The sequence below is a fragment of the Desmodus rotundus genome, chromosome 4, assembly GCF_022682495.2.
Source record: "Desmodus rotundus isolate HL8 chromosome 4, HLdesRot8A.1, whole genome shotgun sequence".
Classification (NCBI taxonomy): domain Eukaryota; kingdom Metazoa; phylum Chordata; class Mammalia; order Chiroptera; family Phyllostomidae; genus Desmodus; species Desmodus rotundus.
In genome coordinates this window covers 69,470,345-69,542,433 of record NC_071390.1, presented here as the reverse complement: position 1 = coordinate 69,542,433, position 72,089 = coordinate 69,470,345, and the positions used below count along the sequence as shown (strand labels likewise).

General features: G+C 40.0%; 1 pseudogene; it reads right to left on the bottom strand.

Annotated features, from left to right (window-relative positions):
* Positions 1–23,959: 23,959 nt before the first annotated feature.
* On the bottom strand, positions 23,960–24,548 carry LOC112305614 (protein cornichon homolog 1 pseudogene; annotated as a pseudogene).
* Between the last annotated feature and the right edge of the window lie 47,541 nt (positions 24,549–72,089).

Below are 72,089 nucleotides of genomic sequence, written 5' to 3'. Positions count from 1 at the left end.
ACCAAGAAGACATAAACACTGTAAATATATATGCACCCAACATAGGAGCACCCAAATACATTTAAAAAATCTTGGAGGACTTCAAGAAAGACATTGACAGCAACACAATTATAGTAGGGGACTTTAACACCCAACTATCAAAAATGGACAGGTCTTCCAAACAAAATATCAAGAAGGATATTGTGTCACTTAACAATACCCTAGAGGAAATGGACTTAACTGATATCTATAGAGCTTTTCATCCCAAAGAAGCAAAACACACATTCTTTTCAAGTGTACATGGATTGTTTTCAAAGGTAGACCACATGATAGGACACAAAGCAAGCCTCAACAAATTCAAGAAAATTGAAATCATATCAAGCATCTTCTCTGACCAAAGGGGCTGAAACTGGATACCAACGCCAAAGGAAAAAACCCAAAACACTAAAAATCATGGAGACTGAATAGCATGCTATTAAACAATGAATGGGTCAGGAACGAGATTAAGGAAGAAATCAAAAACTTTCTGGAAACAAATGAAAACGAACTCACAACAACCCAAAACTGTTGGGACACAGCAAAGGCAGTCCTGAGAGGGAAGTTCATAGCAATACAGACCTACCTTAAAAAGATAGAAACAATTCAAACAACCTAACTCTACGCCTACAAGAACTGGAGGAACAACAACAAAGACAGCCCAGAGCAAGCAGAAGGAAGGAAATAACCAAGATCGGAGCAGAACTAAATGACATAGAGACTAAAAGCACAATTCTAAGGATCAATGAATCCAGGAGCTGGTTCTTTGAAAAGATAAACAAAATCGACAAGCCTTTAAGCAGGCTCGTCAAGAAGAAAAGAGAGAGGATCCAAATAAACACAATTAGAAATGAAAGAGTAGAGATTCCAAGTGATACCACAGAAATACAAAGGATTGTAAGAAATTACTACAAAGAACGGTATGATAAGAAATTTGAAAACCTAGGTGAAATGGACACATTTCTAGAAAAATATAATCTTCCAAAAGTGAATGAAGAAGAAGCAGAAAACCTGAAGAGACCAATAACAGCAGAGGAAATTGAAGCAGTCATCAAAAAACTCCCAACATACAAAAGCCCTGGACCAGATGTTTTGACAGAATTCTACAAAGCATTTAAGGAAGAGCTAACCCCTATCCTTCACAGACTATTCAAAAAACTCCAAACAGATGAAAGACTCCCAAACTCTTTTTATGAAGCCAGCATCATCCTAATCCCAAAATCAGATAAAGACACAACGAAGAAAGAAAACTTCAGGTCAATATCGCTGATGAACATAGATGCAATAATTCTCAACAAAATATTGGCAAACCACATCCAGCAATACATTAAAAAGATCATCCACCATGACCAAGTGGGATTCATCCCAGGGATGCAAGGATGGTACAATATTCGCAAATCAATAAACATAATACATCACATCAACAAAAGCAAAGACAAAAATCACATGATCATATCAATAGATGCAGAAAAACCATTTGATAAGGTACAGCACCCATTTCTGATAAAAACACTCAGCAAAGTGGGGATAAAGGGATTATTCCTCAACATCATAAAGGCCATGTATGAGAGACCTACAGCCAACATCATACTCAATGGACAAAAACTTAGAACTTTCCCACTAAGATCAGGAATAAGACAAGGATGCCCTCTCTCACCACCCCTTTTCAACATAGTATTGGAAGTCCTAGCCACAGCAATCAGACAAGAAAAAGAAATAAAAGACATCCAAATTTTAAAGGAGGAAATGAAATTGTCACTGTTTGCAGATGACATGATAGTGTACATGGAAAATCCTAGAGACTCCACCAAAAAACTACTCGACCTAATAAATGAATTTGGCAAATCAGCTGGATAGTAAGTCAATACTCAGAAATCAAAGGCATTCTTGTACACCAGCAATGAAACTGCAGAAACAGAAATCAGGAAAAAAATCCCATTGATATAGCAACAAGAAAAATAAAGTACCTAGGAATAAACCTAACCGAGGAGGTAAAAGACCTGTACTCAGAAAACTACACAACATTGAAGAAAGAAATTAAGGAAGACACAAACAAATGGAAGCATGTACCATGCTCATGGAGTGGAAGAATTAACATCATCAAAATGGCCATACTACCCAAAGCAATTTATAGATTAAATGCAATCCCTATTAGAGGACCCATGACATATTTCACAGATATAGAACAAACATTTCAGAAATTTATATGGAACCATAAACGACCCTGAATAGCTGCAGCAATTTTGAGAAAGAAGAACAAAGCAGGAGGGATCACAATACCTGATATCAACCTGTATTACAAGGCCACTGTAATCAAAACAGCCTAGTACTGGCATAAAAACAGGCACGTAGACAAATGGAACAGAACAGAGAGCCCAGAAATAAACTCAAGTCTTTACAGTCAATTAATATTTGACAAAGCAGGCAGAAGCATAAAATGGAGCAAAAACAGCCTCTTCAACAAATGGTGTTGGGAGATCTGGACAGCTACGTGCAAAAAAATGAAACTCTATCACCAACTTATGCCATACACGAAAATAAACTCAAGATGGATAAAAGACTTAAATATAAGTCGTAACACCATAAAAGTCCTCGAGGAAAACATTGGCAGGAAAATCTCAGACATTTCACGCAGCAACATCCTCACAGACACATCCCCTAAAGCAAGGGACATAAAGGAAAGAATAAACAAATGGGATCTCATCAAAATAAAAAGCTTCTGCATGGCTCTACAAAACAGCGCCAAATTACAAAGAGAACCCACAGCATGGGAAAACATATTTGCCAATGATACCTCAGACAAGGGCCTGATCTCCAAAATATATAAAGAACTCACACGACTCCACTCCAGGAAGACAAACAAACCAATTAAAAATGGGCAAAGGACTTGAACAGACACTTCTCCAAGGAAGACATACAGAGGGCCCAGAGACATATGAAAAGATGCTCAGCATCACTAGCCATCAGAGAGATGCAAATTAAAACCACAATGAGGTACCATCTCACACCAGTCAGAGTGGCCAGCATAAACAAATCCAGAAACAAATTTTGGAGAGGATGCAGAGAAAAGGGAACCCTAGTGCACTGTTGGTGGGATTGCAGACTGGTGCAGCTACTGTGGAAAACAGTATGGAATTTCCTCAGAGAACTAAAAATGGAACTGCCCTTTGACCCAGCAATTCTGCTGCTGGGATTATACCCTCAGAACCCTGAAACACCAATCCAAATCAAAATGTGCACACCAATGTTCAGAGCAGCACAATTTACAATAGCCAACTACTGGAAGCAACCTAAGTGCCCATCAGCAAACGAGTGGATCCAAAAATTATATTGGTATATTACACAATGGAATTCTACGCAGCAGAGAGAAAGAAGGAGCTTATACCCTTTGCAACAGCATGGATGAAACTGAAGAGCATTATGGTAAATGAAATAAGCCAGACGATGAGGGACAAATACCATATGATCTCACCTTTAACTGGAATATAATCAACAAAAGAAAAAAGCAAACAAAATACAACCAGAGACATTGAGGTTGGGAACAGTCTAGCAGTGTCCAGTGGGGAGTGGGGTGGGGACAATGGAAGAGGGGATTGCAGGAATTATTATGAAGGACACATGGACAAAATCGGGAGCGAGGGTGGGGGTGGGTGAGAGAGGTGGGTTCTGCTGGTGTGGGGGGAGGGAAGGGGAGAAAAGGCATACGACTGTAATTGAATAACAATAAAAATTTTAAAAAAACAAATTCCTCCTGTTAAGGCCTGGTACCCCTAACAAGTGCCTGCCCTTCACACAGCCTAACTTTCTAAGCAGACCAGAGACTATCTGGGTCACGGTCCATCACCAGCCAACTCTTCTCCCTTCTCCAGGTGTCACCTTGCTCCCCAATTTCTCTGGTAATGACCCAACTGGCGTCCACAGTCTCACAGAATGAACACCATCCCTGTGTATTTGCCACTTTGTGTTTATTCCCCTCAGTGATTTCAATCATCCAGGTCCATCCTGGTCCCACTCTATCCTCCGTGTTTGGCAGGGGAGGGAGCCGTTGACCTGGTTCTCTTTGAAGAATCCTTTGGCAGGCCCCACAGTCCCTGGGCCTGGAGCTGCAGCTGCCCTGGTCCCTGCACTGGTCCCAGGGACCTTATCGTCCCAAAGCAATCTCCTTACCATCTTATTTTTCAATGTCCTCTACAATTTTTGCCTTAAACTACATATATGCTGGGATACCATTGGCTGTTCACACTGTTCCTCAGAATATCGTCCAGGTGTTCCACCTGTGAACAGGGGGAAGTGGAATCTGCTCCCACCTATCTTGCTGCAATCTTCTCTCTTCTATAATTGAAATTTATATAATCTCATTAAAAAATGTCACCCCAATAAACTTAATTTAAAAAATAAAATATAATTTTTTAAAGTGTAAATAAATGACCTTAGTCTTAGAATCAGAAGTGCTGTGTATGGTTGAGGTGGGGCAGCCTGTATTCCTGACACTGGTTCTTTCCAATTCTGTGGCTGTGGGTGATTAGCAACGCCTGATTTGACACAAAGCCTAAGCCTCTGGCATTGAAAGTGTTAATCAATATGGAACCCAGATGGCGGCGTAGGTAGACACACTGTGTCTCCTCACACAACCAGAACTGACAGAAAATCGAATGGTAAGGAAGTCCAACACCAAGTAGATAAAAAAGAAACATACATCCAGACCGGTAGGAGGGGCGGAGACGGGCACCAGGGCGGAGAGGACTCGTGTGGCCATGGCATGGCCGTGGCGGGACCGAGACTGGCAGAGTGTGGGATGAACGGGGCAGGGAGTCTGACCACTAGCAGACCCTGTGGCCCCACACTCGCACACAGATAAACCAGGATGAACAGCAGGGAGCGAAGCGGACCACTTAACCCAGCGCTCCAGTGTGGGGAAATAAAGCCTCAAACCTCTGATTGCAAATGTCCTTAGGGGCTGGGGCGGCAGCAGGAGAGACTCCCAGCCTCACAGGAGAGGTCGTTGGAGAGACCCACGGGGGCCTGGAGTGTGCACAAGTTCACCCACTCGGGAACCAGCACCAGAGGGGCCCAGTTTGATTGTGGGTAGCGGAGGGAGTGACTGAAATCCAGTGGAGAGTGGAACAGGCGCCATTGCTCCCTCTTGGCCCCTCCCCCATGGACAGTGTCACAGCACAGCAACCAGCATTGCTCCACCCCTTTAAGTAACAGATGCGCCAAGACAAAAAAAAAAAAAAAAAAAAAAAAAATGGCCCAAATGACAGAACACCTCAAAGCTCCGGAAAAAATACAACTAAGAGAGGAAGAGATAACCAACCTATCTGATGCACAGTTCAAAACACTGGTTATTAAGACGCTCACAGAATTGGTTGAATTTGGTCGAAAACTAGATGAAAAAATGAAGGCTATGCTAACAGAAACAAAGGAAAATGTACAGGGAACTAATAGTGATGCAAAGGAAACTGGGACTCAAATCAATGGTGTGGACCAGAAGGAAGAAAGAAACATCCAACCAGAAAAGAATGAAGAAACAAGAATTCGGAAAAATGAGGAGAGGCTTAGGAACCTCCAGGACATCTTGAAACGTTCCAACACCCGAATTATAGGGGTGCCAGAAGGAGAAGAGGAAGAACAAACAATTGAAAACTTATTTGAACAAATAATGAAGGAGAACTTCCCTAATCTGGCAAAGGAAATAGACTTCCAGGAAGTCCAGGAAGCTCAGAGAGTCCCAAAGAAGCTGGACCCAAGGAGGAACACACTAAGGCACATCATAATTACATTACCCAAGATGAAACACAAGGAGAGAATCTTAAAAGCAGCAAGAGAAAAGGACACAGTTGCCTACAAAGGAGTTCCCATAAGACTGTCAGCTGATTTCTCCAAAGAGACCTTACAGGCAAGAAGGGGCTTGAAAGAAGTATTTGAAGTCATGAAAGGCAAGGGCCTACATCCAAGATTACTGTATCCAGCAAAGCTATCATTTAGAATGAAAGGGCAGATAAAGTGCTTCTCAGATAAGGTCAAGTTCAAGGAGTTCATCATCACCAAGCCCTTATTATATGAAATGTTAAAGGGAGTTACCTAAGAAAAAGAAGATCAAAAATAGGAACAGTAAAAATGACAGCAAACTCACAGTTATTAACAACCACACCTAAAACCAAAACAAAAGAAAACTAAGCAAACGACTAGAACAGAAACAGAACCACAGAAATGGAGATCACATGGAGGTTTATCAATAGGGGATTGGGAGGAGGAGAGAGGGGGGAAAGGTACAGAGAATAAATAGCATAAATGGTAGGTGGAAAATAGACAGGGGAGGGTAAGAATAGTGTAGGAAATGTAGAAGCCAAAGAACTTATAAGTATGACCCATGGACATGAACTATAGAGGCGGAATGTGGGAGGGAGGGGATGGGCAGGATGGAGTTGAGTGAAGGGGCGGAAATGGGACAACTGTAATAGCATAATAAATAAGTATATCAAAAAAAGAGAGAAAGTGTTAATCACAGAATAAGGAGTCTAAAAGGCTTCTCAGGTCCTTGCCTGCAGAAGGGGGAAATGAGACCAGAGGATAGTAGTGACTTATCGAAGGCCACTGAGTACAGGCCAGGGCAAGGGCTGCCTTCCTGACTCTACAGGGTTCTTTCCACTGCAGAGCAAAGCCTTTATCAAAGTGACTGCCTCCCTGTGACATACATGGGCAGCCAGTCACACCTGAGCCTCAGCCTGAGCTTAAAGTGAACCACAGATTACAGGTTTTCTTCTTTCTGCACTTAGAAGGCCAAAGGGAGAGTAAAGCAAGCCCCCACGAACCTTGTAAGAAGAGAGAAATAGGAAATATATCTCCTGGCTCAATCCTGGACCCCCACCTCCTAGATTGCATACCTCCTTGTCCAGGATGGTGACTACCTGTTCAGATTCTCACATAAACTTTTACATGCTAGTCTTCTGTCTTCACTGACCAAAACCCCTTTCCTCCAAACCACACTGCCTGAAGTACCCCAATAGCACCCAGCTCTGGCCACTGCAGGTTCAGCTTCTTCATTGATGCCCATCAGCTTGAGAGGCAAAGATTGCACTTACTGTGTTTTCCATACTTGGTAGTACCTGGCCCTTGGCAGCCATTCATGGTTTGATTAAAAAAAAAAAAAAAAAGACTAGCTGGTTCCAGTCCTTTCTGGTCAGTCTCCAAGCCTCACATCCTCCAACACATGGGATTTGGGATTTTGGGGATCCTCTTCCTAATCCTGTGGCCCAGAGTATTTGTGTCTGGCATTTTTGCTGGAAGAAGCTGACCTACAAAGACACAGCTCCTTGGGTTTCTAGTAAAGAGGGTTTCTTGTTAAGAAAGGCTGTCCCTGCCCTTAAGACTTCCTTCAAATGGGTTCATCCTGACTGGTAAGGTCTACAGGCAGCCCTCTGGGCTCTTGGTGCCATAGACCTGGCATGAGCAAATTTAACATCTGTTTTACTATTTCAAAGGGACCCTGAAGTTCTACGGTCCATCATGTTTTTGTCATTCTAAGTCTTATGTGTGGAGATGCTCTCACATGGTAGCAAGAACAGTAACTGAAAAAGTGGCCTAGATGAGGGATCATTAACACGCCAGCCCCTCAGTGGGCTCTAGACTCACCACCATGGGGGAAAGGGAATGTTATCAGTGGGAGAGAAAGTATCTGAGAATTTTGAAAAAGCGGATAAAAGACCTTGCTTGGAAGCCAGAGAGTGCCCGGTAGACATGACTTTTGGGATTATGTCAGGAGCCATTTCATATATTTCTGTCATCCCATATGTCAGCAACTGTTGAGATCTGACTCTCCCTTAAGGGCTTGGTTGACTAGCACATCTTTCCCACCTATGAACCTAAATGGATTGAGTCAGGAGACTTCTTGTGGATATGGAAAAATGCCCTTTTTATCTAAATAACGGTACTGAAAATATGCTATAAATTTAACATATTTAATCCAGCATATCTGTGTAAAAGGTAGCAATATCCTAGGCAGTAGGGGTGGAGTAGCAGATAATATGGGATTCTAGCTTCAAAGTAGTTCATGGTCCCATTATATTTGCCAAAAATGAATCCAAAACTTATAAATGTCATTAAGCGCTGGAAACAAAGTGCTAAGGAAAAGAAAGAGTTTAAGTTTTGGCCTAATGAGAAGAGTGGGGTGTTGTAGGATCCAAGGATTCAAAGCTCCCTCACTCTGTGAAGGGGATGGGAATTTCCCAGATGCATATGGTGGCCATTTGTTTCATCTGCCTAGAGTCTATTCTCTTCCCTCTTTGTGATAGCATTTCAGTTTTCATTTGAGGAATTTACTTCTTTCCTATTCTGTATCCACAAGGGCTTCTTGCCTCCCTTCCTCTCTGTCCCCCAGCTGCAGGAGTAACTAATTAGTATAGTTCATCTCTGTGGTTGTACTGACTTCTCTAGGGATTCAGTTATGATTATGTTGATAGGGTAAGATTCAATCATGATGCTTTTGTGAGAACCCTTACAAAAGAGAAGCTCTTATTGACCATTGGCTACCATTGCTAAATATGTGGAATGTAAGTCTAAAGCTATTGGTAGTAATTCTGGCACCGCAGAGTGAAAGAAGAATTGAAAGAGATAGTCATGATGACATTGTGTGAGTTCTTGGATCCAGCTATGCCTGAAGTTTTACTATTTTATTTTACATAAAATAATACATTCCCTTTGTGATTAAGCTATCTTGATTTATAATTCAAAAGAATCCAAACTAAGTTAACTAGCTCTGATTCAAAGAAAAAAAAAGAAACATAACAATGGCAAGGCTGGTTGGCAGAAGTGTGACTACTCAAGTAGCATTGCTTTCTGGTCTCCAAGGAGCTATATGATGCCTGGAAAAAAGAAATGTCCTCAAAGCCTGGTCATTCCACCAAGAGACACTTCATATTGTCCACTAAGAGGATTAACAAATGTAGAATCTTTACATCACTTTCATCTTCACTGAGTAGCTCCAAAAATGGAGGGGAGGTACCAATATCCTCTGGTTCAGGCTTTAAGAGTAGATGGCATGTGTGAAACTGTCTAAATGAACAAGACATACCAATGGTCTCTACTATGTGTCCCCTAAACTGTTGTACTAGACTCATAAGCAAATCTATGCCTCTCATTGCCCACCCCCCAAAAGCTCATTACATATATAGAACTGTAGTCCAAATGCCCTTTCCAAACAGGAAATGTGAGCAATTAGCTTCTATTTGTAAAAGTCTTTGGTGCTCTTTATTGGCAAATAGTATAGAGTTCAAACTCTCCATGCTGCCTTCACCACCTTGCCTCAGTGTGCTTCCACTCTCATCTCTGACCCTCCACTTCATGGAGCCTGCTGCTTCAGGGCCCTCTACTCCATACACCTTTCTTCCATCTCAGAGGACCCAGCACTCTGACTAGGTTTTCCCAACATTCCCACCCTTGCTGTGCTATCTGACCCTAATATGTTATTAGATTTCAGGACATTTTATGGATATCCAGGGTAAATGTGCTAGAAGCCTTATAGAGCTGTGTCATGTAAAGAAGCCATTCTTGGGATATTCTGTTTGGTTTCTGCTGGATTGAGTAAGACAACTGGTTTTTAAGGCAGTTCCTAAATTCACAGGTGTATGTCTCTCAGGTCTCCCAGTATAAAAGGCAAGTTGAGTTTATCACTGATCCCAAGACCATGATGCTTCCTAGCAGGACAAATGCTTTCTTAAGTGTCTGGGCTTGGGAAAATCACAGCATCAGATGATTCCCCTTTATCTGACTATTTAGAGATGTCAGGTTCAGAACTGGGGAGAGGAGAAAGGAAGGACAAGGATGTTTCCTGGGTAAACAGTGTCAACTCAACTGCTTTACATATAGTACTGTCCAGTTTGATAGGCTAGCAAGGAAACAAGGATGTCTCTTCTAAACCCAAGGCTGGAGGGGAGACAACAAGCTTTTGAGTATGACATTTGTCATTTTGAGAGTGGAGAGCAGGTAAGACCCTTTTTTATTCTGCTTTTTAGTTTCTTTTCCTCTAGATCAAGAATTCTGTTCTTTCTTATGCCTCTACACATACTATAGTGAAAAGATTTGTGTCCAAGACCAAAATCCCTGGAAACAAACCCTGAGATGGAGATGTGTGGGCAAGAGGGTTTTGGGGCATAATCTTAGGATGAAGAAAAGCTAGATTGGGCAGAGGAATACATTGTGATTCAATAGTGACCTTGCTGAGCCAACTGGAAGTGCTGAAGCCAGTGTGCCTCTTGAGAGTTGTCCTAAACCGAGGCACAGGGACTGACTCTTAGTACCACTGCCCCTTCAACCAGGCAGTGCATGAAGGATGTCTCTCTGGAAGAAAAAATAATCTCAGGGTTGGCAGAGGGCAGTTCCCAGGAGTTGTGAACCCTGGCGGTCAGCACTTGGGAAGGTGAAGGGTAGGTACCTTACTCCTGAAGGAGAATCTTGGTGGGAAGGTTCAGTGCCCACCAAAATACATGTTTTGTGCAGAACAGCTGATGCCAGAGGCAGAATTGTCTTGGTTCATGGCACCTGGAAGACTTTCCTGTGAGAGGATCACACCAGATTGCAGTCACAACAAAGACTGTTGTGGCCTAGCAGCTGTCTTCTGTGGTTAGCATGTGCAGTGCCAGGCCCTGGGGAAGCAAATTGCTTACACACAACTCTTTTACTCTCCACAGCTGACCTGTGAAGCTGGTGTCAGATGAGGGAACTGAAACTCAGAGGGGTTTAGATGACTTGCTCTAAGTCACTTGCTCTAAGTCTTGCTCTAAGCCAGATAGGGAAGGAGGGAGGAACAAATGCTGTCCTATGTGATGTCAAGCCTGACTCCTTGCACCTGCCCCTGTTCCCTCTGTATCTGACAAAGACAGGCTGCCAGGGCTTAGAAGAGTGCCACCAATGGCTGTCTTGGGTGTTCTATATAGTGGCCAAAAACTGTGGAGATTCGGGGACTTTCCTGGGTCTGAGAGAGCATCAGGGTGACTCTGTGATGATGTTGAGGGCCATCTCCAGATGGTGATGCCCATAGGACAGGTTTTCTGTTTAGAAATCTGCAGGGAATGCTGGAGCTACATAAGCACCAACAAGGTCCCTAAAAAGTCCTGTTTGCCTGTAGTTCCTGTACATGCGGAGGCTTGTCTCTCACCTAGGATGGCTCTGGATCCACTCCTCATAGGCCTGTCACCCAATGTCTACATGGAGTGTCCCTCCTTCTGCCAGGCCAGTCTGACCATCTGGCTCTCAGCATTGCTGTGACCCCTCAGCCCTCTTCTGTGCGGGGGACCTGAGTATAAGAGTCACCATTTCACAGGCCTGGGAGGCACCATGCTGGTCTAGCAAGATGGGCTCAGGTCTCCCTGTGTTCTGGGCTTGCTTTGTTCTTTCCACCATGTTTGGATGGACATTAGCAAAGAGCCAGGTGGTGGACACATCTCTGTTTGCAGCCCCAACACATGGCCCTCAGAACCAGTATGAGCATAGGTCCTAAGATAGGGGAATAGGCTACTTCACATGAGGGCAGCCCAGGAGCCTTTAGTGGCTTGTCACCAGAGCAGGATATTTCTAGTTCCCACAGTGTGGACCAAGTTTGTGCTTTGTGATGTGGAGGCCAGGAACACTGAATAAAACATTCATGGAGAAACAGGGCTGGGGTGTTGGGTGGGGGGGATCACACACAGACAAGGCAAGATCGGTGACACTGGGGTTTAAAGAACTTCTCAAGGCAGTAATAGCAAAGCAGCCCAGGCCATGCCATGCCCTACCCACTGACAAGAGCAGACAGGGTAGTACAGCTCCATCCACACAATGCACATGCATTGTCATGGGCTTCCTTTCACAGTGGCTGCACAACCTCCCACAAGACAGGTAGAGCAGTATAAACAAGTGATGACAACCACTCTTATGCAGACCAAAGCTGAGCAGGGCTCAGGTCCTCTGGTTTTTGAACTTCATTTCCAAAGTGTTCCCTGGCCCAATGCTCCTTGTAGAATCAAGTCCAGGCTCTGAGACTTCCTATACTCAGTCCCAGCAATCTCCCAGTCACATTTCCTATCACCATCTCTCCACTTCCAAACTCACAGCCAGACTCAATTATTGTCATTTTCTTTCAGACCCCAAGTCCTTGTACTGGCGTCCTTCTTTACTCTAAAGTGGACACCCCTCTTTCTTCTGCCCAGATAATCCCTCCTCTTCATTCTTAATGACCCAGCCCAATGTCACCTCCACCTAAACTCATCTTTAACATCCTTTCTATAACATCTCAGCTAAAGCATGTCTTCTCTTTCTGTCATGCAAATTGGACTTCTCTGTTAATTTTATATCATGACATTTCATATTGTATTAGTTAGATGATTAAACAGCCTATGGACTCTCTGATACTAACTCAGATCCCCAACCCCCACACCCACCTTATTACTGGAAACTGGCTTGAAGCTTGGCCCAGAGTCAGGGTACAGAAGGTGAATAAATGTATGAGTGACTACAATAATGAGTGAGTGAAAGTAAAAGTTTAGTCACTAGATACATGATGGGGAAGCTTTGCATCCAGAAATCATTTATTCGAGGAATTTCTGGGTATGGTGTCTATGGTAACTATAGAATTAATTGTCACCATGGAAACTTCTAGAAGCACTGAGTATCTTTCTTGAACCCTGGAGGGAGAAGGATGTCTGCCTCAATTTGGAGAAGATGGAGCAGGCTTTAATTATTGATTCTCAGGGTGGTGACACCAAGAGCACCCATCCACATCTGTGCTATAGGAAGGCAGGTGGCCTGGCGAACTTGAGATTCCTTTCCTTGATCTGTAGAACTTCAGACATTCTCATTTATTTTTAACACCTTATTTTGTCCTAAGAAAAAAATCTGGATTGAAGCCTTGTTGGCTTCCCTGGAGCCCTGGGATCAACAACATCTGTGGCTGACACTGTCTCTTGGTGGCTGCAAATGGAGGGATTCCCCAAGCTTCATGAGCTCCCTACTTTTTTTGGTCTGAAATCTATGTGGGTCCTGACTTAGTCTCATCATTAGGGAAACACCTATGTACAAAGAAAAAATGCAAGATCATGTGGTTTTAAGGAAACAGAGAGCCTACAAGAGGTCCAGGAACAACTCGAGAAGGGTACTATGGGCCAAACACAGCTGCTAGGAAGGGTGGGCTCTCTTCACCTGATCCCTCAGATGCAAGAGTTTGTGCTGAGTAACCCCAAGCCAATCACTTCACCACTCTTTGAGATTTAGATTTTTTTCCCTGTAATAGGGATACTATTTCACTTAGTACTAGTATGGATCCCTGCCCTATTTCCTCTCAGGATTGTGACAGAAGAAAATTAATGAGAAATAAGATGCTTTCCTAGATAAGGGAAAGCTCTGCAAATATTAGTCCTTCTTAGTAAGAAATGACAGGACTCTTATGGAATTGCAAGGTTTGTCATAGATTAGATTCTGGAACTCTCTTTCTAAAGCTTCACTTTGAAGAAGATGGAAATACATTTTTTTTCATAGTTAAAGAATAATCACAAAAATGGAGAAATCATGTCTGCCTACTTATTTGTGAATGTCTATCTGAGATCTGCAGGTACCCAGTCAGTTTTGAACATAAATATAGATTGCTCCTGTACTTACCCTATTTAGCAAATTCAATTTTGAAATTGTTTTCATTCAGATAATGATTATTCATTTAGTAATTTGATTTAGGTCCCCGTGCTGGTCCTTAGTGGGATCAGTGGAGGAATCTGCTGCTGTGCAGATGCCCTGAGCATATCTCATTTCATGCAGATTATAAATTGGAGAATTGTGGACTCCACAGGAGCCCCTTGATATCCAAGTCCACAGACCAGCTGCTGTTATTGTGAGCTTGTCAGCAGATTCTAGGGTGATATTTTCAGAGAAAGAGATGTGGAACAGGTTGAGAAAACCCAGGCTTTGCTGTGTACCTTTGTTTACTTAGACAGGGACCCTGCAAAAAGTGTTTGCCTAAGGTCCCATATAACCTGGACAGCCCTGCCAGCATCTCCCTGAGCTGATTCCCCGTGCCCAACCTGTGGTTTAGCAGCACAGAGTCAGTCATAATCCTTTGTTGTTTCCTAGGAGATGAAAGATCCCTCTTGACTTCTCAGGCAGGATTTCCCATGATGAGCATTTAAATACCCAATCTGAAGACAGGTCTCCAAAGTTCTGCCCTCCAGCATTACACTTGGATGGATGTATTGTTTCATCTTTTCTCATCTTTGTTTTGAATCAAGGGAATAGTCTAATACACTATAATTAATAATCAGTCTTAAACACATCCCAACTTCTATACAACTTGCTACTTTGCCTCACAAAGGTTTTCTGGCATTTAAATATCTATGTACCTGAGCCTCAGCTGAGAAAAATGTGTTCACAGTCTAGGGTATTCGTGACAATAGTTCTTTTACTCATTCATTCATTGATTTACCTTTTCCTTTATTCTATAACAATTATGGAATGTTTATATGTACCAGGCCCTGCCTTAGGCACTGGGGCCTCAACAATGACCTAAATTAGCAAAAAAGAACTCCAACCAGTTGGAGCTCACCTTCTAGAGATGACAGACAGACCACAGGAACATAAACTATGAACAGTGTTGGCAGTAATAATTGCCACTGAAAAAAACACAGTGGGGAAAGGGTCAGAAATGTTTGGAGTAGAGTTTGCTATTTTAGGAAGGGTGGTCAGTGAGGTCTAGATTTCCTGAGAAGCTGATATTTCAACAAAGGCCCAGAGGTGAGGAAGTGGCCATATGGGTATTTGGATGGGCTAACTTGTTGGTATTATAGGGACTCTTTTAATGATGTTCCCTTATGTCAGGCATTGCTCTAGACAAATAGGACCCAGAGAAAGGAAATCTGGAGCCTGGGTGCCTCTTCTTTTGCCTCACACACCAAAGACCACAACTTCTAAATCAATACCCAGAGTGAATCTTGAGAATGTAGAGAGAGCTTCCAGGGCAGGGAAAATGTGTCCCTGAAGCTCTGGGTACATTTCAGCAAGACTCAAAAGTCACAATTATTAAATTTGCAGCTAATTTCATTATCAAGTAAGGCAAGTTAATCAGTGCAAAGCTGCATTCTCTTTCCTAATATTATTACATCCTTCATCATACTTCACAGGGAAGACTCCAGGACAAGATTAGGTCAGAGGTAAGCAAATGGGAGAGTGCATCTGCAAGTCAGGTTGCTCAACACTGTTTGAGAGTTGGGGATGGGCAGCATCAGGGCCATGGCACATAAAAATGGCAGGCTCCAGATTTACATTCTGGGGACAAAGACTGGACAATGATTCTGTCCTCTTGGAGAAACAGGAGCTATTTTAAAGATAACAGTGGTGGCATGAGAAACCAGCATGTTAGAAATGAAGACACTTCAGGAACTGGGTACTTTCTCCAATAAACTTTCTTTTGTGTCATTGACCTAAAATTTTTTTCTATACAGCTTTCAATATGGAGGAAGCCAGTTGTAAATTTTTAATGAGTACTTTTGCTGGTACAAAAATCTCTCCTGAAAGGAAGCATTACACTTTGAAAAAGCCATACTGGGAATACTGGCTCTAGCAGACACATGGACACTGCTCTGCATCTCCTGTACTCATCAGCGGCAGTGGCTTCCATACAGGAAACTGTTCCCACCTTAAAACACGGCTTTGGCTGTAGGCATTTCTGGTACCCAGGTCCTGGTAGGTACTGTGCCTGAAGGCAGTGTAGACAGACCAGAAGACCTCGTATTTCATGTCCCAAGGGCAGCACTCAAGCAGTGAGCATCCTACCTGCTTCCTCACCTCTCTGCAGAACCCTTCCAAAGTATTAGGTTGACCAAAAAGTCTGTATGATTTTACCTTAAAATAAAAGACACATTTTTCATTTTCACCAATAACTTTATTGATTTGGATACTCTGAGTATTTGGCTATCTCCCATATGGTATAATGTTGATTGTTCTCTATTAATATCTCCATTTGGTCACTATCAACTTCAACTGCTCTATCAACAACGGAGCATCATCCAGAGAAATACCTCCAGCATGAATCTTCACAAACCATTTTTGACACATTTGATCAGTCACAACACCTTCTCCACATACTGCACAAATCTCTTTTGGGGGGTTTCAGTTGCATTTTCACCTTTCTTGAAGTAAGAAAACAAAACATGCCAAAAATGTTGCATATTTTCTTCCATCTTCAATATTAAAATGGCTACACAAAAATCCACCAATTTTGATAAGTTTTTTTTAATGCATGCTGATATGGCAGCTGTCACAGTAGAATCTAATAAAATTGTTTCAAATGAAGTTAAAGACAACTAAACACTACTGGAGTCATAGTATGGAAAAAAACAAACAAACTTTTTGGCCAACTCAATATGTTCTATGTGTTTCTCAGAGGGTTCCCAGCTGGATTAAGCTCTGGTTGTCCACACTGATAACCTGCTCTATACTACAGCCTTCCTTGGCTTTTCCACTTTCCCTGTCTCTCTCCCCTACTTTCTTTCCTGCTTTCCTGGGATCATGTCTCAAACTTTTTTACCTTAAGCCAAATCTTCAACTCAGGGTCTGCTTTCATAGTTAACAAATGCCATAAGATTACATATGATTTGTAAGCAAGCCAAGAAGTCTTACTAACATTATTAAGAAATAATAAGTGATAAAGGCACATAAGTGCCTTTTTCCTATATTCTGAAGAGAAAATCTGTAGATTTATGGTAGTTTTGACCATATCATGATTTTCAAATGTCTACTATAGATACAGAAGATCTTAACAAAAATGGAATAAAAACTTGAATCTCATAGTACTTATAAAATTCATCATCCAGCAGGACCCAGCATGATGTATACCAGAACAGAAGATTAATATTAAAATGAAGGAAAAATAACATATAAGTATAGCCATAAGGATGCTGAATTAATTTAATAAAAATCAACATCTATTTTTTAGAAATCTAAGAAAGGTAAGAGGAACAATTTTTGGCCATGCACTCTAGGATATATTATATGTTTACATGAGTTATTTAATGTTCTTAAAAATCAGAAAAGAGGACAGGGTTTATACCTACCACAGCAATGATTTTATGTTTTCTTAAAAGTAAAATAAGGCAGGAGGTGAAAGACAAATACCACATGATCTCACCTATAAGTGGACCTAATCAACAGAACAAATAAGCAAGCAAAATTTAACCAGAGACATTGAAATTAATAACAAATTGACAGTAACCAGAGGGGAGGTAGGAGGGATAATTGTGGGGGAGGAGGGGAAGGGTTTTCAGGAACATTTATGAAGGACACATGGACAAAAAAAAAGAGGGTAGGATCAAGTGAGGGAGATGGGGATAGCTGGGGTGGGCAGGAGTGGTGGGGGGGAAAATGGAGACAACTGTACTTGAACAATAAAAAATGTGAAAAAAGTTAATTAAATAAGATATGAGTTATGAATAAATAATTAGAACACTCAAATGTTTATTATTTAAAGACAGCATGGAGCTAAACTTAAGATTATAAAATCTCTGAGAATATTAGTTTAATAAGGTGGCACACACTATTTAAAATGATATCCTTTCCACACACAAAAAGTATTTAATTAGGAAATACAGTGGCAGTGGAGATATTAGCCATATCAAAAACTCAAAATCCCTAATTTTAAGTGTCATGAAGTAAGTATAAGAACTAAGTGATGAGAACCGTTCTCAGGAAATGTAAGAGGATTTGGATAAATGCAGAATTGTCAAAGGTTTCTGAATCTTGCATAATGATAATTCTTTACAAATTAACCTCAAATTTTCATAATTTCTATTGATAGAGAAATTTTGGGAAAAAGCAATTTTCACAAAACATGCATATTCATGATGTGGACAGCCTCAAGAAGAGAAGATCTCCAACTCAGATGGTCTGCTTGGGGAGACAGGCCCTGCCACACTCAGCAAGAGCAATTCCGTGTGGTGCAGGGAGGGCTAGAAACTAGTGCAGACACAATTGAAGAAGATGTCAGATTGTGGGGTTAAGTTTCAGGGACCAGTGTGTCTTAATATAAAAATAAAAATTGGAAAGAAGGGAGGTCTTCTGAGTTGGAAATAAAGGAAATGAGGGTGGATGCTGGGCTAGGGACAGGATGCTGCAAAAGTCCATGTTACTGTTCATTGAGTTTCCTTTCTTTTTTATACCATTTTTTTTTTACTTATTCAGTTTATATGTGAACATGTCCTTGAAAACTCCAAACAATATAGATAAAATAAAAGCTCTCTCAACCCATCACCATCTTAGTCTTCTGTCTAGAGATGGTCAATGTTTTTCAATCTACTATGTATCTCTTATTTTTATCCATAAATAAAGACTATAGAAATACACACTTTCTGTTTCTTTATAAATTTTATTTTTCTCAATGAGATCATACAATGCCTATTGTTCTGCAACTTGCAGTTTTCTTAACAAGACGTGTTGGACATAATTCATGTTAGTACATGGAGAACCACCTCCTTATTGAACTGCTGCATGATATTCTGAAGGAGGGTGTGTCAGAGGTCATTCAGTCATCTCCCTGTCAATAGATAGGGTGCTTCCAGCTGCTTGATTTTATAAACAATGCAGTAAGAAATATCCTTGTGCATATATCTGTGTGCAGGGGTACAGTTATTCCTTGGGAGAGTTAATAGGAAGGTACATTTTCTCAAGAGAAAATGAGGTTAAATCCATTGGGGGTGAAGGGAGAGGAGAAAAAGTTGAATAAAGAAGGGTTAGGTGGGTTTGGTGGGGAATAGCAGTAGCAGATGGATAGCAAAGACAAGTTGAAGGGTTTCTGAGACACACTCTTGGGCTAGTCTTAGTCTCTGGCAGAGCTATGGTGTCTGGGCAAGGCTGGGGGTGGAATAGGTTGGGTAATACCTCCTGATTAGAACCAACTCTTCATCCTGAATCTGGCTCCTTTGAGGGTCAAGGGGCCCTTGGAACCCTTTAAGCCCAGGCACACTCGTTTCTTTTTCTAAGAGGTAGGCAGGAAAATGATTTATGTCTCAAAATGGGGCCCTGGACCGACAGCCTCAACATTTTCTGAGAACTTGTTGAAAGTGCTCATTCCTCAGTACCACCCCAACCTGCTGAATCTGAATCTCTGGGGGTGAGGCCTGGCCATGTGCCCTTTAATAAGCCCTGCAGATGATTTAAATGCACACTAAAGTTTGAGAACCACTGTTTAGTGGTGCTTGTGGCTCTTGCCAGCACCTGTGGGAACCCTGCCACAACCCCCTGTAGATGCTGTGTTCACTGTCAGGCTGGGCTGAGGCAGCCCTGAGGAGGTGTCCCTGGCTCTCTATATTCATGGTCAAGCTTCCTGGTATGGCGAGGCTGAGGGAATGGGGTGGCTGATTTATGCAGAGCCTCTCTGTCTTTCAATACTCCATCCCAACTTTTGTTATGCATTCTAGAACAAGTTATACAGCAATGAGTCATTCCACTTAATTTTGTGAGAGTAGACGAGATGATCTGGTATTGGGAAATTGCTGCTTTCCCTCACACATGGCCATCCTCTCTCTTCATCCACCATCTGTGCTTCTCTAAGCTTGCCTGGCTCACATGGTTCCCGTACTATGCACTCTAAGGACCAAAATTGTCCACTGCCTGTTTCCTGCCAGGTGAGGGACCCACTCCCAGACTGCTCAGAACAGGAGCTGTGGGGGTAGTGAGAGTGGGAAGACCCACACTAGAGGTTGCAGCTGAACATTAAGCAAAATATGCCACCCACAAAATGTGGATTTTCAGAGACTGCTGTTAAGCCAGAGGTGTGGGTGCTTTCCAGTTATCTCATGGAGGCCATTTCCTTAGGGAGCTCTAACAGCAGAGTGGCTGGGCTTCTTGAAGTTCAGCTCTGGGATATCCAATCATCCCTGGGGGAACTTTTTCTGAGGCTGTTGTTCAATATGGCTCTTCCTCTGGTCAATATAACAGTCATGGGTGGCAGCCTGGAGATAAGCAGATAACGAATCATCTGTTATATACACGTATAAAAACAAGATTGAAGGAGAAGCAATAATGAAATTTATCATTATCATGTACAAATACACTAAATGCCATGGAAGAGGCCCAGGCTTCAATATGTGAGGTGACACTGAAAAGTGACCCAGGGTGGACATCTCAAGTGTACACTGCATGGAGCACAACCAAAGGAACATGGCAGGGGGCAGAGGGAGCTGCCACGGAAAGGCTGCTGTCTTATTTCTCTGGTGAAGTTGACCGGCTGAGGTGGAAAAGGGTCCAGACCCTCAGAGACTAGCTGAGGAAGACATCCATGCCTGTACTCTCTGGAACAGAGGACATATGGGCCTTTAGGAAAATGAAACTTCCTCTGCAGCTGACCCACCCACCGTCCAGATACCATAGGTAATGTTATCAGTGATGGTAGCATTGAAGGCTGTGCATAAGGACTGTCTGTGATTTCACAGGTAGGGACCATGGTGGTTACCCATGCCTCTGACAGGACAGAGGCCTATTCTGGTTGTTAAAAGAAAGACCATCACATAGACTTTTCTTTTTCAAAGAAAAAAAATGTTTTTAAAGTCTGAAATGTTGAAAGAGAAAGCAAAGTGCAAGAGATATTTCACAGGGAGATTAATTCCAAAGTTCTACAGTTGAGCTATCAGTAACAAAAATGGACCACTTCAATTTAATTTTAAAGGATGAAAAAGAGTGATTTGCCCTTAAGATGCAATTTTTAAATATTTATGTGAGTTTTAGTGGGCAATTGCTCTGGTGTGTCCCAAGTGTTCTGGTACATCCTTCTGCTAATGGAGCTCTTAAACTCCAGAGTGGCTTCCAGGCATTTCAAATGTGCTATTGTTTTTTTCTAAAGAGATTAAACTGGATGGTCTGGAGAGGAAGTTAAGCTCTAGTTTAAATAACTCTCCAGAATGCAAACAATAGCCCTTCCTACCTTTCCTTCCCCTCTTCCTTGACAATTTGGTTAAAGACACTTCATTTCCTTTTATATTTTCTCCAGACTGTGCAGTAGTTTTCCAAGTGGAATCAAGTTATTTTCTTGTAGGTAAGGTTAAACCTGAACTCAATTACCCATAGAAATCCAATGGTTTAATTTGGGTGACTATTTTAGTGAGGAGACTGTGAAAACAGAGCCCAGGAGACAAGTCCATTCATACTGATCACAAAATGTATACACAGATGCCAGTCTGGACAGTGTTGAGCACATTGCAGTAATGGACACAACACACAGGCCATTATGTGTGGCACTAGGGTTTAGTGCTAAAGTGCAGGCGCATTTTGCCTTGTCACAAGAAAGGCTCTGAGACTCTGGAGTTTATTTTGGTTCCTACATTCCAATTAAAACACGATCTCACCTATAAGAGGAACCTAATCAAAAAAACAAACAAGCGAGCAAAATAGAACCAGAGACATGGAAATAAAGAACAAACTGACAGTGACCAGAGTGGTGAGGGGAAGGGGATAATCAGGGAAAGAAGAGGAAGGGCCAAGTCAAGGAACATGTATAAAGTACCCATGGACAAAAACAATGTGGGGAGGCAGGATTGAATGTGGGAAGTGGGGGGTGGTTAGGGGAGGGGAGAGCAATGGGGGGAAAATGGAGACAACTGTAATTGAACATTGACAAAAAATAAAACTTTATTCCTCAAAAAAACATAAGTCATTTCCCATTTTTCAGTTATTTGTTTAATTGCAAGATTATGGAATTATCATAAAATCTTCATTGCTCTCATATTTCTTCTTGGTAGGGTATAGAAAAATTAATTTCAGTAATGCTCCAGAAACATTTTGACTTAGCTTTCCTGCTATTTATCATTCCAAAGGCACTGACAGTGCTAATGAATGTCTAGAGTTATATCATTTCATAAACACATGGTGCCCCCAAGGTAGTGCCAATTAAATCTCCAATGAAGAATTAATGAGGACCCATCCCCAAGAGAGGTAGTGATTCCCTCTGAGAACTTCCTGAGGCCCCAGGTTCAAGACTCAGCCTGAATGCAACAGCTGTGGCTATGGAGGAGAAACCTGCTCCTTTATGGCCTTTGCTGACTTCTGCAAGGGCTTCTGCTCCCCAGGACAACATTCATCTCAGCTATCATTAAGGATGCAGAAAACTGTGGCGATGTGCACTTGCAGCTCTAGACAGCCACAGGAACAGAGCCATGCTAGCACAGTCCCAGATGCCAGTTGGGAGCCCAGGGTTGGAACTGTCTGCTGTGACAGTCAGGACAGAGAGGTTACAGAAACATAAACTAGATTACAAAGTAAACATTGATATCAGGTAAGCAGGTTCACTCTGGAAGGAGATGTGTTCTCTCTCCATCTGAGCCATCAGTGAGGCTAAAAGGTAGGTGTTCCCCTGGCTGTAGGCAGCTGGATGATCTGGCATTCAGCTAACTCACAATCAACAATGAAATACCAGAAACAGAAATTAGGGAAAAAAACCACTGGCTATGGCAACTAGAAGAATAAAGTGCCTAGGAATAAACCTAACCAAGGAGGTAAAAGACCTTACTCAGAAAACTACACAACACTGAAGAAAGACAATAAGGAAAACACAAATAAATGGAAGACTATACCATGTTCATGGATTGGAAGAATTAACATCATCAAAATCTCCATACTACCTAAAATAATTTATAGATTTGACACAACCCTTATTAAAATACCAGTGACATATTTCACAAATATAGAACAAGCATTTCATATATTTATATGGAACCATAAATGACCCCAAATAGCTGCAGCCATTTTGAGAAAAAACAAAATAGGCAGGATCATCATACCTGACATCAAACTATATTGCAAGGCTACAGTAATCAAAACAGACTGGTACTTATATAAGAACAGACACATAGATCAATGGAACACAATAGAGAGCCCAGAAATAAACCCAAATCTCTATGGTCAATGAGTACTCGACAAAGGGGGCAGAAGCATAAAATGAAATAAAAATACTCTCTTCAACAAATGGTGTTGGGAGATCTGGACAGCTACATGCAAAAATTTGAAACTCAACCACCAACTTACACCATACACAAAAATAAACTAAAGATCAACAAAAGACTTAAATATAAGTCATAATACCATAAAAGTCCTAGATGAGAACATAGGCAGGAAAATCTCAGATATTCCACACAACAATATTTTCTCTTTTTTCCAAAATTTTTTAAATCTTTATTTTATTTTTTAATATGTATATATATTTTTAAGTCTTAATTTCAGAGTGCTATTGTATTTCATTAAAGGAAGAGAGGATGGTAATACAATGTTCTCTTTCATTCAGTTTTCCAAATCTAAAGTACTTGCAAATTCTTAAGACTACCTTTACCACCAGATTAGAACAGTAAGTAATAATAACCAATTTCTTAGTAAGTAATGTCTTACAAATTAAAACACATTTAAAATAGCTTTAAATGCATTCTTCTTAAGTAATTCAGCATATGTTTTTATATCATATTCACTTATGCTTAAGAATTAAAGCAAGTATATTACTCTGATGGAAATATGGGAAATCTCTCATTCATGCAATATATAGGATAATATTCAAGTCAAATGGAAAAAAATCCCACTCTTCTTAATTTTTTAAATGTATCCATATATAATCATCTACATGATAGATGAGGAAACCCATGAAGTTTCCCACAGATCAGATACCTATTTTCAGTTCATCAGAAGCACCTGATATCTACAGCTAATTTATAATTACATGGCAATTCAGTAAAACCAAATGAGCCCTACAAGTTCCTGTAAACAAAAGGTTCCAATGGACTAAGGATAGTCAGTAATTAATGCAATCATTCAGCAGATTATGGCTGTTTCTTAAGGAGTGCAAGTTCAAACTTGTCAACACCAAAGGTAATCATTTTATATTAATGTATACATAATTCCATTTAAATTCTTTATCTGAGTATAACATATGAAAACAGTCTTTCCACAAGCAAAAAAATGTGGAAACATTTAAAAAATAAGGAGTCATTTTTTTAAAGTAACTGATCAGATTCCATAGGCTACTCTTGGAAACAGGATCTTGCTGGATAGAATCCATTCATTTGGTGGCTTTTTGCATGCACTTAACTGAACCAATTCTTCTGTGTATTGTTCTAAGAGCTCACCAAAATATAGATCATGCCATATAGGTAGTAAAAAAAAAGGCTAGGGGATAAAAAACTAACTTGCACCATCCTTCTTTCTGGCAGTATGCTAGAATGTCTGCATTCATGATGGTTGTGGGGTCATAGAGTCCCGGTCCACTCATCACTGATCTACTCATATACCTCCAAATATGGTATGCCAAGGGGCATATTGAGACCCAATGTCAGCCACTCTGCTGCACACAGAAACATGACACAGAAGGTGGCGTGGATGAGGTACTCTGGGAGTACAAGAGGATTCAGGGTATTACACTGGTCTATAGGATTCTTGTAATCAGTCTTCAGCTCATCAAATGTTATAATGTGCCAGATGGCAAAGAAGATGAGTGTGGCAGTGAGCAGGGGTGCCAGCATGTAGCAGAAGGCTGCAAATGTGAACGCCATGGCCAGGGAGGAGGAGAGTATTTTCTTTTATATTTTTAATTGATATGTATCCTAGAGCAAAGTACATAAATAAAAAAATAAACAAATTACACTTCATCAAAAGAAAAGCTTCTGCAATGCTAAAGAAAGTTTTCAGGAAACTGAAGAGAATCAACCATATAGGAAAATATATTTGCCAATGATATCTTGGACAAGGTTTGATCTCTCAAATATATAAAGAAGTCACATGATTCCACTCCAGGAAGACAAACAACCCAATTAAAAAATGGGCAAAGGACTTGAATAGACACTTCTCCAAGGAGGACATACAGAGGGCCCAGAGACATATGAAAAGATGCTCAGCATCACTAGCCATCAGAGAGATGCAAATTAAAACCACAAGGAGTTACCACTTCACACCAGTCAGAATGGCCATCATAAACAAATCAACAAACAAATGTTGGAGAGGATGTGGAGAAAAGGGAACCCTAGTGCACTTTTGGTGGGAATGCAGAGTGGTGCAGCCACTGTGGAAAACAGTATGGAATTTCCTCAGAAAACTAAACATGGAACTGCCTTTTGACCTGGCATTTCTACTGCTGGGACTATACCCTAAGAATCTTAAAAAACTAATTCAAAAGAACCTATGCACCTAATGTTCATAGCAACACAATTTGCAACAGCCAATTCCTGGAAGTAACCTAAGTGCCCATCAGTAAATGAGTGGATCCAAAAACTGTGGTACATTTACACAATGGAATACTATGCAACAGAAAGGAGCTCCATCCCTTTGCAACAGCATGGCTGGAAGTGCAGAGCATTAGGCTAAATGAAGTAAGCCAGGAGGTGAAAGACAAATACCATATGATCTCACCTATAACTGGAACCTAATCAAGAAAACAAACAAGTAAAATGCAACCAGACACTTTGAAATAAAGAACAATCTGACTGTAACCAGAGAGGAGTAGGTAGAGGGATAATAGGGGATAATGGGGGTGGGGCATCAAGGAACATGTGTGATGGACACACGGACAAGGGCAAAGGGGCTGTGTTTGAGGGTAAGAGGTAGGGATGAGGGGGATATGTGGGCATGATGGAGTGAAAATGAAGACAACTGTATAGACAAATATAGACAAATGAAGACAAATTTGAACATAAATTTTACAAAAAGAACAAACTGACAGTAACCAGGTAGGAATGGGTAGGGAAATAACGGGGGAAAGAAAGGAAAGTGTTGTCAAAGCACATGAATAAAGGACCCATGGACAAAGCCAAAGGGGGGTAGAATTTAGGATAGGGGTGCGGATGGATTGGACAGGGGAAAGTTATTGTGGGCAAATGGAGACAACTGTATTGGAACATTAATAAAAAATGATAAAAGGAGAAAACAGTGTGTCTTTTATAAATAACATATGTTTGGATCTTATATTTTGGGTCTAGTCTGACAATCTCAATCTTTTAATTAGAGTATTTACACCACTTATGTTTGATGTAATTATCTACGTAATTTGGTTTAAGCCTTTTATTATTAGTTTTCTAATAATTATATCTGTATTTTTTATTTAAATCTTCTTTATAGCCATTTTATACTAACCACGGTATTTTAATATCATTTAATCTTCTTTACTAATTTGTTTCAGTTTTACAAACCATGTGTGTATTATTTTATTAAAATAAAAGTTGTATATACAGTATAGAACATGACTATTTGATATACAAATTGAAATAACTTTTTAACTATATATTTATCATGAAGATTTTAATATGCATCCTTGAATTATCACATGCTATCTGAAATTAGTACTTTTATCATGTCAAGAATAATGTAAAACTTTATAACTCATATCTATATATTTCCTTCCACTTTTTGTGTTATTGTCATCATGTTTTACTTCACAAATGTGAATCCCACAGAGCTTGTTATTACTGTATCTTTAAATAATCAATGTTTGTTTTTATTCACCTACATTTTTAATACTTCTGTTACTTTATCCTTTTTTGCAGTTCTGATTTTCCATCGGGATCATTTTCCTACTGCCTAGAATTTCTCCTTCATTATTTCACCTAGTAAAGATTTCATGCAACAAACTCATTAAGCTTTTGTTTATATAAAAAAATTTTGTTTATTCTTGCTTTTTGGAGAAAATTTGCAGTAAGTATACATTTCTTGATTGGGAATTTCCCCCTTCCCCACCTCAACTTTTTTTTAAATTTTTATTGTTATTCAATTACAGTTGTCTGAATTTTCTCCCCATCCTTCCACCCCACCCCAGCTGAACCCACCTCCCTCCTCCTCCTCCACACTCCCCATTGATTTTGTCCATGTGTCCTTTATAGTAGTTCCTGTAAACCCCTCTCCTCACTGTCCCCTTCCCACTCCCCTCTGGCTATTGTTAGATTGTTCTTAACTTCAATGTCTCTGGAAACTTTTAAAAATGTAATTCCATTGTTTTCTGACTTCCACATTTTCTCTTGGAAAGATATTTGGTAATATGTTTCTAGATAATGAATGAATTTTTTCTCCCTGGCTGCCTTACAGATTTTTAACTATCTGTGATTATCAGAACTTTGATTATAATTTAGCTAGGTGTTTGTCTTTTTCTTTCTTTCTTTGTTCTTTTTTTCTCTTTAACTTTCTTTTGTTAACTTGCTTAAGCTTTGTTAAATGTCTTGAATCTATGAGTTGATATTTTACATCAATTTTTGAAAATTTTGTGCCGACATCATCTCTTTCTTTAAAGATCTTATTTATTTATTTTTAGACAGAGGGGAAGGGAGGGAGAAAGAGAAGGAGAAAAACATCAATGTGTGGTTGCCTCTTACGAGTCCCCTACTAGGGACCTGACCAGCAACCCAGGCATATGTGCCCTAGACTGGTAATCGAACTGGCAACTCTTTGGTTCACAGGCTGTCACTCAATCCACTGAGCCACACCAGCCAGGGCCCAACATCATGCCTTTGATTCTGCCCCTTAATCTCCCAACCATCTCTTTATGGACAGCAAATAAACACAGTGTAGGTCATTTGAAGACTTTTCTATTGTCTCCTAATTCTGTTCTCTATTTTAATATTTGTTTCTTTTTTCTGTGCTCCATTTGGGGTGTTTTCTATTGACATGGATATGAGTACTATCTTCAACTGTTTCAGTCTGCTTTTACATGCACACAATTAATTTGTATGTTATTTTTAAAGATTTTATTTATTTATTTTTAGAGAGTGCAGCAGGGAAGGAGAAAGAGAAGGAAACATCAATGTGTGGTTGCCTTCTCATGTGCCCCCTATTGGGAACCTGGCCCACAACCCAGGCATGTTCCCTGACTGGGATCAAACCAGCAACCCTTTGGTTTGTAGGCCCATGCCCAATCCACTGAGCTACACCAGCCAGGGCTAATTATTAAGTTTAGATATTCTGTTTTGAACTTCTATAATGACAGACGCTTATACATCAATGTTCATTACAGCATTATTTATAATATTCACAAGTGGAAGCTACCCAACTTCTCATCAAGACATAAATTGATAAACATGATATATATCCAATGAAATAATATTCAGCCATAAACAGTGAAAAAAAGTTCTGAGAAATGCTAAAATATGAATAAACTTTGATAAATTATGCCAATTAAAATAAGCCAGATATAAAAGGACAAATATTGTATGATTTTTCTCTATACAAATATGTGCACTAGGCAAATTCGTAGAGACAGAAAGTATATTAGAGGTTATCAGGTGCTGAGTAGAGAGAAATGGGGAGGTATTGTGTAATGGTTACAAAGTTTCAGTCAGGGGATAATGGAAATTTTAGAAATATGTAGTGGTTATAAAATATTTTGTGTGTAATGAAGGCTACTGAATTATATGATTAAAAATAACTAAAATGGCAAATGTTAGATTACATGTATTTACCACAATAAAAATAATTAAAAATTGTATTCTCAATAAACTTCTCTCCTGGAGAAAATATACAAGGAACACTGAGTTTTGCTTCTACACTGTTCAGCCTACTAACCATGTGAACTTGGGCAAATCACTTACCTCTTCTGAGTGCCACATACAATTTGTATTTAATGATGATTTATGGAGGATTAAATGTGCAAATATTCAATAAGTTTTTGTTAATCTATGTGATATATTTTCTGCAGAGGCACTTCTAACTAATGCAGGTTGAATAGGTAGAGTATGATGATAATCACCCTCTAACTCCTGTTTTTCTTCTTTGGACTAAGTACTTTTTTCTGAATTTATAGGTTTTAATATTTTTTTCTTCCCAAACCTACTTGTAACTCAGCTTACACTGGAAGGGGCTTATTTCCAAGATCATCTTTTCCTCATCGACATCATCCAATCTATTGTTTTCCATTGTTACTCCGAGGGCCCATTCTACCAGTCAACTCCCTCCACATCTCTAAAATTGTCCCAGATCATTAGCTTGTCCTGACTTCCTACTAGGGCCACTGAAGGAATTCTTTATTGTAATTTGTTACAGGTGAAGATTTATTTCAAATTTCAGAAAGGCAGTCAGTTAAATTGACCTCAAATATGACCCTTAGCCATGAGATTCTATGATTCTTAGATTCTTTAACCCACTAAAGGGACGAGATATAAATCCACTTCTCTCCCCATTTGTCCACTGATAAAATGAAGTAGACAGGGGTCCTCCTATGATTTCAAATTTTCTTTAGAGGAAAATGGAATTCAGGTTTTTGTAGATACTAGTCTTTATAACTTATTTTATGGAACTTGAAAAAGTCTGACATTATTATTTGGACCCAAAAGTCCTGGGAACAACCTTTCATCTGACATCCAGTTCATACATGTGGTGTTCTTTCCTAACTATATTCTGTTGGAAGAGAAAGGAAAACAAATAAACTGGGACAAGCTGTAAATGCTCTCCATCAGACTTTACAAGCTTGAGGAAGACATGTAGGACCCACAATGAACATGTGTGTGCCAATAACTGTTTTCCTTTGACCCTCTTGGTTTCTCAGAACTGGGTTTTGGAAGAGCCTGGACATAACCCACAGCAGAGAGGCACTGTTCTCCTGAAGCTCCTGCCCCATTATTCAGGAGCAATATAGTGTCCAGTCTCCATGTGACTGTTTTTACTAAGACCTGCTCACTGACTTCTCCCAAGTAGTATCTCTCACGTCTCTCAAACACAACATATCCAGAACAGAACTCCTTCTTAACTCTAGCTTGTTCTTCTTTGCCTTTCATTAGCTCCTCGGGTTTTATTTTTGTCTCTTCAGGACTAGTCTGCACACAGCCTCCAGAATAGTAATTGGAGAATTCAAATCATACTACATCATTAATCACCACCAACTACTTCAGTGGTTTTTCTTATTGTATTTACCACAAAAATCCAACTTCCCTCCAAGAAACCAAGGTCTTCCATGATCTACCCCACCCCCAGCTTCCATCACTCAAGGTGGGCGCTGTTCTTTTAGTGGTTTGTCTGTAAGCCCCAGTGCTTTTTTCACATCACCCCTTCTGTCTGGAATCCTATCTCCATATTCTTCCTCTTTAATTCATTTTAATTGTCTAATATTTAACTCAAATTAAAACCACAATGAGGTACCATCTCACAGCGGTCAGAGTGGCCAACATAAATAAATCAACAAACAAATGTTGGAGAGGATGCAGAGAAAAGGGAACCCTAGTAAATTGTTGGTGGGAATGCAGACTGGTGAGGCCACTGTGGAAAACAGTATTTTCTGAGGAATTTCCTCAGAAAACTAAAAATGGAACTGCCCTTTGACCCAGCAATTCCACTGCTGGGATTGTACCCTGAAACACCAATCCAAAAGAACCTATGCACCCCAATGTTCATAGTAGCACAATTTACAATTGCCAAGTACTGGAAGCAACCTAAGTGCCCATCAGCAAATGAGTGGATCCAAAAACTATGGTACATTTACACAATGAAATTCTACACAGCAGTGAGAAAGAAGGAGTTTATACCCTTTGCAACAGCATGGATGGAACTGGAGAGCATTATGCTAAGTGAAATAAGCCAAGCAGTGTGGGACAAATACCATATGATCTCACCTTTAACTGGAACATAATCAACAAAAGAAAAAAGCAAACAAAATATAACCAGAGATATTGAAGTTAAGAGCAATCTAACAGTAACCAGAGGGGAATGGGGAGGGGATAATGGGGAGATGGTTTTTAAGGAACTACTATAAAGGACACATGGACAAAACCAAGGGGGCGGGTGGAGGAGGGGCAGGGAGGTGGGTTTGGCTGGAGTGGGGTGGAGGGGTGGGGAGAAAATGCAGACAACTGTAATAGAACAACAATAAAAAAATGCTTAATAAATAAAATAAAATAAAATAAAACTTAATTAGCAAAGAAAAACCAGTCTTCCTCTTATCTCTATTCTCAGCTCCTCTTCTCCTGCCATGAGGTATTCCTTATTTCCATAATATTATTTGAAGAATTTTATGCTGTGTTTACCACAATGTGTTGGTAACTTTCTGCTTAAGTGTTTGCCTCCTTAACTAGATTGTGAGTCTTTTAACTCATTGCCAATGTCATATTTATCATTTTATGCCCAGAGTCCAGCACAGGGATTGACAAATGAATGTTTGTGAAATGAATGAATGAATCAGTGAGTGATTATCAGTGAGTGGTTATTACCCATGAAATAAGGGCTCATAGCCCTTTCTCATAACCCACAGACCCAACTGAATTACTTTGAGGTGGGGCCTGGGCCTCTTTCATTTTTGTGCCACCTTTCCCATCTCCCAGCACAGGCACATAAACAGGAAATCAGCAAATGTTAGCTGAATCAACAACACTATAGCTTAGATTCAATGACTTTTGGAGTAAGGAGCAGACATAAATGAAGGCCAACCAAACTACCTGGGCCCAGAAGAGGGAAAGGGGAAAATGGTTTCCCATGTGAGCCTATTGTCTTCTTTAACTAAATTCATTCACTACAGATTTGCTGTGAAATAGATCAGTTCTCCCTCGAAACTTTCATTCATCCTCCAGTTCAAGCATGGATCCAGAGTCTTACATGCACTCATGTTCACATCTCCTAAAGAAATATAGATCTTTATAGCCTGTCTGGCTTTTTTGCTCCGAGCAGGTTCTATGCACTGTATGCTGTCTCCAGATCAGCAACCTGTGAGTGGCTGTGCTATCTGCCATCCATTTTCAACAACACCTTGTCTGAAGCTCCCCACCAGGCACCACCTGAGTGAGAGTTATCAGATAAACCTGCGTTCAAACATATTTGCCTTATTATTTTAAGTGTTATAATAAAATACTTCCATTATCTCATTTTATTTTTAATTTTATATGAATAATTTCACAAATATAAAAGAATGTGATATACATATATATATATATAAACAGTTTAAAGAATAGCAATACAATAAACATCCATGTATCTAACACTCAAAATAAGTGATAGGACATTACAAAACTGTGAAATGAAGTTTCCTTCTCAGTTATATTTTACTCCTCCTGCAGAAGTAACCAAATTCTGTAACTTAGAATTACTTTGCCTTTTTAAAAACTTAATAACTCTAACTGGCACATTGTTTAATTTTACCTGTTTTTTTTAATGCTCATCCAAGGATATATTTATTGATTTTAGAGAGAGGCAGACAAAGAAAGAGAGAGAGGGAGGGAGAGTGAAAGGGAGAAAAAAAGAGAAAGAGAAAGAAACATCAATGTGAGAAAAACATTGATCAGTTGTCTCCCATACATGCTTGGACTGAAAATTAAACCTGCAACCTAGGTATGTGCTGTGACCGGGGATCAAACCAGCAACCTTTTGGTGTTTGGGATGACACTCCAACCTACCAAGGAACCCATCCAGGGTGAATTTACCTGTTTTAACTTCATAGAAATAAAATATTTTCCTGCATGTGTTTTTCCAAAACATGTTTATTTATTCAATATTTCACTTCTAAGAATTCTACATGTTGACTATCATTGTTTTATATACCATTTTTCATTCATTTTCTCTTGGTGGACATTTGTTTTTACCTAGTGATTTTTAGTACAAACAGCACTGCTCTGAACAATCATATACATGCTTAGGGAAAATAGGCAAGTGTTCCCAAAACCATGAAAGAGAATTGCTGAGCTGCAGGTTAAATACCTCTTCAATTTTACTATTACTCCTATTACTCCACATCCTCACCAATGTTCGATATTAGGAGACATTTAAGAGAAAAGAAGCAAGGCTAAAAAGTACAAGATTAGGGAAAGAACAACAGAATCATCCCTCAGAATAGTACTAGAAAGAAGATAAATATGACTAAGTGATGTTTCATGAATAAAACAAAACAAACAAAATAATAAAAGTAGAAAAATTTCTCTGGTGAGATTTTTTTTTTTTTTTTTTTTTTTTTTTTTTTTTTTTTAAAGTCCCATGTTTACCCCAGGAGAGTGGTTCATTCTTTTTTTTTTTTTTTTTTTTTTTTTTTTAATTTTTTTTATTGTTATGCAATTACAGTTGTATGCCTTTTCTCCCCATCCCTCTACCCCACCCCAGGTGAACCCACCTCCCTCCCCCCTCTCCACCCTCCCCCTTGGTTTTGTCCATGTGTCCTTTATAGTAGTTCCTGTAATACCTTCTTCCCACTATCCCCGCACCCACCCCCCACCCCCGCCCTGGCTATTGTTAGATTGTTCTTAACTTCAATGTCTCTGGTTATAATTTGTTTGCTTTTTTCTTCTATTGCTTATGTTCCAGTTAAAGGTGAGATCATATGGTACTTGTCCCTCACTTCCTGGCTTATTTCACTTAGCATAATGCTCTCCAGTTTCATCCATGCTGTTGCAAAGGGTATAAGCTCCTTCTTTCTCTCTGCTGCGTAGAATTCCATTGTGTAAATATACCATAGTTTTTGGATCCACTCGTTTGCTGATGGGCACTTCGGTTGCTTCCAGTACTTGGCTATTGGAAATTGTGCTGCTATGAACATTGGGGTGCACAGATTCTTTTGGATTGGTGTTTCAGTGTTCTTAGGGTATAATCCCAGCAGCGGAATTACTGGGTCAAAGGGCAGTTCCATTTTTAGTTTTCTGAGGAAATTCCATATTGTTTTCCACAGTGGCCTCACCAGTCTGCATTCCCACCAACAGTGCACAAGGGTTCCCTTTTCTCCACATCCTCTCCAACATTTGTTTGTGGATTTGTTTATGTTGGCCATTCTGACTGGTGTGAGATGATACCTCATTGTGGTTTTAATTTGCATCTCTCTGATGGCTAGTGATACTGAGCATCTTTTCATATGTCTCTGGGCCCTCTGTATGTCTTCCTTGGAGAAGTGTCTGTTCAAGTCCTTTGCCCATTTTTTAATTGGGTTGTTTGTCTTCCTGGAGTGGAGTCGAGTGAGTTCTTTATATATTTTGGAGATCAGGCCCTTGTCTGAGGTATCGTTGGCAAATATGTTTTCCCATACTGTTGGTACTCTTTGTAATTTGGTGCTGTTTTCTTTAGCCATGCAGAAGCTTTTTATTTTGATGAGGTCCCATTTGTTTATTTTTTCCTTTATGTCCCTTGCTTTAGGGGATGTGTCTGTGAGGATGTTGCTGCGTGGAATGTCTGAGATTTTCCTGCCAATGTTTTCCTCAAGGACTTTTATGGTGTTACGGCTTATATTTAAGTCTTTTATCCATCTTGAGTTTATTTTCGTGTATGGCGTAAGTTGGTGATCGAGTTTCATTTTTTTGCACGTAGCTGTCCAGATCTCCCAACACCATCTGTTGAAGAGGCTGTTTTTGCTCCATTTTATGCTCCTGCCTCCTTTGTCAAATATTAATTGATCGTATAGACTTGAGTTTATTTCTGGGCTCTCTATTCTGTTCCATTGGTCTATGTGCCTGTTTTTATGCCAGTACCAGGCTGTTTTGATTACAGTGGCCTTGTAATACAGTTTGATATCAGGTATTGTGATCCCTCCTGCTTTGTTTTTCTTTCTCAAAATTGCTGCAGCTATTCGAGGTCATTTATGGTTCCATATGAATTTCTGCAATGTTTGTTCTATATCTGTGAAATATGTCATGGGTACTCTAATAGGGATTGCATTGAATCTATAAATTGCTTTGGGTAGTATGGCCATTTTGATAATGTTGATTCTTCCAATCCATGAACATGGTACATGCTTCCATTTGTTTGTATCTTCCTTAATTTCTTTCTTCAGTGTTGTGTAGTTTTCTGAGTACAGGTCTTTTACCTCCTTGGTTAGGTTTATTCCTAGGTACTTTATTTTTCTTGTTGCTATATCGAATGGGATTTTTTTCCTGATTTCTGTTTCTGCAGTTTCGTTGCTGGTGTACAGGAATGCCTTTGATTTCTGGGTATTGACTCTGTATCCAGCTGTTTTGCCAAATTCATTTATTAGGTCGAGTAGTTTTTGAGTGGAGTCTATAGGGTTTTCCATGTACACTATCATGTCGTCTGCAAACAGTGACAGTTTCATTTCCTCCTTTCCAATTTGGATGCCTTTTATTGCTTTTTCTTGTCTGATTGCTGTGGCTAGGACTTCCAATACTATGTTGAATAGGAGTGGTGAGAGAGGGCATCCTTGTCTAGTTCCTGATCTTAGTGGGAAAGCTCTAAGTTTTTGTCCATTGAGTGTGATGTTGGCTGTAGGTCTCTCATATATGGCCTTAATTATGTTGAGGACTGCTCCCTTTATTCCCACTTTGCTGAGTGTTTTTATCAGAAATGGATGCTGTATCTTATCAAATGCTTTTTCCGCATCTATTGATATGATCATGTGATTTTTGTCTTTGCTGTTGTTGATGTGATGTATTATGTTTATTGATTTGCGAATATTGTACCATCCTTGCATCCCTGGGATGAATCCCACTTGGTCATGGTGGATGATCTTTTTAATATATTGCTGGATGCGGTTTGCTAATATTTTGTTGAGAATTTTAGCGTCTATGTTCATCAGCGATATTGGCCTGAAGTTTTCTTTCTTCGTTGTGTCTTTATCTGGTTTTGGGATTAGGATGATGTTGGCTTCATAAAAAGAGTTTGGGAGTCTTCCATCAGTTTGGATTTTTTCGAATAGTCTGTGAAGGATAGGGGTTAGTTCTTCCTTAAATGCTTTGTAGAAATCTCCTGTGAAACCATCTGGTCCAGGGCTTTTGTGTGATGGGAGTTTCTTGATGACTGCTTCAATTTCCTTTGCTGATATTGGTCTGTTCAGGTTTTCTGCTTCTTCTTCAGTCAGTTTTGGAAGATTATATTTTTCTAGAAATGTGTCCATTTCATCTAGGTTTTCAAATTTCTTAGCATACAGGTCTTCATAGTAATTTCTTACGATCCTTTGTATTTCTGTGGTATCAGTTGTAATCTCTCCACTTTCATTTCTAATTCTGTTTATTTGGATCCTCTCTCTTTTCTTTTTGATGAGCCTACTTAAAGGCTTGTCAATTTTGTTTATCTTTTCAAAGAACCAGCTCCTGGATTCATTGATCCTTAGAATTGTGCTTTTAGTCTCTATGTCATTTAGTTCTGCTCTGATCTTGGTTATTTCCTTCCTTCTGCTTGCTCTGGGCTGTCTTTGTTGTTGTTCCTCCAGTTCTTGTAGGCGTAGGGTTAGGTTGTTTGTTTGAACTGTTTCTAACTTCTTAAGGTAGGCCTGTATTGCTATGAACTTCCCTCTCAGGACTGCCTTTGCTGTGTCCCATAGGTTTTGGGTTGTTGTGAGTTCGTTTTCATTTGTTTCCAGGAAGTTTTTGATTTCTTCCCTAATCTCGTTCTTGACCCATTCATTGTTTAATAGCATGCTATTCAGTCTCCATGCTTTTGAGTGTTTTGGGTTTTACCCTTGGCGTTGGTTTCTAGTTTCAGACCCTTGTGGTCAGAGAAGATGCTTGATATGATTTCAATTTTCTTGAATTTGTTGAGGCTTGCTTTGTGTCCTATCATGTGGTCTATATTTGAAAAAGTTCCATGGACACTTGAAAAGAACGTGTATTTTGCTTCTTTGGGATGAAAAGCTCTGTATATATCAGTTAAGTCCATTTCCTCTAAGGTATTGTTAAGTGACACAATATCTTTGTTGATCTTTTGTTTGGAAGACCTGTCCATTTTTGATAGTGGGGTGTTAAAATCCCCTACTATAATTGTGTTGCTGTCAATATCTTTCTTGAAATCCTCCAAGATTTTCTTTATGTATTTGGGTGCTCCTATGTTGGGTGCATATATATTTACAATGTTTATGTCTTCTTGGTGGATTCTTCCTTTGAGTATTATGAAGTGACCTTCTGGGTCTCTCTTTATGGCCCTTCTTTGGAAGTCTATTTTGTCTGATATGAGTATTGCTACCCCTGCTTTTTTTTCCTGTCCGTTTGCTTGGAAAATTTGTTTCCAGCCCTTCACTTTCAGTCTGTGTAAGTCTTTTCTCCTGAGATGGGTTTCTTGTAGGCAGCATATGTGTGGGTCATGTTTTCTTATCCATTCAGCTGTTCTATGTCTTTTGATTGGAGCATTTAATCCATTTACATTTAAGGTTATTATCGATAGGTAGTTATTCATTGCCATTATTTCCTACCTGTGTTCCTCTGTCTTTCTCTTTTCCTTCCTTTCCTTAAAGCAGTCCCTTTAGCATCTCTTGCAGAGCTGGTTTGGTGGAGCTGTATTCTTTTAAACTTCTTTTGTCTGGGAAGCTCTTTATTTGGTCTTCTATCTTGATTGAGAGCCTTGCTGGGTAAAGTAGTCTTGGTTGGAGGCCTCTGGTTCTCATTACTTGGAATATTTTTTGCCATTCTCTTCTGGCTTGGAGCGTTTCCATTGAGAAGTCAGTTGCTAATCTTATCGGGGCTCCCTTGTATGTTACTTCCTTTTTCTCCCTTGCTGCCTTTAAGATCCTCTCTTTGTCTTGGAAATTTGCCATTTTAATTATGATGTGTCTTGCAGTGGGTCTCTTTGGGTTCCTCTTCCTTGGACTCTCTGTGTTTCCTGGATTTGGGTGACTTTTTCTCTCCTCAGATTAGGGAAATTTTCCATCATTACTTTTTCAAACAGGTTTTCTATCCCTTGCTCTTCTTCTTCTCCTTCTGGTATTCCTATTATACGGATATTGTTACGTTTCATGTTGTCCTGCATTTCCCTTATTGCCTCTTCATTCTTTCTGAGCCTCTTTTCCTTTTCTTGCTCCTTCTGGGTGTTTTTTTCTACTTTATCCTCCAGCTCGCTGATCCGATCCTCTGCTTCATCAAGTCTGCTTTTAATTCCTTCTACTGTGTTCTTCAATTCAGAAATTGTATTCTTCATTTCCGCTTGGCTCTTGTTGATATTTTCTATTTCCTTTTTCATGTTGATATAGTTTGCAGTGAGTTCATTGTAGTTTCCTTGTAGTTTCTGGTAGTTCTCTTTGAGCTCAGAGAGCTCAGTGAGTTTCCTGATGACCATTGCTTTGAACTCAGTATCTGATAGTTGACTTGCCTCTTTTTCGGTTAGTATTCTTTCTGAGACTTCCTCCTTTCCTTTCATTTGGGAATTGTTTCTTTGTCTTCCCATTGTTTGTGAGGTTCTTCTTGTTGGCCTCTGTGTCTTAAATTGCTTTGTTCTGACTCCCTGGATTTATGATATGAACTTCTATGGTAGAATGCCAATGGGATTCGGTGGTGCTGTCTCCTTACTCTCCTGTGCTCACTGGTCTTGAGCTGACGTTTATGTGTTTAACACGGTCTAACTCTAGTCTTTTCAGCACTCCAGGTTTTGTTGTCTCACCTGTGGGAAAAAGAGAAAGGGGGGGCGAAAGAAAAGAAAAACACACACACACACACACACACACACACACACACACAAAACAAACCAAAAGAAAGATGGGAAGGAGGGAAAAAGGAAATAGGAAAGGAGGAAAGGAAGGAAGGAGGGAAGAAGGATTAAAGAAAGATCAGAGGCAAGATAAGAAGGAATTTTAGCAAAAATTAAAACATAGAAATAGATAAAAGAAGGCAGGAAGAAGACATAAAAATGGTAAAGGATGGGAGGAAGAAGGAATGAAAAAAAAAGAAAAAAAGAGAGAGGAAGAAGGAATTCAGGGGGAAAGGAAAAAAAAAGAAAAAGGATAAAAAAAAAAAAAAAAAAAAAAAAAAAACCTTCTGTTGGCTTTAAACCGGTCAGGTTATTTCTGCTGGTGTCCTGTCTGTGCAACGGGAGGGGGTGTTTGGAAGGATTGGTTTCACTTTTCTCTCTTCCTGGGTCACACTCTTCGCTGTTTTGTAAGTGTGGTCCCTGGCAGTCAATCAGTCCGTTTATCAGCCAATCCAGCTGCTTTGGCTTGTGACGCATGCGCGCGCAGCAGGGGAATCCAGCCGCTTTGGGTCTGTGACGTTATTTTGTGCCCTGAGCGCGCAGCCGGCGGACCAATAGAGCCGCCAGGGCTTGGAACGCTGGCGCGCAGGTGGCGGATTCAGCCGCCTTGGGGTTAGGACACTCGCCAGCAGCTTTGTATTTAGAAAACAGGCACCCAGCCGGCCCTGTGCTTGGTGAGCGAGCGCAGCCCGCTGAGCCACAGGCTCTCTGCTTGGGGGCCCGATCCAGCCGCCCTGGGCTTGAGTCTCTTGGGCGGGCGGAGCCGCCCTGGGACTGAATCACGCGGCACTCGGTTCCGAGGTTTTGGGCCTGTGGGTAGAGCAGCTAGACTCTGGTCCAAATTATCTCGGAGGTTTCAGGTGTGGGCGCCCCTCCTGGGTTTCAAGTGTGGGTCCCGTTTGCTAATCTGCTCGCGCGCGTGACCGGACCTCAGGTGAGCGTAGCAGTCCAGGGGTGGAGGGGGAGGGGCGCCAGGGGCCTCGGCTACTACCGAGAGTTCTCTAATTAGCCCCTGAGTGTCTCTATTTTCTTTTTCTTTTTGAGAAATTCCTCCTTTTCAAGCCCCCCTGGTCTAATCAAGCACCTGGCTGCTCACAGCGCAGCCTGGCCCTCTCCCAAGACTCCTGCCGCAGCCCCTGCGCCAGGGCTGGCGCTTCTGCCGCCCTTGTACCGCGCGGTCCTGGGTCCCATGGACCTTATTGTCCTTCAGCACTCTTCTTACCGTCAGATCTTTCAGTGTCCTCTATCTTTGGTCTCTGATCTTCGTATATGCTGGAATACTGTTGGCTGTTCGCTCTGCTCCTCAGATCAGCTAGGTATTTCCCTGGCGTTGAGGGGAAGTGGACTCCGCTCCCACCTATGTTGCCGCCATCTTCAAAAGTCTCTCTGGTGAGATTAATGAGAAAAGTTACACTGAAACAATATTTGGAATGTAAATGAAGGCATAAATGAATGGAGAAGTAGATAGTGATCTTAGAAATAAGTTATTAAGGTGCCAATTGTCTCAAAATTAGACAATATAACTTTAATCCAAATCTCCATAGGCTTTTTCTTAAAACTTGAAAAATTGATCTCCAAATTTGTTTCAAAGAAAAAAGTTCCAAAAATAACCAGGATACTTCATAAGAAGGGCAGAGAGCCCTGGCCAGTTCAGTTGTAGTGTTGTTTCGTGCACCAAAATGTTGCAGGTTTGAGTCCCAGTCAGAGCACATACCTAGATTACAGGTTAAATCCGCAGTTGGGGTATGTACAGGACGCAACTGATCTCTCTCTCTCTCTCTCTCTCTCTCTCTCTCTCTCTCTCTCTCTCTCTCAGGAGAATATCCCGGGTGAAGATTAAAAAAAGAAAGAAAGAGCAGAGGCAGGAAACAACTAACTCAATATTAATCCCATAATAATTAAGACAAATTCTCCATGTGTCCTTTATAGTAGTTCCTGGATAAAATCAAGGGGGAGGTGGAGGCGGGGGGGAGGTTGGTTCAGCTGGGGTGGGGTGGAGGGATGGGGAGAAAATGTAGACAACTGTAATTGAATAACAATAAAAATTTTTTAAATATAATAATTAAGGCAAATTAATACTGGCCCCAAACATACTGTCAACGAAAAAAATTACAGAGCTCAGAAAGAGCTTTAAGTACAGAGAGAACTTGGTAAGTAAGAGATGCTTTATACCAGATTAACAGGGGAAAGACAGAAGTATTAAAAGGGTTTATCCATAAGTACAAAGATATAATTGCATCCTGATTTTACATCTTATACAAAAGCACTCCTGGTTAATTAATAATTTATATGACTAAAAAACATTAAAAATTTTAGTGGAATATATAGTTCAATAGTTTTTGGATGCCGTAGTAGAGAAGAAAATTTTAAACAAGAACAAAACATATCTATATAAGAAATTATTGAAATTTGACTATGTCAAAATTACAAGCTTCTGTTTACCAATTAACACCTTAAGGAAGACAATATTTGTAATGTATACAACTGCCAGAGTATTAGCATAGACAATATATAAGAAATGCATTCAAATATATAAAGAAAATAAATACAACCATATTTTTTAAAATGGGGAAGGGCATGAATAATCTTCTTACAGAAAAGAAATTGCTTCTGGTCAATCAACATATGAGTAATAAAAATATGAACATGTAACTTTCATTAATGATCAGGAAAAATTTGAAAACAGATAAAATCAAATGCCATATTATACCTCACAATTTTACTAATGTACAAATGCCAAAGCCAAACGCTATAAGATTTTTTAGCAACAAGGATTTATAGCTGAATCAGATGTTCATAGTCACCTTGTTGTTTAATTGTGGTCAAAACACTTATGTTTGAGTCACTTTTGTGTCAAATGACCTGTGGGTCCTTGGTCTGGGAGTTCCTTTCCCAAGAGACCCTGCTCTTCCGTTTATAATGACCCATCCAGGGTCCCTTCTCCTTCCCTTCTTTTACTAGTATCTTCCAATTCTTGCCTCACTTTCAATAAGGAGGTAAGTTTTTCAGGACCAAAACAAGTAAATTTGAGTTCACCCAGAAGGGAGCAAGGACAGAGTATAACTTGACCCTTCATGGACTTTCCTACTCAGGACAGAGCCCACTTTAAATTTTCAAGTGTGGCTATCACTTCAATGAAGTCAACATTTCTTAGGTCAGAATTGGCACATTTAAATTTTGTAAAAAGATTTTTATTTTTCTATCATGTTTAATTAGTAATAAATTATACTGGGAGCAGTTTTAGCTATTGTCAGGTGGACCTTTTATTTAATAAGGATGGATATTTCTAGCATGATATTCATTGTTAAGTATTTAAAAGACCATATATATATATATAATCAGTTATATATATAAAATGTTATATATACATATATAACATATATACAAGTTATATATACATATATAACTTATTTATTTATATATAAATATAATTTATATATATATACATATATAACTTATTTATTAACAAATTCCAGTGTCAGATTCAGCAATTTAGTCATAGACAAACTCAGAAAAGCTCACTAAGAGATGGCAAAGACAAACTAGCTGCAGCTGCTCTGGAGCATTGTTGCTAAACTCTTCAATGCACAGCAGGGTCTCAATGGTGGGGTCAAATACCTCCATTTGCAGAAAAATATGCTCTTCAGTGTAGTCCTGCCGAGCAAGCTGTGGATCTGGGTAAATGATTCCCATTAACTTTCTTCAGGTGGGTGTTCCCTGTAGCTTATATTTCTCCTCACTAAGGATAAGCCAGGCAGTGAAAGACAAATACCATATGATGTCACCTATAAGTGGAAACTAATCAACAAAACAAACAAACAAGCAAAATATAACCAGAAACATTGAATTAAAGAAAAAAACTGACAATAACCAGAGGGGAGGGGAGAGAGGGAGAATGGGAAAAAATAGGGGAAAGGTCATCAAGGAACATGTATAAAGAACACATGTACAAAGCCAAAGGGGGTAGGTTTGAGGGTGGGAGGTGGGGATGGGTGGGGCAGGGGGCCGAGGTGGGGTGAAAATGGAGACAACTATACTTGAACAACAAGAAAGAAAGAAAAGAAAGGAAGGAAGGAAGGAAGGAAGGAAGGAAGGAAGGAAGGAAGGAAGGAAGGAAGGAAGGAAGAGAAAGAAAGAGAAAGAAAGAAGTGTAGGTAGTGAGATATTAATAAAGGAAAGGAACAAAGGGAATCAGATTTTAAGAAGCATAATCAACTAGGGAACTGAATTGGACAATAAGCCTGCTTCACTAGGAAGCAACAGCTCCACACATTCACCAGGGGATTGCAGCATTGCCTGGCCAAAGGGAGTAACACCCCACCATCCCCCATGTAGGAAGGAAAGACCAGTTTTCCAATCTCCCCAGGGTACAACTAGTTCATTCACCCACTGTATGGGGGAGGAATAAACAATAAAGGTGAAATTCCTCTTTTGGAGGCATGTGCAGTAGTGTCTAGCCTGGAAAAAGGATCAGATTGGGAAAGGGACACAAGACTCCCACAAAATCTAAGAAATAGATTGGTTAGGAGGAGGACCCAGCACCAGTCTGCAATAGCTTGGGAAATTGATTGGTTAGTTTGAAGGTGAGCTTGGTCCTACCCAAGCCCAAAATAATATAATCCAAGCTTAACAAAGTTCTCTCACTCTCTCTCACTCACTCAGTAACAAGCATGTTTTCTCTCACCACAGCAGTCTTAAGGCTCCAGCAGCCTCCTGGGGTCATGTAGACTCTAGTCGTGAGTTTCAGTGCAGCAATGCAGTGCAAACCACAGCACAGCATTAACACAGACTAAGCTAGCTAGATGGGGACAGGGACTGAACTAAACTAAAAGGACAGAATTTCTGGACACCGACCCTATTTCAGGGTCTCATAAAGAAAGACAGTTTGGGAGAACCAAGATGGCAGTGTAGGTAGACACACTGCGCCTCCTCGCACAACCAGAACTGAGAATTGAACAGCAAGGGGGACCGACACCAAGGAAATAGAAAATAAACATTCATCCAGACTGGTAGGAGGGGCGGAGACGGGCACCGGGGTGGAGAAGACTCGCGTGGCTGTGGCGGTACTGAGACTGGCGGAGTGTGGGACAAATGACGCAGGCAGTCCAAGCACTAGCAGACTCTGCGGCCCCACATTTGCACAGATAAACCGAGAGGGCCGGACTCAGAGTGGTGGAGAGCGGGCCAGGCAGAGCAGTGGGTAGCACCCCGCGGCACCACATTCGCCCACAGATAAACCAGACGAACGGCGGGGAACTAAGCAGACCGCACAACCCAGGGCTCCAGCTCAGGGAAATAAAGCCTCAAACCTCTGATTGAAAGCGCCCCTGGGGGTTGGGGCGGTAGCAGGAGAGACTCCCAGCCTCACAGGAGAGGTTGTTGGAGAGACCCACAGGGGCCTGGAGTGTGCACAGGCCCACTTACTCAGGAACCAGCACCAGAGAGGCCCAGTTTGATTGTGGGTATCGGAGTGAAAGATTGAAATCCGGAGGAGAGTGAGGCAGGCGCCATTGCTCCCTCTCGGCCCCTCCCCCACGTACAGCATCACAGCACAACGACCAGCGTTACCCCGCCCCAGGGAACACCTAAGGCTCCGCCCCTTAAAGTAACAGACTCGCCAAGATAAACAAACAAACAAAAAAATGGCCCAAATGACAGAAGACTTCAAAGCTCCAGAAAAAATACAACTAAGCGAGGAAGAGATAACTAACCTATCGGATGCACAGTTCAAAACACTGGTTATCAATATGCTCACAGACTTGGTTGAATCTGTTCGAAAAACACATGAAAAAATGAAGCCTATGCTAAGAGAAACAAAGGAAAATGTACAGGGAACCAATAGTGATGAGAAGGAAACTGGGACTCAAATCAATGGTGTGGACCAGAAGGAAGAAACAAGCATCCAACCAGAAAAGAATGAAGAAACAAGAATTTGGAAAAATGAGGAGAGGCTTAGGAACCTCCAGGACACCTTGAAACGTTCCAACATCCGAATTATAGGGGTGCCAGAAGGAGAAGAGGAAGAACAAAAAATTGAAAACTTATTTGAACAAATAATGAAGGAGAACTTCCCTAATATGGCAAAGGAAATAGACTTCTGGGAAATCCAGGAAGCTCAGAGAGTCCCAAAGAAGCTGGACCCAAGGAGGAACACAACAAGGCACATCATAATTACATTACCCAAGATTAAACGCAAGGACCTACATCCAAGATTACTGTATCCAGCAAAGCTATCATTTAGAATGGAAGGGAAGATAAAGTGCTTCTCAGATAAGGTCAAGTTAAAGAAGTTCATCATCACCAAGCCCTTATTATATGAAATGTTAAAGGGAGTTAACTAAGAAAAAGGAGATAAAAAACAGGAACAGTAAAAATGACAGCAAACTCACAGTTATTAACGACCACACCTAAAACAAAAACAAGAGCAAATTAGGCAAACAACTAGAACAGGAACAGAACCATAGAGATGGAGATCACATGGAGGGGTGTCAATAGGGGAGTGGGAAGGGGAGAGTGGGGGAAAGGTACAGAGAATAAGTAGTATAGATGATAGGTGGAAAATAGATAGGGGGAGGGTAAAAATAGTGTAGGAAATGTAGAAGCCAAAGAACTTATAAGTATGACCCATAGACATGAACTATAGGGGGGAATGTGGGAGGGAGGGGGTGGGCAGGATAGAGTGGAGTGGGTGCGGGAAATGGGACAACTGTAATAGCATAATCAATAAATATATATTTTTTTAAATGTAGAAAAGGATTTCACAAAATCATATGTCCACTATGATAAATAAAAACTCTTAGCAAAGTGGCAATAGATATAATAAAAGCCATATATGACAAAACCACAGCTAACAATATACTCAATGGTAAAAAGCTGAAAGCTTTTTCTTTAAAATCAAAACAGGATAAAAATGTCCACTTCAACAATTTCTATGCAACATAGTGTTGGAAGACCTAGCCACAGCAATCAGACAATAAAAAATAAATAAGAGCATTAAAATTGGAAAGGAAGAAGTAAAACTGTTATTATATTCATTATATGCAGATCTAATGATGCTGTGTATAAAGAACCCTAGAGATTCCACCAAAAAACTATTAGAACTAAAATGAAATAAGTTATGTAGCAGAATACCAAATTTATGTTTAGAAATGAGTTGAATTTTTAAACACTAATAAAAACTTATAAATTAAAGACTACAATCCTAATTACAATTGCATTGGAAAAAATAAAATGCTTATGAATAAATTTAAGAAAGAAATGAAAGAGATAAATAAATGAAAGCATATATCATGCTCATGGGTAAGAATCCACATCATTAAAATGTCTACACTACCAAAGCAATCTATAGATTCAATGTAATCCCTATCAAAACCCAATGGCGTTTTTCACAGAACTAGAATAAAAAACCCTAAAATTTATATTGAACTACAAATGACCTAAAATAGCCAAAGCAGTCTTGAGGAAAGAGAACAAAATTGGAGAAAGAGAACAAAACTACCTAATATCAAACTATAATACAAAGCAGCATGGTGTTAGCATAAAGCCAGACACATAAATCCATGAAATAGAATATAAAGCCCAGAAATAAACCCACAACTATATGGTCAATTAATCTTTGACAAGGGAGGCAAGAATATGCAATAGAGTAAAGACTGTCTCCTTAATAAATGATATTGGGAAAACTGAACAGAAACAAGCAAAAGAATGAAAGTGGATCACTTTCTTATACCATATATAAGTATAAATTCAAAATGAATTAAAGACTTAAATGTCAGACTCAAAATCATAAAACTCCTAAAGGAAACACAGGCAGTAAACTCTCTGACATTTCCCTCACAATATTTTTTTCTGATATATCTTCTAGGGCAAGGGAAACAAAGGAAAAGATAAACCAATAGGACTATATCAAACTAAACATTTTTTCACAGCAAAGAAAACGATTGATAAAACAACCATATGAATCAGGAGTTTCACTTCTGGGCATTTATCTGAAGATATCTAAAATACTAATTTGAAAAGATAAATGCACCCCTCTATTCATTGCATCATAATTTACAATAGCCAAGATATGGAAGCAAACTAAGTGGCCAACAATAGATGAATGCATAAAGAAGATATAGTATATATATACGCATATGTTGTAATATTATTACTCAGTCATGAAATCTTGTCATTTTTAAAATATGGAAGGTATTATGCTAAGTGAAATAAGTCAGATAAAGAAAGACAAATACCATATGATTTAACATATCTGGAATCTAAAAAAGCAAAATAAATAAACAAATGAAACAGAAACAAATTTATAGATACAGAGAAGAAATTGATTGTTGCCAGATTGAAGGACTGGAGGACGGGTAAAAAGGTGAAAGGGATTAAGTAGTACAAATTGCCAATTATAAAAATAGTCATGGGGATGGAGAGTGCAGCACAGGGAATGTAATCAATTATATTGCGATAATTATGTGTGGTATCAAATGGGTACTAGACTTATTAAAGTGATCACTATGTAACATATATAAATGTGTAATCATTACATTGTACACCTGGAACTAATATAATATGGTATGTTAACTGTAAATAAAAATTAATGAGCTCACAAAAAGGGTATGAAGGTAACCTAAATCAGGTGGGGACATTGTGCATTCTGAGGAATCAAGGGATTCTTGCTATAATTTCCGATCAAACCTTCAATAAAGTTAGAGAATTTGAAGGAAAAAAACAATACTGCATCCTACAAGAAAAATACAAGCCAACAGATAAAAAAGATAATTTATTGATTGTACAATGATTCACTTTATTACAAAGAATGTTTGGGGCAAAAAGAAAATTATTTTCCCTGACCTCCACTAGGTTGTATATCCAATAATTGTGTTAGAGAGGAGTTCCAGTGCTTCAGAATCACTGTCACTGCCATCACTTCTGCAGTGTGGAGGTAGCTGTTACATGTAGTGCAGTGAGGGCAGTCCACTGCAGAGCTCTCTATGCCAGGGAAAGAAGAGTGTCCACGTGCAGTTGGGGATGTCTTCACCAATGGCCCCCAGCTTGGCTGCACCTCTATATCCTCAGAGTAGAACTTTCTCATATATGGATGACCCAGATCAGGGATGAGGCCTTGGCATTTGTTTCATGTGTTTGTTTATATGAAGCTACTTTGGTGATCTTAATGAGCAACCTGTGTAGAACTGCTGTTACGGTAAGGTCTGTCTGATCCAATATGTCACTCCTATAGGCTCTGCCACAGGCTTCGGACCCTTCCTTCTTTCAACATGCAGGAACACCAGGAAGTGCATAGACTTAGGGTCTAGTACAGATGGGTTTTGTCTAACCAGTTGTATGATTTTAAATGATTGACTGATCTCTCTGGGTCTCAGTTTCTTCCCCTATAAAATGGGACTGTTCATACCTGTTCTTCTACAGTATATGGCTAAGGGCTATTGGGAGAATCCAATGGGATAATGGTTATAAAAAACAAGGAGAGGTATAAAATGGAAAGATAATTCAGAATGTAGCAGGCTGTTGAGAATCCTTTCTCTGGCCTGCACTCTCCTGTAGGTTTGGGCAATTTGTTCCCTCTTCAGGTCACTGTTTGTCCATCTGAACAATGAACAAGTTGTAGGAGGTGAACCCTAAGTAACTTTTTCCAGCCTGTCCTCTCCATTACTCTGAGATTCCAAGTCAACGTCCAAAGCTGCCTATAAAAGGCTGTTCAGAGCAGGGCAGGTGTAATGGGTGAGGGTAATGTGATAGTGGTGCCTAGGGTTGGACAAGATGCAGCTGGCAGATACCCTGAGTGTCCTCGTGAAAGGAATGCTTCAGATGTATTCACTTATTTTTACCCCTAGGCAGCACAGGGAGGTATGTGTCACCTTTTTACTCTGCAGAGAAGACTGAGGTTCAGGGCCATGACACTGGTGACAGATGTTAAAGGACTTGAACTCAAGTGTGATGCTAAAACCATATTTGTCCACAACTGAGAGTAGCCTTGTCCCCCAAGGGACATTTGTTAGTGTCTGGAGATATTTTTGGTTCTCACAAATGGGTAGGGTGGATGTTACTGGAAAGCAGTGATTAAAAGACTGTTCAGAATCCTCCAATGCACAGGATAGCCCTCCCACAACAAAGAAATATCCAGCCCCAAATGTCAATATTACTGAGGCTGAGAAACCTGGCCTAAAGAAGGTTCTGGAAAGCTAGGCTGTCCCTAACTGTGCTCAGTGCCCAAGGAGATCTGTTGTTGATCTCCCCTCCCATCCTGGGCTAGTTGGTATAAACTGGCTTGAAAAAAAAGTACAGTTTCCCAGTAATACCCAAGGATGTTGCTAACTTTAGAAAAGCAAACAAAGGGACACATCTGTATGGAATTAAAGGCAGGCAGAACCCCTGTAAGTATCCTTGAAAAGCCAGTCCAGGGTCAGGAAACAGAAAGGAGTGTGGAAAGAACCTGGGCAGCTTGTCTGCCACACCCACTGGGTTAGCTGAGTTTCCTGCAGACTCCTCATAGAGTTGTTTCTGTTCTTCACCTTCCACCACTTTTGAGTACAGATGCTTGCACAGGCCAGGAACACATGCATTTGCATAAGCCCCAGAGAGACATTTTTTGTACTCTTCTGATGCACCTGCTTTCTTAGCATGACACCTGCTTCCATCCCTCTATCAAGCCCTTAAAAGGTTCCTATTGCAGGGCAAGGACATCCCAGCTCTGTGGTGCACCTCTAAGCAGGCATCAGTGGAAGATGCTCAGCGAGTCCCAGCTCATTCACTGAATGGGGATTCCAGTACCACTGGATTGGAAAACACATTTGCTGCCTCCCAGGAACTTAAGGAGGGGAAGAGAAGCCAAACATACCCATGCATAATAGAAAAATAAAAGATTACCTAGTACCTGGAAGGGAAAGGGACCTGTATATGTCTCATGATTCCCAAAACAGATTCCTTAGCAAAGAGGGTAGAGTTTTCCTGCTCTTGCAACACAGGAAGCATAAGCGAATTGATCAAGTCCACAAAGCAAAGCTGTTACTTTGGAGGGGTTTTTTTTTTTTTTTTAAGGTAGATAATACTTATTTTTTATTGTTGTTCAAGTACAGTTGTTTTCATTTTCCTAAATCACAGAGATACTTTGAATGACAGAGATTACAGGATCATCTCCAAGACTGGTGAGCACAAATGGATTGGTTGGAACATGGAATGGACACTGGAAAGAAAGGCTCAAACAGCGGACAGTGGCAGTGAGGCTTTAACCAGGCACCCACTGGTGGGTAGGAACTAAGTGCAGGTAAGTCTATCAGAAACAGGCAGAAATATTGGAACCCAGAGTAGTAGAGGGGATCAACCAGTGGGACCATTGTTGGGCTGTCAGTATGAACTCTCATGAGAAGCAGCTACTCCAAAAGACAGACAAAAAAAAAAACAACCCTGCCTGTTGTCAGAATCAAGGAAGGCCTAGGGTTTAGGGGCCTGGAACCATCCTCTGTGTGAATTGGCAAGAACAAGGCAAGCTATCAGTCTTAGGTTTTAAGGGGGAGACTTAGGCATGATGAGCGGATTCTATGAGCAGAACTAGACTTCTGGATTCCACATAAGCCCATATCTGACTTACATGGCAGTTCCAAATTTGGGTGTGTAAGTGTCCTGGGTTTAAACGAGGGATCCTGTCTTGTTCATTCAGGTTATCCAATTTGTTGACATACAATTGTTCTTAGAATTCTCTTATAATTTTTTTTTAATCCTATAAGATCAGTAGTAATGTTCTACATCCTGTCCTGATTTTAGTAATTTGACTGTTTTCTATATAGTTGTTTAAGTCATTTATATTCTTGTTTATCATATGACTAGTTGTTTTACTGAATATTCAAAGAGGGGTATTAAAGTCCCTGATTGCAACGGTTGAATTGTCCACATCCCCTTAAATGCTGTCAAATTCATTTTATGTATTTTATGGCTATCTTATTGTTTCCTGTATGTCTATACTTCTCCTATCTTCATGAAGGTTGTCTCCTTTTAACACTATAACTGCTCCTTTTCTTAGCTAGTACTTCTTTTTTAATTTTATGTCTGTTTTATGATAGCCACTCTGTCCCTTTTATGGTTGCTCATTCCAAGGTTTATTCTCTTGCATCCTTTTATTTTTTTTATTGTCACTCAATCACACTTGTGTGCATTTTCTCCCCATCACTACACCCAATCCCAGCTGAAACCACCTCCGACCCCCACCTCCACCCTCCCCCTTGATTTACTCCATGTGTCCTTTATAGTAGTTCCTGTAATCCCATCTCCCCACTATCCCCTCCACACTCCCCTCTGGCTATTGTTAGATTGTACTCAATTTCAATGTCTCTGGTTACATTGTGTTTCCTTTGTTCTTTTTTTTCCTTTTTTTTAAATTGTTATTCAATTAGAGTTGTATGACTTTTCTCCCCATCCCTCCAACCCACACCAGCCGAACCCACTTCCCTCCCCCACCTCCAACTTCCCCCTTGGTTTTGTCCATGTGTCCTTTATAGTAGTTCCTGTAATCCCCTCTCCCCACTCTCCCCTAGCTACTCCCACCTGGCTATTGTTAGATTGTTCTTAATTTCAATGTCTCTGGTTATATTTTCTTTCCTTTTTTCTTTTGTTGATTATGTTCCAGTTAAAGGTGAGATTGTATGGTATTTGTTCTGCACCATCCGGCTTATTTCACTTAGCATAATGTTCTCCAGGTCCATCCATGCTGTTTCACAGGATATAAGCTCCTTCTTTCTCTCTGCTGAGTAAAATTCCATTGTGTAAATATACTATAGTTTTGGATCCATTCATTTGCTGATGGGCACTTAGGTTGTTTCCAGTACTTGGCTATTGTAAATTATGCTACTATGAACATTGGGGTGCATAGGTTCTTTTGGATTGGTGTTTCAGAGTTCTTATGGTATAATCCCAGCAGTGGAATTGCTGGGTCAAAGGGCAGTTCCATTGTTAGTTTTCTGAGGAAATTCCATACTGTTTTCCACAGTGGCCTCACCAGTCTGCATTACCACCAAGAGTGCACTAGGGTTCCCTTTTCTCCCCATCCTCTCCAACATTTGTTTGTGGATTTCTTTATGTTGGCCACTCTGACTGGTGTGAGATGGTACCTCATTGTGATTTTAATTTGCATCTCTCTGATGGCTAGTGATGCTAGCATCGTATCATATGTCTCTGGACCCTCTGTATGTTTTCTTTGCAGAAGTGTCTGTTCAAGTCCTTTGCCCATTTTTTAATTGGGTTGCTTGTCTTCCTGTAGTGGAATCATGTGAGATCTTTATACATTTTGAGGATCAGGCCATTGTCTGAGGTATCATTGCCAAATACATTTTCCCATACTGTTGGTTCTCTTTGTATTTTAGTGCTGTTTTCTTTAGGCATGCAGAAGCTTTTTATTTTGATGAGGGCAGATCTCCCAACACCATTTGTTGAAGAGTCTGTTTTTGCTCCATTTTATGCTCCTGCCTCCTTTGTGAACATTAATTGACCATAAAGACTTGGGTTTATTTCTGGGCTCTCTGTTCTGTTCCATTGGTCTATGTGCCTGTTTTTATGCCAGTACCAGGCTGCTTTGATTACAGTGGCCTTTTTATAGTTTGATATCAGGTATTGTTATCCCTCCTGCTTTGTTCTTCTTTCTCAAAATTGCTGCAGGTACTCAGGGTCATTTATGGTTCCATATAAATTTTCAAAGTGTTTGTTCTATACCTGTGAAATATGTTATGGGTACTTTAACAGGGATTGCATTGAATTTATATATCGTTTTGGGTAGTATGGCCATTTTGATGATGTTAATTCTTACAATCTATTTGCATGGTACATGCTTCTATTTGTTTGTGTGTTCCTTCATTTCTTTCTCCAGTGTTGTGTAGTTTTCTGGGAATAGGTCTTTGACCTCCTTGGTTAGGTTTATTTCTAGGTACTTTATTTTTTTTGTTGGTATATCAAATGGGATTTTTTTTCCTGATTTCTCTCTCTGCTGTTTCATTGGAATGCCTTTGATTTCTGAGTATTGACTATATATCTAGCTGTTTTGCCAAATTCATTTATTAGGTCAAGTAGATTTTTGGTGGAGTCTATAGGATTTTCCATGTACACTATCATGTCATCTGCAAACAGTGACAGTTTCATTTCCTCCTTTCCAATTTGGATGGCCTTTATTTCTTTTTCTAGTCTGATTGCTGTGGCTAGGACTTCCAATACTATGTTAAATAGGATTGGTGAAAGAGGGCATCCTTGTCTTGTTCCTGATCTTAATAGGAAAACTCTAAGTTTTTGTCCATTGAGTATGATGTTGGCTGTAGGTCTTTCATATATGGCCTTTATTATGTTGAGGAATGCTTCCTCTATTCCCACTTTGCTAAGTAATTTTATAATAAATGTGTGCTGTACCTTGTCAAATGCTTTTTCTGCATCTATTGATATGATCATGTGATTTTCATCTTCGCTTTTGTTTATGTAATGTATTATGTTTATTGATTTGCGAATATTGTACCATCCTTGCATTCATGGGATGAATCCCATTTGATCATGGTGTATAATCTTTTTAATTTATTGCTGGATGCGGTTTAACAATATGTTTTTAAGAATTTTAGTGTCTATATTCATCAGCAATATTGGCCTGAAGTTTTCTTTTTTGCTGTCTTTATCCGGTTTTGGAATTAGGATGATGCTGGCTTCATAAAAAGAGTTTGGGAGTCTTCCATCAGTTTGGATTTTTACAAATAGTCTGTGAAGGATAGGTGTTAGCTCTTCCTTAAATGCTTTGTACAATTCTCCTGTGAAACCATCTGGTCCAAGGCTTTTGTGTGTTGGGAGTATTTTGATGACTGCTTCAATTTCGTCTGCTCTTATTGGTCTGTTCAGGTTTCCTGCTTCTTCTTCATTCAGTTTTTGAAGATTATATTTTTCTAGAAATGTGTCCATTTCAGCTACATTTTGAAATTTTGGCATACAGTTCCTCATAGTAATTTCTTACAATCCTTTGTATTTCTGTGGTATCAGTTGTAATCTCTCCTCTTTCATTTCTAGTTGTGTTTATTTGGGTCCTCTCTCTTCTTTCTTGATGAGCCTGCTTAAAGGCTATTCGATTTTCTTTATCTTTTCAAAGTCCCAACTCCTGGATTCATTGATCCTTACAATTGTGCTTTTAGTCAATATGTCATTTAACTCTGCTCTGACCTTGGTTATTTCCTTCTTTCTACTTGCTCTGGGTTGTCTTTGTTGTTGTTCCTCAAGTTCTTGTAGGCGTAGGGTTAGGGTGATTGTTTGAAATGTTTCTATCTTTTTAAGGTAGGCCTGTACCACTATGAACTTCCCTCTCAGGACTGCCTTTGCTGTGTCCCATAGGTTTTGGGTTGTTGTGAGTTCGTTTTCCTTTGTTTCCTGAAACTTTTTGATTTCTTCCCCAATCTCATTCTTGGCCCATTCATTGTTAATAGCATGCTATTCAATCTCCATTATTTTGAGTGTTTGGGGTTTTTCCCTTTGGGGTTGGTTTCTAGTTTCTGTCCCTTGAGGTCAGAGAAAATGCCTGAAATGATTTCAATTTTCTTGAATTTGTTGAGGGTTGCTTTGTGTCCTATCATGTGGTCTATCTTTGAAAATGTTCCATGTACACTTGAAAAGAACGCATATTTTGTTTTGGGGGATGAAAGGCTCTCTATATATCAGTTAAGTCCATTTCATCTACAGTTTTGTTAAGTGACACAATATCCTTCTTGATATTTTGTTTGGAAGACATGTCCATTTTTGACAGTGGGGTGTTAAAGTCCTCTACTATAATTGTTTTGCTGTCAATGTCTTTCTTGAAGTCCTCCAAGATTTTCCTTATGTATTTAGTTTTTCCTATGTTAGGTGCATATATATTTATAATGTTTATATCTTCTTGGTGGATTCTTCCTGTAAATACTATGAAGTGACCTTCTGGGACTCTCTTTACGGCCTTTCTTTTGAAGTTTATTTTGTATGATTTGAGTATTGCTACCCTGGCTTTTATTTCCCTGTCTGTTTGCTTGGAAAATTTGTTTGCAGCCCTTCACTTTCAGTCTGTGTAGGTCTTTTGTCCTGAGGTGGGTCTCTTGTAGACAGAATATTTTGGGGTCATGCTTTCTTATCCATTCAACTCTTCTATGTCTTTTGATTGGAGCATTTAATCCATTTACATTTAAGGTTATTATTGGTAGGTAGTTATTTATTGGGGGGTTTTTTTGTACCTATGCTCCTCTCTTTCTCTCTCTTTTCCTTCCTTTCCTGAAAGCAGTCCCTTTAGCATCTCTTGTAGAGCTGGTTTGGTGGAGGTGTATTCTTTTAATCTTCTTTTGTCTGGGAAACTCCTCATTTGGCCTTCTATCTTGATTGAGAGCCTTTCTGGGTAAAGTAGCCTTGGATTCAGGCCTCTGGTTCTCATAACTTGGAATATTTTTTGCCATTCTCTTCTGGCTTGGAGCATTTCCATTGAGATGTCAGCTGCTAACCTTATTGGGTTTCCCTTGTATGTTACTTCCTGTTTCTCCCTTGCTGCCTTTAAGATCCTCTCTTTAGGGATTACAGGAACTACTATAAAGGACACATGGACAAAATCAAGGGTGAGGGTGGAGGTGGGGGAGGGAGGAGGTTTCAGCTAGGGTTGGGTCGAAGGATGGGGAAAAAAAGGACACAACTGTATTTGAATAACAATAAAAAATTTAAATAAATAAATAAATAAATAAATAAATTGGACTAAAAAATAAATTAATAAGATCCTCTCTTTTTCTTGGAATTTTGCCATTTTAATTATGATGTGCCTTGCAGTGGGCCTCTTTGAGTTCCTCTTGATTGGGACTCTCTGTGTTTCCTGGATGTGTGTGACTTTTTCTCTCCTCAGATTAGGGAAATTTTCCATCATTACTTTTTCAAACAGTTTTTCTATCCCTTGCTCGTCTTCTTCTCCTTCTGGTATTCCCATTATACGGATATTATTATGTTTTCCTGCATGTCCTTTAATCCCTCTTCATTCTTTCTGAGCCTCTTTTTCTTTTCTTGCTGTTTCTGGGTGTTTTTTTCTACTTTGTCCTCCAGCTCTCTGATTCAATTCTCTGCTTCATCAAACCTGCTTTTGATTCCTTCTACTGTGTTCTTCAGTGCAGAAATTGTATTCTTCATTTCCTCTTGGCCCTTGTTGATAGTTTCTATTTCCTTTTTCTTGTTGTTGTAGTTAGCAATGAGTTTTTTGTAGTTTTCCTGTGGTTTCTGGTCATTCTCTGTGAGGTCAGTGAGCTTCCTGATAACCATTGCTTTGAATACAGTATCTTATAGTTGACTTGCCTCTCTTTCATTTAGCATTCTTTCAGAGGCTTCCTCCTTTCCTTTCCTTTGGTGACTGCTTCTTTGTCTTCCCTTTGTTTGTGAGACTCTTCTTATTAGCCTCTGCTCCTTAAATTGATCTGTTCTAACTCCCTGGGTTTATGGTATGAACTTCTATGGTAGAATGCCAGTGGTATTCAGTGGTACCGTCTCCCTCATCTCCTGAGCTCTCTGGTCTTGGGATGTCGTTTATGTTGACTCTCTGTATGTCTTTGTGTTTTGATTATTGTTGGGTCTTTCTTTGATGGGTCCTTCCTTTGAGCTGGTTAATTGAGGGTCACTCCGTCAACCACGTGTTGTATTCTGTTGCGCAGATGTGGACAGTGTGTGTTGAAGCTGATCCTTCTGCGTTTACAAGGTTTTGAGGCTTCTCTCTCGCTCTTGTTCAGTTGTTTGTTCTGAGTAATTTCTCCACTATTTAGTTGTATTTCCAGATCAGTCCTGGATTGAGGTTAGTGTGGCTTCCACTCCCTTCTTCACCTTTTTCCGTTGTTATCTGTTGGTTCCTTTGTTGGTGGGTTTCCTCTTCCAGCAGGTGTACTGGTGTTCACTGCTCCCGACTTGCAAGTTCTCTTGAGTAGCAAAGTTAAATTTGTCTCACTGTCTCAGTTATTGGGATGACCTTTATTTGGGTCTAACTCTGGTCTTTTCAGAGCTCCCCATTTTATTGTCTCACCTGTGGAAAAGGGAAAATGGAAGGAAGGAAAAAGGAATAGAAAAGGAAAGGAAGGAAGGAAAGAACGAAGAAGGAATAGAAAAAGATCAGAGGAGAGAAAAGAAGAAGGAATTTTAACAAAAATTTTAAAAAATGAAAGAAGCGGAAGAAGGAATTAAAAAGTACATGAAGGAAGGAAGAAGGAATATAAAAAGATTGAGGGACAGCAAGGAAGAAGGAATTTTTTTTAAAAAATGTCTTCTGCTGGCTTTAAACTGATCAGATCAGTTCTGCTGATCTTCCAGTCTGTGAAAGGGAAATGGGTGGGTAGAGGGATTGGTTTCACTGTTCTCCCTTCCTGAGCCACACTCTTAGCTGTTGTCCAGCCTCCAGTCCAGTTCCTCAGGGTCTTCTGCTCCCCCCTATGCCTTCAGTCCATCAGTTGTGCTGTCCTTGAGGTGCACCAATTAGGGGCAACTCCCACTCTACCTCCTTGCTCTTTGCTGTCCTAGATGCTAGGGGCTCTCAGTGCTCCTTCAGGGTAGTTCAGCCCCCTACTGACTCAAGTCTTTCTAGGGACTGCAGTCTCCCCTAGCCCTGCAGCTCCCCTCTGATGGGTGTTCTGCCTTCCTCCTAGAAAGCAAGTAGGCCCTGCAGGGCTCTGTGCATAGGGTCTGGGTGGGAGGTATTCAGTCCCCAGTGCTACAGGCATGGTTGCCCGTGGGCAGCCAGGCCATTGATCAGGGTGCACACCCACCCAGGGCTTCAGGTGTGAGTGCCCAGGCCGCTGATTGGGGTGCACACCTACCAGGGGGTTTTGGGTCTGTACGCCCAGGCAGCCTGGCCACTGATCTGGGTGTGCACCAATCCAGCCTTCAGGTGTGTGCTGGGGCTGCTTTTCTGGTTTTAACAGTCCAGAGGCTGAGGGAGTGGGGGCACAAGGGTCCACAGCTGCTGTGGGGAATTCTCTAAACAGCCACTGAGTGCCTCTATTTTCTCTCTCTTTTTTTTTTTTTTTTTTTTGAGAAATTCCTCCTATTCAATCCCCCTGATCCAAAGAAGCACCTGGCCTCTCACACAGCCCAGACTGACTCTCTCCCAAGAATCTTGTAGCAGACCCTGCTGCCCCAGCCTGCGGCTTCAGCTGCCCTGGCCCCCATGCTGTTCCCAGGGACCTTATTGTCCTTAAGGACTCTTCTTACTATCTGATGTTTCAATGTCCTCTACAATTTTTGGTCTCCGATCTTCATATATGCTGGAATACTCTTGGCTCTTTGCTCTGTTCCTTAGATCAGCTAGGCGTTTTACTGGTACTGAGGGGAAATGGACTCTGCTCCCACCTATCTCACTGCAACCTACCTGTATTATTAAATCTAAGGTGTGTCACTTATAGACAGCCTATGGTTGGATCTTTTTTAAAAATCCAGTCTGGCCTGGCTGTTGTGTCTCAGTGGATTGAGCACCAGCCTATGAACTACAGGGTTGCCAGTTCAATTCCCAGCCAGGGAACATGCCTGGGTTACAGGCCCTCTCTCCAGTAGGGAGCGCATGGAAGGCAACCACACATTGATTTTTCCTCCCTCTCTTTCTCCCTCACTTCCCCTCTCTCTAAAAATAAATAAATAAAATCTTTTTAAAAACTCACTCTGCATAGAAAGAGGGCGGCAAGATAGGTGGGAGCAGAGTCCACTTCTCCCTGCACCTGGGTGAAACACCTAGCTGATCTACTGAGGAACAAAGCAAACAGTCAACAGCACCCCAGCGCTTATGAAGATAGGAGACCAAAAGTTATAGAGGACACTGAAAAAACAGACAGCAAGGGGACTGCTTCAGGACAAAAAGGTCCCTGCGACCAGCGCAGGGACCAAGGTGACTGCAGCCCCAGGCCCGAGCCCAGTGGGCCTGCTGCAGGACTCCTGGGAGAGAGCCTACCTAACAGCTCCCTGCCCTGTCCAACAGGGCTTGAGCAGCACTGAGAGATACCTGGTTGCTTGAGGTCGCAGGGAGGGGAATAAGGACAAAGTGTGGTAAACACATGGAGAGCATGGGCGCCAGCCAGGGAGAGTTGAGAGTTGGGCCCTGTTGGGCCTTGACATGGACAGTACCCAGTCTAACCACAAAGGTAGGCTGTATGAGAGGACAGGCCCTTCCTTTTATGGAGCGTCAGGATTGAGCAGGAAGATTTTCCCAAAATGAAAAAGACCCTCAGGGGCACTTTGGGGAACTCTCCTGCAGCACCAGTTCCAGCCTCCTCTCCACCTGGCTGCCTGGGTGCTCCCACAGGGTTGTGGGGGATATTGAGTCCAAATCCTAAGCACCTGGGGGAGAGTGCACACCAGAGACCACAGGCACATACCAGGAAGCATGCAACTGAGAGAGACGTGAGACCAAAGGCACTGGGGAGAGTGGAAATCAAGGAAAGCCCTGTGTGCGCACAACCATAGCCGGGAGGAGGTTGAGTGCCTGAACCTGTGGGTCTGGCGGTGCTGGAGAGCTGGGCAGGAGGCTGCCTGAGTGCTAGTCGGGATGGAGAAGAGCTGGGCTAGGCTACCTGTGTTCTGAGTTGGCTACAGCCAAAAAAGACCACCAAAACTGGCTTGGCCAGCAGGCTTGGGTATTTTTTGTTTTTGTTTTTTTTTTAAGTAATTCTTCATTATTAATATTTTTTTTCTTTCTTTTAACACCTTCTTCCTCTCTTTCCTTCATTCGCGTTCTACTCCTTCTTTCTCTCCCTTATATCTCTTCTTCCTTCCTTTTATTTTTAAATCCCAGCAAGTGAAACAATAAAACCTGGAACTGTGAAAAGACCAAAGTTGGACCCAAAGAGGGGGCATCCCAACAGCTGAGACAGTGAAACAAATTTCACTTTGCTACTCCAGAGAATTTGCAAGATATTGTATATTTGTAAAACTTACAAATATACAATTAAGAATTTGCAAAATATTGTCTATTTTTTTCATTATCCTTACATCACTCATTTTATTAATATTTTTGCATCTCTCTTCTTTCTGTTTAGTCTTCTTCCCTTGACTGGTTAATTTGCATTGTTTGACTGGTTTCCCCTTGTTCTCTCTTTCACAGTGTATTGTTAATTAACTGTATTTCACTACACTTATGTTCCATTAGCACACTACTCTAGAACTTATACTCCCTATACTAGTAATTCATATCAAGTAGATTCTGTCATATGATTGCTGCTCCATTACTATTCTAAATAATAGCTGTTCCATACATCTGTAAATACTACACAGAACTTCTCCCAGATCTCGGCCCACTTCACTGTTTCTGAACTTTATTACTGGTGTGGTTATTCTATTCTCTCACACATTACACCTGTTTTCTACCCTTTACTCTCACTTTACCTCATAATCTGACTTCCCACAAGATCACAGCTTTGTAGATCCAACTCACAATCTTTCCCCCCCCACAATGAGAATCTTATCTTCTTTCCACCCTTTCTAAAACGTGGCCAAGTGGATGAAATATCACAGCTAACTATATATATATATATATATATATATATATATATATATATATATATATATATCCAAATGATCTCCTATCTTTCTCTAAAGGCTCATACTTTAAATATCATATAATACACTCCTGCTCTCTTAAACCATTTTGCCTTCCCCCTACAACCTACCATAAAAAAGAGTAGGTACAACCGGTGAACACCGGGATGCCTCCTGGAAGAGGAAACCCACTAACAAAGGAAACACCAACAGCTAAGACCAGGAGAAGGTGAACGAGGGAGTGGAAGTCACACTAACTAAACCAAGGACCTATCCAGAAATACAATTAAATAGTGAAAAACTTACTCAGAACAAACAAGTGAACAAGAGCAAGAGAAAAGGCACCAAACCTTCTACATACAGAAGACCTACCTCCGACACAACATGTCCACACCTGCACAATAGAAAACAAGAGATGGAGGACAGACTGACCCTAGATAACCAGCTGGTGAGAAAGACCCACCAAAGAAAGTCTCAACAAGAACCAAAAACCAAAGACATACACAGAACTAACATAAGGCACAGCCCAATATCAGTAAGATTGGGAAATCAAGGAGACTATACCACTGAATCTCACAAATATTCTACCACAGAAGTTCACACCATAAATCCAGGGGGACAGAACAGAGCAATTTCAGAAGCAGAGGCTAATAAGAAGTCTCACAAATATTGAGAACACAAAGAAAAAAGTCTCAAATGAAACGAAAAAAGGAAGTCTCACACACAATGCTAAATGAAAAATTGGCAAGTCAACTATAAGATATTGAGTTCAAAGCAACGGTTATTAAGAAACTCACTGACCTCACAGAGAATTACCAGAAATTACAGGGAGACTACAATGAACTCACTGCAAACTATATCAATACGAAAAAGGAAATAGAAACTATCAACAAGGGCCAAGAGGAGATGAGGAATACAATTTCTGAAATGAAGAACACAGTACAAGGAATCAAAAGCAGGTTTGATGAAGCAGAGGATTGAATCAGCGAGCTGGAGGACAAAGTAGAAAAAAACACCCAGAAACAGCAAGAAAAGAAAAAGAGGCTCAGAAAGAATGAAGAGGGATTAAAGGACATGCAGGAAAACATAATAATATCCGTATAATGGGAATACCAGAAGGAGAAGAAGACGAGCAAGGGATAGAAAAACTGTTTGAAAAAGTAATGATGGAAAATTTCCCTAATCTGAGGAGAGAAAAAGTCACACACATCCAGGAAACACAGAGAGTCCCAATCAAGAGGAACTCAAAGAGGCCCACTGCAAGGCACATCATAATTAAAATGGCAAAATTCCAAGAAAAAGAGAGGATCTTATTAATTTATTTTTTAGTCCAATTTATTTATTTATTTATTTATTTATTTAAATTTTTTATTGTTATTCAAATACAGTTGTGTCCTTTTTTTCCCCATCCTTCGACCCAACCCTAGCTGAAACCTCCTCCCTCCCCCACCTCCACCCTCACCCTTGATTTTGTCCATGTGTCCTTTATAGTAGTTCCTGTAATCCCTAAAGAGAGGATCTTAAAGGCAGCAAGGGAGAAACAGGAAGTAACATACAAGGGAAACCCAATAAGGTTAGCAGCTGACATCTCAATGGAAATGCTCCAAGCCAGAAGAGAATGGCAAAAAATATTCCAAGTTATGAGAACCAGAGGCCTGAATCCAAGGCTACTTTACCCAGAAAGGCTCTCAATCAAGATAGAAGGCCAAATGAGGAGTTTCCCAGACAAAAGAAGATTAAAAGAATACACCTCCACCAAACCAGCTCTACAAGAGATGCTAAAGGGACTGCTTTCAGGAAAGGAAGGAAAAGAGAGAGAAAGAGAGGAGCATAGGTACAAAAAAACCCCCCAATAAATAACTACCTACCAATAATAACCTTAAATGTAAATGGATTAAATGCTCCAATCAAAAGACATAGAAGAGTTGAATGGATAAGAAAGCATGACCCCAAAATATTCTGTCTACAAGAGACCCACCTCAGGACAAAAGACCTACACAGACTGAAAGTGAAGGGCTGCAAACAAATTTTCCAAGCAAACAGACAGGGAAATAAAAGCCAGGGTAGCAATACTCAAATCATACAAAATAAACTTCAAAAGAAAGGCCGTAAAGAGAGTCCCAGAAGGTCACTTCATAGTATTTACAGGAAGAATCCACCAAGAAGATATAAACATTATAAATATATATGCACCTAACATAGGAAAAACTAAATACATAAGGAAAATCTTGGAGGACTTCAAGAAAGACATTGACAGCAAAACAATTATAGTAGAGGACTTTAACACCCCACTGTCAAAAATGGACATGTCTTCCAAACAAAATATCAAGAAGGATATTGTGTCACTTAACAAAACTGTAGATGAAATGGACTTAACTGATATATAGAGAGCCTTTCATCCCCCAAAACAAAATATGCGTTCTTTTCAAGTGTACATGGAACATTTTCAAAGATAGACCACATGATAGGACACAAAACAAGCCTCAACAAGTTCAAGAAAATTGAAATCATGTCAACCATTTTCTCGGTCCAGAAGGAGCTGAAACTAGAAACAAATCTCAAGGAAAAAAACCCAAAACACTAAGAAACATGGAGATTGAATAGCATGCTATTAAACAATGAATGGGCCAAGAATGAGATTGGGGAAGAAATCAAAAAGTTTCAGGAAACAAAGGAAAATGAACTCACAACATCCCAAAATCTATGGGACACAGCAAAGGCAGTCCTCAGAGGGAAGTTCATAGCGATACAGGACTATCTAAAAAGAATAGAAAGATCTGAAATAAACAGCCTAACATTACACCTACAAGAACTTGTAGAAGAACAGCAAAGACAACCCAGAGCAAGTAGAAGGAAGGAAATAACCAAGATCAGAGCAGAGTTAAATGACATAGAGACTAAAAACACAATTGTAAGGATCAATGAATTCAGGAGCTGGTTCTTTGAAAAGATATACAAAATCGGCAAGCCCTTAAGTAGGCTCATCAAGACAAAAAGAGAGAGGACCCAAATAAACACAATCAGAAGTGAAGGAGGAGGGACTACAACTGATACCAGGGGAATATAAAGGATTGTAAGAAATTACTGTGAAGAACTATATGCCAAGAAATGTGAATACCTAGATGAAATGGACATATTTCTAGAAAAATATAAACTTCCAAAACTCAATGAAGAAGAAGCAGAAATCCTGAACAGACCAATAACTCTTGATGAAATTGAAACAGTAATCAAAAAGCTTCTGACACACAAAGTCCTGGACTAAAGAGTCTCACAGGAGAATTCTACACAGCATTTAAGGGACAGCTAATGCCCATCCTCCACAGATTATTTTTAAAAATTCAAGAAGATGGAAGGCTCCCAAACTCATTCTATGAAGCCAACATCGTCCCCAAATCACATAAAGATATAACAAAGAAAGAAAACTTCAGGAAAATATCACTGATGAACATAGATGCTAAAATCCTCAAGAAAATATTGGCAAATTGCATCCAGAAATTCATAAAAAGATCATACACCATGACCAATTGGTATTTATCCCAGGGGTGCAAGGATGGTACAATATTCACGAAACAATAAACATAATACACCACAAACAAAAGCAAAGAGAAAAACGAAATGCTCATATCAATAGATGAGGAAAAAGCATTTGACAAGATACAGCACCCATTTATGATTAAAAAAAAAAAACACTCAGCAAAGTGGAAATAGAGGGAGCATTCCTCAACCTAATAAAGGACATATATGAGAAACCTACAGTCAACATCATATTCAATGGACAAAAACTTAGAGCTTTCCCATGAAGATCAGGAACAACACAAGGATGCCCTCACTCACCACTCCTATTCAACATAGTATTGGAAGTCCTAGCCACAGCAATCAGACAAGAAAAAGAAATAAATGACATCCAAATTGGAAAGGAGGAAATGAGACTTTCATTGTTTCTACATGACATGATAGTGTACACGGAAAATCCTATAGAGTCTGCAAAAAAAATACTTGACATAATAAATGAATTTGGCAAAACAGCTGGATACAAAGTCCATACTCAGAAATCAAAGATATTCCTGTATACCAACAATGAAACAACAAAAATAGAAATCACAAAAAAATTCCATTTGATATAGCAACAAGAAAAATAAAGTACCTAGGAAAAAATCTAACCAAGGAGGTCAAAGACCTGTTCTCAGAAAACTACACAACACTGGAGAAAGAAATGAAGGAACAGACAAACAAATGGAAGCATGTACCATGCCCAGGGACTGGAAGAATTAAGATCATCAAAATGGCCATATTACCAAAAGCAATTTATAGATTCAATGCAATCCTTATTAAAGTACCCACGACATATTTCATAGATATAGAACAAACACTTTGAAAATTTATATGGAACCATAAGTGTCCCTGAATAGCTGCAGCAATTTTGAGAAAGAAGAACAAAGCAGGAGGGATCACAATACCTGATATCAAACTGTCTAACAAGGCCACTGTAATCAAAACAGCCTGGTACTGGCATAAAAACTGGTGCATAGACCAATGGAAGAGAATAGAGAGCCCAGAATAAACCCAAGTCTTTACGGTCAATTAATGTTTGACAAAGGAGGCAGGAGCATAAAATGGAGCAAAAATAGCCTCTACAACAAATGGTATTGGGAGATCTGGACAACCACATGCAAAAAAATGAAACTTGAGCACCAACTTACGCCATACACAAAAATAAACTCAAGATGGATAAAAGACTTAAATATAAGTCATAACACCATAAAAGTCCTAGAGGAAAAGATTGGCAGGAATATCTCAGACATTCTATGCAGCCATATCCTCACAGACATGTCCCATAAAGCAAGGGACATAAAGGAAAGAATAAACAAATGGGACCTCATCAAAATAAAATGCTTCTGCATGGCTGAAGAAAACAGCACCAAATTACAAAGAGAACCCACAGTATGGGAAAACATATTTGCTAATGATACCTCAGACAAGGGCCTGATCTCCAAAACATATAAAGAACTCACACGACTGCACTCCAGGAAGACAAACAAGCCAATTAAAAAATGGGCAAAGGACTTGAACAGACAATTCTCCAAGGAAGACATACAGAGGGCCCAGAGACATATGAAAAGATGCTCAGCATCACTAGCCATCAGAGAGATGCAAATTAAAACCACAATGAGGTACCATCTCACACCAGTAGAGTGGTCAACATAAATAAATCAACAACCAAATGTTGGAGAGGATGTGGAGAAAAGGGAACCCTAGTGCACTGTTGGTGGGAATGCAGACTGGTGAGGCCACTGTGGAAAACAGTATGGAATCTCCTCAGAAAACTAAAATTGGAACTGCCTTTTGAACCAGCAATTCCACTGCTGGAATTATACCCTAAGAACCCTGAAACACCAATCCAAAAGAACATATGCACCCCATTATTCATAGCAGCACAATTTACAATAGCCAAGTGCTGGAAGCAGCCTAAGTGCCCATCAACTAATGAGTGGATCCAAAAACTATGGTACATTTTCACAATGGAATTCTATGCAGCAGAGAGAAAGAAGGAGCTTATATCCTTGCAATGGCATGGATGGAACTGGAGAGCATTATGCTAGGTGAAATAAGCCCGGAGGTGTGGGACAAATACCACATGATCTCACCTTTAACTGGAACATAGTCAACAAAAGAAAAAAGGAAACAAAATATAACCAGAGACATTGAACTTAAGAGCAATGTAGCAATAACCAGAGGGGAGTGAGGAGGGGATAGTGGGGAGAGAAGTTTTCAGGAACTACTATAAAGGACACATGGACAAAATCAAGGGGCAGGGTGGAAGCGGGGGAGGGAGGTGGTTTTGTCTGGGGTGGAGTGGAGGGGAGGGGATAAAATGCAGACAGCTGTAATTGAACAGCAATAAAAAAACTATTTAATAAAAAAAAAACCCTCAGTCTTCCCTGCAGAGATGGAACCTTTAGAGCATATCTCCATCAGAGCCTCTCCTCAGGGTTCTGATAGCACAACTGTGGAGTTAGGGTGAGGCATGAAGCTGTCTCCCCTCCCATGGGCCAGAGCCACCAACAATAGAAGATTGTGTTGACTTTTGTCCGAAGTCCCACTGGCCCCTTCTGCTGAGCTCAGTTCTGGGGGGATGGTACTGTGGCCCTCATAGCTAGGACCTTTGTGCCACATCTCCCTCAGTGGCTCCAGTGTGGTGCCTGAGCAGGCATGGTAGCAAAGATAGAAGGAGGAATGCAGCTCACACCCCTCCCATGGTCCAGCTGATGAAACCCCAATGGAAGGCTTTCTTGATCTCTTTGCCCAAGTCCTGGTGGCCCTGTCCTACTGAGCTTTCTCCTGCAGAGGGGAGAGCTGCCTGCACCTGACCTGTACCTATGGTCTGCTCCTCTTAGGGGAGCTAGATTTGGAGATTCTAGCACAGACTGAATAGTATGGTTCTGGAGTAGGGACTACGTTCCCCCCACCAAATGTCTGATTGAGTTTCCTCCAAGTAAGATACCCACTAGTCTTGTTTTCCTCACCTGGTAGCTCTCTACCTTCCTGGGCTTGAACTGTGTGGAAGGGTCAGTAGAGTGCAGCCAGCTTGGGTCTAATCTACAGGCTTTCTTCATAAGACTCTGGAAAAAGTCCAGGCAACCTCAGTGTGTAGCACAGTAGTCAACAGGTAGACTGTTGGGAACTGCCCTGTCTGGTTTCAAAAGCTGTAAACCCCATGGTTAAGGCTGAGTCAGAGACCTTGGGACCATAAGCCATGAAGGAGACAAAGCTTATCTCCCTGGCAGGGGTCTCATCTCTGCCCACTTTACTTTACCCTGCTTGTCCCTGAGCTTGACCAGTTAGCCAAGATTGACGGGTAAGATTCCTCAAGGGAGGGACGACCTAAGACAGGCATGGTCACAAAAAAGGCCCACAGGGAAGGACTTGGGGGGCTATAGAAAAAGGGGGTGATGGACCCTCGCCCCTTGGCTTTGACACAGCCTGAGTCCTCATTCTGTCTGCAAGAAGTCTCCTAATCTCTTGGCTACCGTTCTTCCCCTGCCTGACTTAAGCCTGAAACAATGACAGAGGGTGGTGCAGTCCTGTGCTGGAAAGGGCAGATTCCCTGGGGAGATCAGGCCTAAGAAAGAATGCATAAAATTCTGTGAAACCTGCTGTGTTTATACCCTCAGTTTAAATGTCAAGGGTCCAAGTCTGAAATGAGTTTGTTTCCCAAAATCTTATAGCCCTTTAACTAACTGACCCTGACTCAGAATAAGCCCTCAGAGTTCTTTGTATGTTATCTATTATTTGATCCTTACTTCCTGACAATGATTGATGAGCTTTACCTGTATTCCTGTGCAAATTGAACCCAATAAAAGCCCATTGAGGAAAAAGCTCTTGGCCCTTCTCCTTTGAGAGATCAGCCACCTCTCCTCCCCAAGCAGATCATGTCTTGGTAGATTTATTTTCATCCGTGGCAGACGCTCCCCCACAGTAGATGGCAGCTTCAGGGAGTCTTGGATCTTTTAGTGGTCTTCCCCCAGCTTAGAGCTGAAGGAAGACAGTCCTTGTACACAGCCTGGCCCCTTCCATGCATACCTAGGCTTACTACGTGAAGCCACAAACATTAAATAGTGTAGTAGCTCTAGACAGGTAGCCCAAGACCAGTTACTCAACATCTGACAATGATGTGGACTAGAACACCAGCCAAGTGAGCCCAGATCCTGTACAAACAGGGGTGGGCTTCAAACCACACAAGAGCTTGACCCAACTAACTGCACAAATGGCAGCCAAAGGGGACTCTGGAAGAGTCCCTGCCGGAAACAACTCTGCCTTGGCGCTAGCCCCTGAACAAGAATACAGTGACTCATAAACAGTGAATGAGGTCTATCCTTAAAGTCAGCCAGTCTGAGGGGTAACGGGACCCATGGGTGGGCCAAGACTATTCAAGAGAAGGTGACACATAACCCACACAACAACATTTCTGGAGCATGTACATCAGGTGATCTAGAAAAGTGCACGACTGGTATCAACAAGGTATCTACATCAGAAATCCATCACAAGCTTGGGACTCATAGCAGTTCTACCTAATATACAGAGACAAACACAAAAAAAGCAGACAAAATGGAGAGACAAAGAAATATGCCCGAAATATAACAACAAGAGAAATTCTGAGTAAAAGAATTAAATAAAATGGAAGCAACCAAGACACCAGATGCAGAGTTTAAAACAATGCTTATTAGGACGCTCAAGAACCTAAGGGAAAGAATAGATGATTTCAGTGAAAACTTTAAAAAGAAGAAATAGGAGGCATTCAAAAGGACATAGAAAACATTAAAAACAATCAGAAATGAAGAATACAATATCTGAAGTGAAAAATACACTAAAAAAACCAACAGCAGGTTAGATGAAGCAGAGGATAAAATCAGCAATTTAGAGGGCATAATAAAAATAAGCCCCCAAGAAGAACAATAAAATAGAATTTAAAAAATGAGAAAAGTCTGGGACAACATCAGTGTAACAACATTTGCATCATATACGTACCAGAAGGAGAAAAGAGTGAGCGGAGATCAAGAACGTGTGCAAAGAAATAATGACTGAAAATTCCTTAACTTGGTGAAGAAAAAAGTCACACAACTTCAGGAATCTCAGAGAGTCCCAATCGAGATGAACTCAAAGAAGCCTAAACCAAGATACATCATAATTAAAATGGTAAAGGTTAAAAAAAAAAAGTAGCAAGAGACTTAGTTACCTAAATAAGATCTCCCACATGACTAAAAGTTGATTTCTCAATAGAAACACCTCAGGCCAGGGCTTTCATGAAATGTTCTAAATGATGAAAAGCAAGATGGTTTTATCCAGCAAGGCTATCATTTAAAACTTGAGAGCTCTCAGACAAAAATGAAAAATAGAAAATAAAACCTACAAAAGTCATTACCACCAAATTGATATTGCAAGAAATGTTAAAGAGCCTGCTTTTGGGGGGTTTTTTTGTACTCACCCAAAGATAAGTTTTATTAATTTCACAGAGGGACGAAAAGGGAGAGAGAGAGACAGACAGACAGACAGACAGACAGAAACACCAATGTGAGAGAAACATATTAATCAATTACCTTCTGTACGCACCCCAAGCAGGGATCAAACTCACAAAAATTTTGTACATAGGACAATGCTCCAACCAACTTAACTACCCAGATAGGGAAAAGCTGCTCCTTCATGAAGAAGAAATTTATATATATAAATTTATATATTTATATATAAGAAATTTATATATATATATGACAGAGGAATATGAGTATAAAAATAAAATGGCAATAAATAAGTACCAATCAATAACAACTTTATTTTTTTAAGATTTTATTTAATTATTTTTAGAGAGAAGGGAAGGGAAAGAGAAAAGGGAGAGAAATATCAATGTGTGGTTGCCTCTCATGCACCTCCACTGGGGACCTGGCCCACAACCTAGGCATGTGCCCAGACTGGAAATCAAACTGGTGACACTTTGGCTCACAGGCCAGCACTCAGTCCACTGAACCACACCAGCCAGGGCAGTCAATACCAACTTTAAATATTAACATATTAAATGTTCCAATCAAAAGACATTGGGCAGCTGAATTGAAAAAGAAAACATATTTCATATATATGAATATATATATGAAATATATATATATATATACTGTCTACAACACACCCCCCTCAAACCAAAAGATGCACAGATACAGAAAGTAAAAGGATGGAAAATATATATTTTACACTAATGGAAACAAAATAAAAGCTGAAATAGACATAAATATATCTGGAAACATAGACTTTAAAACAAAGGCTATAGTAAGAGACAAAGAAGGACAATACATAATGATAAAGGGAGCAATCCAAGAATAGGCTCTAATCCTTGTAAACATTTATGCACCCAACATTGGAGTACCTAAATATATAGAGCAAATCCTGATGAACATAAAGGGAGAGATCAACATTAAATACAGTCATAGTAGGGGATTTATCACACCATTGACATTAGTGGATATATCTTCCAGACAGAAAATCATAAAAGAAACAGTGGCCTTAAATGACAACTGGATCAGATGGGTTTAATGGATATAAATGTCACCCCAAAGAAACACAATACACGTCCTTTCCAAATGCACATGGAACATTTTCCACAATAGACAACATGTTAAGACATTTAAAAAGTCTCAATAAATTTAAGAAGATTGAAATCATATCAAGCATATTCTCTAATCATAATGGCATACAACTAGATATGAATTACAAGGAAAAAACTGAAAATCTCACAAAGATGTGGATGCTAAATGATACGTTGTTAAACAATGAATGACTTAACAATGAGATCAAGGAAGAAATCAAAATCAAGTTACCTAGAGACAAATGAAAATAAACATACAACAACCAAAATCAATGGGACACAGCAAAGCAGTAATAAGAGGGAAATTCAAAGCATTTTAGGCCTACCTTAAGGGGCAATATAAATCTAAAGTAACAATCTAAGCCTAAAATTAAAATAACTAGAAAAAGAACAATAAGCAAAGCCCATAGTGCATAAAAGGAAAGAAATAATTAACATTAGAGGAGAAATAAATGACATAGGGAAAAAAATACAAATGATCAATGAAACCAAGACCTTGTTCTTTGAAGAGATAAACAACCTTTAATCAGACTCATCAAGAAAAAAGAGAGAGAACCCAAATACATAAAATCAGAAATGAAAGAAAATTAACAATTTCTGTCACCAAAGAAATAAAATATTGTAAGAAAATACTATGAATAACTATATGCCAACACATTGGAAAACCTGGGGAAAATGGGGAAATATATACAAAAACTGAATCAGGGGGAATCAGAAAAATATGAATAGATCAATTACAATTAATGAATTAATACAGTAATTTTTTTTTTAAATCCCAGCAAATGAAGTTGGATCAGATGATTTTACAGGCAATTTTTACTAAACTTTCAAGAATTAGCACCTATCCTTCTTAAACTATTCCAGAAATACCAAGACAGGGAAAAACTGACAAGCTCATTTTAAGAGGCCAGAATTATCCTAATTCCAAACCCAGATAAACATACTACAAAGAAAGGAAGTTATAAGCCAATATTTCTAAAGAAATTAGATGATAAAATAAAAAACAAAATATAAGCAAATCGAATCCAGCAACATATTAAAAAGATCACACACCATGATTAAGTGGAATTTATTCCAGGAGCAAGGTTGGTACAAAATTTCTAATCAATAAATATGATACATTACATTAACAAAATGAATGATACTTTTAAAATGGTAACAAAGTGAGGCAAGATGGCAGAGGAGTTAATGGAAGCCACATTAACCTCCTCCCAGGATCAATCTGGAATTCTGATTAAATTGAGGAGAAATCACCCAGAAAAAACAACTGAAAAATAGTGAAAGAGAAAACTTATTACCTCAGACAAACAAAAGAATCAGCTTCAACACAACCTGACTGAACCTGCAACAGCAGCATACAAGACATAGTGGGCAGAATGGACTTCAGTAAACCATGTTGGGAAAAGTACCCACCAAAGAATGACCCAACAACAGTCAAAACCCAATTAGATCCAGAAAGCCAACATAAATGTCACAAATGGCATCCCAGACCAACAAGTTCAGGATATGAAGGACACTGCACCACTGAATCTCAAAGGTCTCCTACTAGAGAAGTTCACACCACAAAGTCAGTGAGTCAAAACAGATCAATTTAAGAAGCAGAAGAAAACAAGAAGAGTCTCACAAATAATGGGAAGATGAAGAAACAACCCCCAATCAGAAGGAAATGAGGAATCCTCAGAAAGAGGGCTAAATGAAATAGAAGCAAGTCAACTATCAGATATTGAGTTCAAAACAATGATTATTAGGAAGCTCAATGAACTCAGAGAGAATTACCAAAAACTACAGGGAAACAAGGAGGAAGTTAATGCAAAGTATATCAGTATGAAAAAAAACCAGAAGCTATCAAACAAGAGCTAAGAAGAAATGAAGAATACAATTTCTGAATTGAAGAACATGGTAGGAGGAATCAAAAGCAGGCTAGATGAAGAAGAGGATTGAATCAGCAAACAGAAGCACAAGGTAGAAAAAAACTCCCTGACACATCAAAAAAAAAGAAAAAAAACTCAAAAAAGAATGAATAAGAGTTGAGGGAACTGCAGCACAACATGAAATGTAATAATTTCCATATAATAGGGATCCCAGAAGGAGAAGAAGAGAAGCAAGGGATAGAAAACCT